Raw genomic sequence first — 72089 nt, 5'->3', positions numbered from 1 at the left:
AATAGAATTCTCTTTAGATAAGTGTGATGTGATGCATTTAAGACCGAACAAGAGAACAGCCAATATACAGTGAGTGAGAGAAGATATAACTTTCAAAGAACAGTGGACCCTGGTGTGTATGCCTATGCATTTTAACGGGTAGCAGGACAGGACTATATGGCTGAGACATAGAATATAGGGTTAGGATGATTATCCTGGAAATGTAGATAACACTAATTAACTCACACATTGTGTCCTGCAAACACCAGATTACTATAATACAGGAACATCTGTGCTGGAGAAGAAGTAGAAGAAATTTTCAAGGATGTTTTTAGGGCCCGCCTGAAAATTTAGCTTTGAGGAAAGGTTGAATTAGCTTTGGTTGCACTTTTTGAGACAAAGGATGCAAAGTGAGCACCACAGTAATGTAGCGATTAGTGTGCCCCTATTACAGTTTGGGGCATTGGAGTTTGGAGTTCAATTCTGGCACCATCGGTAAGAATTCTGTACATTCTACCCTCCTGACTGCATGGTTTTCCTCTGGGTATGACACTTTCCTCTCACAGTCCAAAGATTATAAGACAAGACCATAAGATATAGGATCAGCAGCAGGCCATTCGGCCCTTCAAGTCTGCTCTGCCATTCAGTCATGGGCTGATCCAATTCTTCCAGTCATCCCCACTCCCCTGCTTTCACCCCATACCCTTTGATGCCCTGGCTAATCAAGAGCCTATCTATCTCTGCCTTAAATGCATCCAATGACATGGCCTCCACAACCACTCGTGGCAACAAATTCCACAGATTTACCACCCTTTGACTAAAATAAGGTTTCCACATCTTAGTTCTAAAAGGATGTCCTTCAATCCTGAAGTCGTGCCCACTTGTTCTGGAATCCCCTACCATGGCAAAAAATCTTGCCATATCTTTGTTTCTATGGGATCCCCCCCTCATTCTCCTGAACTCCAGGAATACAGCCCAAGAACTGTCAGACGTTCCTCATACGGTAACCCTTTCATTCCTGGAATCATTCTTGTGAATCTTCTCTGAACCCTCTCCAATGTCAGTATATCCTTTCTAAAATAAGGAGCACAAAACTGCACACAATACTCCAAGTATGGTCTCACGAGTGCCTTATAGAGCCTCAACATCACATCCCTGCTCTTATATTCTATACCTCTAGAAATGAATGTCAACATTGTATTCGCCTTCTCCACCACCATCTCAACTTGGATGCTAACCTTTACGGTATCTTGCACAAGGACTCTCGTCTTTTTGCATCTCTGCACTTCAAATTCTCTCCCTATCTAAATAATAGTCTGCCCATTTATTTCTTCCCCAAAGTGCATGACCATACACTTTGCAATATTGTACTTCTTTTGCCACTTCTTTGCCCATTCCCCTAAACTATCTATGTTTCTCTGTTTCCTCAATGCTACCCGCTCCTCCACCTATCTTTGTATCATCGGCAAATTTAGCCACAAATCCATTAATCCCATAGTGCAAATCATTGGCATACATCATAAAAAGCAAGGGACCCAACACCAACCCCTGTGGAACTCCACTGGTAACCAGCAACCAGCCAGAATAGGATCCTTTTATTCCCACTCTCTGTTTTCTGCCAATCAGCCAAGGCATAATGGTTGGTAGGTTAATTGGTCTTTGTAAATTGTCTTGTGTTGAGTGTTTCTGTGTGTCAGGCTGGATGCTCCTGTTTTGTGCTGCATCTCTAAATAAAAATAATAAATAAAAATGGAAAACTGAATTGAATGCTCTGAAATTATAACAATTTTAATAGTGTCAATTTCCCCTTTCCACCAGCATGAACAGTCCAGTTGGTAATCCAGTCAGTGCTGGTGGATTATTGCTGCAGTCAGCAGTCTTTGAAATATTAAGTAGGACCAAAGCCTCTTCTCTTGGGTGCAAGATTAGAATCCCACAGAAAAGTTCAGTTCATAATTTAACCTTATTTATTTATTTATTTATTTGCTTACTTACTAATTTGTCTATTTATTTATGTATTGAGCTACAGCACAGAATAGGCCCTTTGAACCACACTGGCCAGCAGCTGACCTACTTAACCCTAGCCTAATCACAAGACGATTTCCCTGCCAACAGAAGGAAACTGGAGCACCCAGAAGCGAGCTGCAGGGTTCAGGGGGGAGCGCGCGCAAACTCATTAAAGACGGTGGCAGGAACTGAACGGGGCTGCTGGTACTGTACACCACTGCGTTAACACTACACTACTGTGCCGCCCCATGGCTAATGCAAATTGCCTGTCTTGCTGGGTACCATGCACAGCCCTCTTTCCCACTGGCTCTGTAGTTATTTGAGACTGATTATCAATCAAGCTTTAGTTTACAGAGAATCAAATGGTAAAAAGAGTGTATGGGAAAAACTACAGGAGCAGAAACCATTTAATTCTTGGCCAGCTGGGTGTCCTGAATAAAATGTGGTCAAGCTGAAGCCAAGCAGGTTTGTCTTTATTAAGAACAAACATAACAGATTCTGCTCCACAAAAAGCAGAAAGTGGAGCTGTGGTGGGGGATTAGTCATGACTTTGTCAAATGGTAGAGCTGGCTCAAGGGCCCGACTATGCTTTAATCTATCAGGATTTTATGATGCATTTTAGTTTCATGGAAACAGGCTCTTCAGTCTATCAAACTCAGGCTAACCATCAAACACTACTCTTACACTAATCCACACAATTCAAGTCAAGTCACTTTTTATTGTCATTTCGACCATAACTGCTGGTACAGTACACAGTAAAAACGAGACAATGTTTTTCAGGACCATGGTGCTACATGAAACAGTACAAAAACTACACTGAACTACGTAAAAAACAACACAGAAAAAAACTACACTAGACTACAGACCTACCCAGCACTGCATAAAGTGCACAAAACAGTGCAGGCATTACAATAAATAATAAACAAGACAATAGGGCAGTAAGGTGTCAGTCCAGGTTCAGGGTATTGAGGAGTCTAATGGCTTGGGGGAAGAAACTGTTACATAGTCTGGTCGTGAAAGCCCAAATGCTTCAGTGCCTTTTCCCAAACGGCAGGAGGGAGAAGAGATTGTATGAGGGGTGCGTGGGGTCCTTCATAATGCTGTTAGCTTTGTGGATGCAGCGTGTAATGTAAATATCTGTAATGGCGGGAAGAGAGACCCCGATTATCTTCTCTGCCGATCACACTATCCGCTGCAGGGTCTTGCAATCGGAGATGGTGCAATTTCCAAATCAGACAGTGATGCAGCCTGGTTCCAACAATTCCAGCCCTTTTCAGTTTTTTTTTGTTATTCTTTTCTGTTAGTTTTTATTTAGAGATACAGTGCAGGAAAGGCCCTTCCAACACAACGAGCTGCATGGTGTTCACCTTCAATCACTTTAAAAGACTCTTCCTCTCATGTTCTTGGTATTTATTGCTTTTTTTTTACTGTTTATTTCTTCTTTGTAATTGCAGTTTGCTGACCTGAACATTGGTTGTTTGTCCATCCTATTGGGTGTGGTCCTTCACTGATTTTATCATGGTTCTTGGATTTACTAAGTATGCCCACCAGAAAATGAATCTCAGGGTTGTACATGGTGACATTATGTACTTTAAGAATTAATTTACATCAAATCTGAACTTTTGAACCGTCTATTTAATTCTAGCCTAATGACCAGACAATTTATAACGACCAATTAATGGACTTGGACTGTGGGAGGAAACCAGAGCACTGGGAGGAAACCCACTGGGAAAACATGAAATTTTCTTATGGATGCATCAGAAAGGAACTCCAACCTCTGATGGCCTAAACTCTAACAGGCCCATGCTAACCACTACGCTACCATGGTGCCCTAACAATTGTTTTCTGCCCTCAAGCAATTAAATCTTCCATATAATTGTATTCCTTTTCTTTAAAGGAAAATAAACCTGCAGATAGTTGCAGATGTGAACAACACTGGAGATCCAGGGGTTTTGACAGTGGAAAACACAGTTTTGCGCTCTGGGAGAATTTGCAAGGGTACAAGGACAGGGAGGTGATTGTCAACAATCTACATGTCATGATTCTCAGCCTTACATTGGACAATCCCATCCACAGCTGATGATACACAACATTGCATTGGACAATCCCATCCACGGCTGATGATGCACAACATTGCATTGGACAACCCCATCCTAAGGTGATGATACACAACATTGCATTGGACAATCCCATCCACAGCTGATGATACACAACATTGCAGACAATCCCATCCACGGCTGATGATACACAACATTGCAGACAATCCCATCCATGGCTGATGATACACAACATTGCATTGGACAACCCCATGCTAAGGTAATGATATACAACATTGCATTGGACAATCCCAGCCATAGTTGATGATACTGAACACTACATTGGACAATCCCATCCACAACTGTCTGAACGGATTCATTCTGTGTACAACTGATCTCCTGCCATGAAGGATCCACTAACCCAGCTCAAGGACAGTTTGTCGCACTGCCATCAGGGAGGAGCTACATAGCTTCCTCGATAGGACCAATTGGTAGAAGATAAAATGAATGCAGGAAAATACAGGGAAATCCTGGAGGAAAACCTGATGCAGTCTGCAAGAGAACTGAGACTTGGGAGAAGGTTTACTTTCCGTCAAGACATTGACATAGAAACATAGAAGCATAGTAAACCTACAGCACAATACAGGCCCCTCGGCCCATGAAGTTGTGCCAAACATGTCCCTACCTTAGAAATTACTAGGCTTACCTATAGCCCTCTATTTTATTAAGCTCTGTGTATCTATCCAAAAGTCTCTTAAAAGACCCTATTGTACCCGCCTCCACAACCACTCTCTGAGTAAAAAACTTACCCCTGACATCTCCACTGTACCTACTCCCCAGCACCTTAAACCTATGTCCTCTTGTGGCAACCATTTCAAACCTGGGAAACAGCCTCTGACTATCCACACAATCAATGCCTCTCATCATCTTATACACCTCTATCAGGTCACCTCTCATCGTCCGTCGCTCCAAGGAAAAAAGGCTGAGTTCACTCAACCTATTCTCAGAAGGCATGCTCCCCAATCCAGGCAACATCCTTGTAAATCTCCTCTGCACCCTTTCTATGGTTTTCACATCCTTCCTGTAGTGAGGCAACCAGAACTGAGTACAGTACTCCAAGTGGGGTCTGACCAGGGTCCCATATAGCTGTAACATTACCTCTCAGCTCCTAAATTCAACTCCACAAATAATGGAGGCCAGTACACCTGGTATGCCTTCTTAAGTATACCTTCTTAACCACAGAGTCAACCTGCGTAGCTGCTTTGAGCGTCCTATGGACTTGGACCCCAAGATCCTTTGGATCCTTCACACTGCCAAGAGTTTTACCATTAATGCTTTATTCTGTCATCATATTTGACCTACCAAAATGAACCACTTCACACTTATCTGGGTTGAACTCCATCTCCCACTTCTCAGCCCAATTTTGTACCCTATCAATGTCCCGCTGTAACCTCTGACAGCCCTCCACACTATCCACAATACTTCCAACCTTTGTGTCATTAGCAAACTTACTAACCCATCCCTCCACATCCTCATCCAGGTCATTTATAAAAATCACAAAGAGTAAGGGTCCCGGAACAGATCCCTGAGGCGCACCACTGATGACTGACGTCAATGCAGAATATGACCCGTCTACAATTACTCTTTGCCTTCTGTGGACAAGCCAGTTCTGGATCCACAAAGCAGTGTCCCCTTTGATCCCATGCCTCCTTACTTTCTCAATAAGCCTTGCATGGGGTACCTTATCAAATGACCCCGAATATAAAGCCAAAGCTACACAGGAGTGACTTAAAAACAACCAAGCTAATGTCCTGGAGTGGCCAAGTCAGAATCCAGATAATTTCCCAAAACAGTACAGTTGATCAACACCTCCACCCACTAACTCACCCCTCTACATGCCCAGCTTAGAGAATATTTGACTACTGCTCAACCACCACTAGTTTATAATTTCCTGTCAGTCACCTTACGTGCAGACACTCCTGTGCCTGGTGTCACTTTATGGACATACAATCAGTCTACATTACCTATAAAAAGTACTCACACCCCTTGAAAGTTCCCATTTTTTATTGTTTTACAACATTGAGTCAGAGTGGATTTAATTTGGCTTTTTTGACACTGTTCAACAGAAAAAAAGACACTTTCATGTCTAAGTGAAAGCAAATCTTTACAAAATGATCTAAATTAATTATGACTATAAAATACAAAATAATTGATTGCATAGTTATTCGCCTCCTCAGAGTCAGTATTTAGTAGATGCACCTTTGGCAGCAATTACAGCCTTGAGTCTGTGTGGATAGGTCTCTATCAGCTTTGCACATCTGGACACTGCAAGTTTTTCCCATTCTTCTTTACAAAGTTGTTCAAGATCTGTCAGATTGCATGGGGATTGTGAGTGAACAGCTGTTTTCAAATCCAGTCACAAATTCGCAATTGGATTGAAGTCTGGACTCTGACTTGGCCACTCCAGGACAGTAACTTTGTTGTTTTTAAGCCATTCCTGTGTAGCTTTGGCTTTATGCTTGGGGTCAATCTCTTGATGGAAAGCAAACCTTCTCCCAAGTCCCAGTTCTCTTGCAGACTGCATCAAGTTTTCCTCCAGGATTTCCCTCTATTTTCCTGCATTCATTTTACCTTCTACCTTCAGAAGCCTACTAAGGCCTGCTGCAGTGAAGCATCCCCACAGTATGACGCAACAATCACCATGCTTCACAGTAAGGACGGTGTGTTTTTGACGATGTGTGGTGTTTGACTTACGCCAAACATAGCATTCAGTCTGATGGCCAAAAAGTTCACGTTTGGCTTCATCAGACAATGGAACCTTTTCTAGCTGACAGCAGTGCCTTATGGCAAACTCTGGCTGAAATTTCATGTGTTTTTTTTTTCAATAGTGGCTTTTCTTCGCCACTCTCCCATAAAGCTGTAACTAGTGAAGGACCTGTGCAGCAGTTGTTGCATGTCCGTCTCTCCCACCGCAGCAACTGAAGTTTGTAACTTCACCAGAGTTGTCATATGCTTCTTGGTAGCCTCCCTCACTAGTCCCCTTCTTGCATTGTCACGTAGTTTTCGAGGGCAGCCTGCTCTAAGCAGATTTACAGCTGTGCCATATGTTTTCCATTTCTTTATGATTGACTTAACTGTTCTCCAAGGGATATTCAGTGACTTGGAAATCTTCATGTATCCATCTCCTGACTTGTGCTTTTCAATAACCTCTTTCAGAGATGCGTAGCGTGTTCTTTTGTCTTCATGGTGTAGTTTTTGCCAGGATACTGACTCACCAGCAATTGGATCTTCCATATACAGGTGTTGTTTTACTGCAATCAATTCAAACACCTTGACTACACACAGATTTATCTATAGCTCTGACATCTTAGCCAATTGACTGTACCAGTAATGATTCGGTGTGTCATATTAAAGGGGGTGAATACTTATGACGTGAATTATTTTGTGTTTTATATTTGTAATTAATTTTGAACAATTCGTAGAGATCTGTTTTCACTTTGATACAGGTCTTGTTCTGTTGATCAGTGTCAAGAAAAGCCATATTAAATCTATTGTGATTCAATGTTGTAAAAACATAAAACTTGAAAACTTCCGAGGGGGGGGTGGGTAAATACTTTTTGTAGGCATTGTATGTATATATGCTGCCTTATGTATTATATTTATTATGATTTATTATTGTCTTCTTTACCTTATTATATTTTTTGTACTGCATCAGATCCAGAGTAAAGATTATTTTGTTTTCTTTTACACTTGTGTACTGGAAATGACATTGAACAATCTTTAATCTTGAAGGATTAAATCCTGCAAACTAAAATCCAGATATTGTTCTGTATCATCAGTAAAATCTCCTGGCAACATTTATTTCGTAATTATATTGTATCTTGACAGAGTACGAATGATATACTAATGCGATAAGACAGAACAGAATGAAAAGCTGGTGAAGAGTCAATAAATAAGAAGAATTAGAGGATTAAAGTTTAACCATTATTCAGTTCTATTGTGAAACTGATTCCACAATGATATTCATGGGATGACTTCCAACAGTTTCATAGAAACATAGAAATCTACGACACATTACAGGCCCTTTAGCCCACAATGTTGTGCCAGCCATTTAACCTACTTTAGAAACTCTCTTGTATGTTTCTACACCACCATCGCCAGCAGTGCTTTCCACACACCCACCACTCTCTGTGTGAAAAACTGACATCACTCTTTACCTGTTTCCAAGCACCTTATAACTATGCCCCCTCATGTTAGCCATTTCAAACAATCTGGAACCACTTCTCTTAAATTGGTTTCTGAGAAGTTATTAGGTTTTAATCTCTACTTTATCCAGAGCATTCTTTATCTGCATTCATTCATGGTGATATAATACACAGATCACAAATGCAAATACTTCTGTGCCAACTTTTCTGTCAGGAACACCGGAATTTTCAGAAAGCTTCTGACAACATTATTTGATCTCCAGGTGAAACCCAGATCCGTGCATTTGCTATCCACTGACCTCGCATTCCTTTGCAATTCCAATTGGCTGCGGTATTCCCGTGGACAATGAAAACGCTGATGCCTATGTTCACCTGTCAACCATATGGCTGCTGACAAACATATGCTTCTAGTTAAGCAAAGCTTCCAGGTTAAATTTCTATCTTTATATTCACATTGTCAGATCTTCCCCTCTGCCTATAACTGCTCAAGCCTAAAACAGTTACTTAGCCCAAGCAGTAAGGCTGATCAAAACCTCCACCCACTAAATCCAGCACGGCTTTATTATCATTCACCATCCATCACTTTATGTACAGCTTAGTGACACTTTATGGACATATGAGATATAATCAAACTATGTAGAGAAGCTATTTATATTTATTGTGTTTTTTTAATATTGTTGTTCTTTTTCTTATTGTATTTTTTGTGCTGCAACAGACCCTGAGCAGCAATTATTTAGTTCTCCTTTACACTTGTGCACTGGAATAGCATCACACAATCTTAAACTCGTTATAACTATTTTTCTGAAGAAGTAAAATAATTATAAAGTGTGGTGAAGTGGAGATATGTCTCTATCAAAGGAGGTGTAAGGTATTCCTTCCCTTCGCTCACCTGCAGATCACCCTTGGGCAAGGTGTATCAGCTGCTTAGCCCTACCTACCCCCGATCAGGATCACATCAAGGAATGGATCGTCGTATGTGCAGCTTGTGCATATCACAAGTCTTGGGTATGTGACCACACACGACAGGCTGGCAAACTCTAAAGTGTATTGGTACTGACCAGGGTCATGTGTCTTCTAAAGAAACTGCCCAAAAAAAAAGCAATGGCAAACCACTTCTGTAGAAAAAATTACCAAGAACAGTCATGGTCATGGAAAAATTGTAATCGCCCATGTCGTACATCACAGCACATAATGATCCAATGACAAGTGTGAAGTACTTACCTCCTGGAGTAGATACAGACCAGTCCATCATGGGTAAAGCCTTCCCCACTGCTGAGCACATCTACATACAATGCTGCCTCAGGAAAGCAGCAACCATCATCCAAGGCCCCTCACTCTCTCATCAGAAGGCTAGATCTGTGACATTCAAGTCTGGTGACCCAGGCCTGTACCAGAAAACCAGATATGACTTGTGGAGAGCTATTTGAAGGGCAAAGAGACAATTTCAAATGAGGTTGGAGGCGACATGGGTTGTACAGCAACTCTGGCAGGGTTTGCAAGACATTACTTCCTTCAAAGCAAAACCTAATAGCATAAATGGCAGTGATGCTTCACTACCAGATGAACTCAAAGCCTACTATGCTCAATTTGAAAAGGAGAATATAACTACAGATGTGAAGATCCCTGCTGCACCTGATGACCTTGTGATCTCTGTCTCAGTGGCTGATGTTAGGCTGTCTTTAAAGAGAGTGAACCCTCGCAAGGTGGAAGGTCCCAATGAAGTACTTGGTAAGGCTCTGAAAACCTGTGCAAAACAATGGGCAGGAGTATTCAAGGACTTTTTCAACTGCTCATTGCTATGGGCAGAAGTTCCCACTTGCTTCAAAAAGACAACGATTATACCAGTGCCAAAGAAGAATAATGTGAGCTGCCTTCATGACTTTGACCTGGTAGCACTCACATCTACAGTGATGAAATGTTTGGAGAGGGAGGTCATGACTAGACTGAACTCCTGCCTCAGCAAGGACCTGGACCCATTGAAATTTGCCTATCACCACAATAGGTCAATGGTAGATGCCATCTCAATGGTTTTAGATCACCTGGACAACACAGACACCTATGTCAGGATGCTGTTCATCGACTAGAGCCCAGCATTTAATACCATCATTCCCACAATCCTGATTGAGAAGTTGCAGAACCAGGGCCTCTGTACCTCCCTCTGCACTTGGATCCTCGACTTCCTAACCGGAGGACCACAATCTGTGCATATTGGTAGCATCTCGTCCTCAGCTGACAATCAACACTGGCACACCTCAAGGGTGTGTGCTTAGCCCACTGCTCTGCTCTCTATAAACCCATGACTGTATGGCTAGGCATAGTTCAAATACCATCTATAAATTTGCTGATGATGCAACCATTGCTGGTAGAATCTCAGATGGTGTCGAGAGGGAGTACAGAAGTGAGATATGCCAATTAGTGGAGTTGTGTCACAGCAACAACATGGCACTCAATGTCAGTAAGATGAAAGAGCTAATTGTGGACATCAGGAAGATTAAGACAAAGGAATACATATCAATCCTCATAGAGGGATCAGAAGTGGAGAAAGTGAGCATTTTCAAGTTCCTGGGTGTCAAGATCTCTAAGGATCTAACCTGGTCCCAACATAATAATGCCCACAATCCTGATTGATAAGGAAGACAAGACAGTGGCTATACTTCATTAGGATTTTGAAGAGATTTGGTATGTCAACAAACACACTAAAGACTTATATAGATGTACTGTGGAGAGCATTCTAACAGGTTGTATCATTGTCTGGTATGGGAGGGGGGGCTACTGCAAAGGACTGAAAGAAGCTGCAGAGGGTTGTAAATCTAGTCAGCTCCACCTTGGGTACTAACCTACAAAGTTTCCAAGACACCTTCAAGATGCGGTGACTTGGAAAGGCAGCATCCATTATTAAGGACCTCCAGCACCAGGGCATGCCTTTTTCTCACTGTTTCTATCAGGTAGGAGGTACAGCCTGAAGGCACACACTCAGCGATTCAGGAACAGCTTCTTCCCCTCTGCTATCTGATTCCTAAATGGACATTGAACCCATGAACTCTACCTCACTTTTTAAATATATTATTTCTGTTTTTTTGCATGATTGTAATCTGTTTAATATACAGATACTGCAATTTATTTATTTATTATTATTTTGATTTTGAATTTTCTTCTATATTATGTATTGCATTGAACTGCTGCTGATAAGTTAGCAACTTTCATGACACATGTCGGTGATAATAAACCTGATTCTGATTCTGATAAAATCATTAGAGAAGCCTCAGGACCCATGGCACCAATTTCAGGAACAGTTACTACCAATCAACCTTCAGGCTCCTGAAACACAACTTAACTCAGCTTCATTTGCCTCAACACTGAACTGTTCCCCCAACCTATAGACTCACTTTCAAGAACTCTTCAACTCATGTTCTTGATACTTATTGCTTATTTATTTATTATTATTATTTTATTTGTTTTTCTTATTTGTTTCTGTGAATACCCACAAGAAAATGAATGTATCTGGTGACACATATGTACTTGTGATAATACATTTACTTAGAACTTTGAAGTTTGGAAGATTCCTTTTATTTCCTTTCATTTCCTTTCAATACCAATGCAAAATATTTCCTTCAATAAGTGTTGAATTTCCACATGAAACTTTACACTATGTGAAGACGTATCATCACCAAATGGCCTTCACCTAGACAGTTTATTTTCAATTCGTTTCATTTGGTATTTGGTTTACAGCCTAATCACATAGAAATAGCTTTAGTGAAGTATTCCTCACATCATCTCTGCTCTCCCACTTACCCACCTTCCCCCTAGCTTGTACTCCTCCCCCTCTCACCATCTTCTTATTCTGGCATCTAATCCCTTCCTTTCCAGTCTGAAGGGTCTCAACTCAAAACATTGGCTGCTTACTTCCCAACATAGATGCTGCCTGACCTGCTGAGTTCCTGCAGTATTTTCTTTTTTTTAATAAATTTTTTTATTGACTTTTCAAATGGTTACAGAAGGAAAAAAAATTATCAACCCTTCCCCCCTCCCCCCTAACATATCCCTGTAGAAAGAGAAAAAAAAAAGAGAAAAAAAAGAAGAAAGAAAGAATGCCTGGATATTGGAAGATCCCCACATGCTCCATGGAGTTCATAATAGCTTTAGTATATATATATTTATTTCTTTCCCCAAATAACCAATAATTTTATCTTCGGAGCACCTATATAGTTAATCCTATCTTTTGTAAATAAGGGCACCAAATTTTCAGAAATATTTCATATTTATCTCTTAAATTATAAGTAATTTTTTCAAATGGAATGCAGCTGAAAATTTCATTCTTCCAACGATCTATACTTAAGTATGAATCCGATTTCCAAGTAACTGCAATAGCCTTTTTGCCTACTGCCAATGCAATTTTTACGAATTCTTTCTGATATTTATTCAGTTTGGATTTTGGTTTTATCCCTTCAATATCGTCTAGTAAAAATAATGTTGGATTATGTGGAAGTTGTGTTCCAATAATTCTCTTAAATTTGTCCAAAAAGGTTGAATTTTAAAACAAGACCAAGTAGAGTGTAAAAAAGTACCAATTTCTTGATTACATTGATCAGATAAATTTGGGTTTAATTTATTTATTTTTTGTTGTGTAATATATAATTGATGTAAAAAATTATATTGCACTAATCTTAACCGGACATTTGTTGTATTTGTCATACTGTCAAGACATAGTCTTGACCAACTTGTTTCTTCAATTTTAATATTCAAATCAGTTTCCCATTTTTGTCTTGACTCCTGCAGTATTTTCATGACACTTTAGATTTCCCGCATCTACAGAATCTCTTGTGATATTTGAATTTTGAGTGGTGTCATGGTTGTAATTTTGGATGTGTGGATGGGCTACCTGGTTACTATCTGTGTAATGCTCTAATCTACTGCTATGCTGTGAGTTATTTTATTCCAGCAGTTTCTGTAAGAGTAGTGTGTCCTGCTGGTAAGAGTGTTTTGGCTTCTGCTAAAGATATGGAGCCATTTTGCCCAAATTAGGAATGTGGTGTCATTAAATCAAGATTGTGGAATGAGAGAGAAAGCTCCACAGAGCTGGGTGGGAAGAGAATTCTGAAGGACATTAGTCTTGCTTGGAGTATTTTTGGAGGGAAGTTTCGGGAGAAGAGCACCAGGGAAGACACCCGAAGGATCCCATTCAAAGGAGAGGCCCGATTGCAAGGAGCGCCTCACAAGGTGGAAGGTTCAATAAGGGAAGTTCTACCTGTGGTTGGTCATGAGAATTCAGCACCATGAATAAAGTGACACAGCCAGCTACAGCAGAAATTAGTTCCAATGTTTATGTGCATATTTAGACTGGTTTAACTGTAGTGGGCCCTTTTAATTTTATTTTTCTTTCGCTGTTAACCTCTTGATAAAGTTGAAAATTGATATACATTCTTTATAATTAATGATGGTGTATGACCTGTCAATTCTGGGCTACTGATAACTGTGGAATTGCGGTATTTACACAGCATTCAGTCAAACTGAGGCTTCTTTAATTGGAACACCAAGACATCCCTGTTTGGTTGAGCCCCAAATCATAGTAACCTACATGTCTATTGCTTATAAAGGCGGCTTTCTCACCACTGAATGACACGGCTGTTAACAGAGTAGCTGATGAGCCAAGATGGTGTAACAGCCCTTGTGATAGGGTACAACTTGTGGGGGCTCTCCCTGGATTTCAGATACTGTTTAAGCATTGATTAAGTGGTTTATTTGTGCTTTTAAGCCAGTGTTTAAATTATTCTTTGGGGGAAGTAATGAGCGTCATAATTAAGGTATATTATTATGGTTACCACGGGGTCTAAGGTTGTTAAAGAAGGGGGGAATGTAGCTGAGGGTGAAGGCTTTAAAGACAAGTTGTTCTCATTTCTGAAAAGTGAGGGAAAGAAGTTGTCTGATGTAGAAGTTTTCAATAATTACTTCACTCGCTGATAAATGCCAAAGTATACCTGCAGAGGGCCAAAGTTACCATAGGATGGAGTCAAGCCCACCCCCGATGGGGAAGAAGAATATGAGGTTTGGCTGAGAAGCACTGGGAGATTGTGTTGAAGTGACTTCATGATGATTCAGGTGATTTGGGGTTTGACAAGACCTATGAATTGGTCAGAGAACGATGTTACTGGCCCCGAATGAAGCCTGAGGTTGAAGAGTACTGTAAGTTTTGCATTTGATGTATTTGGAGGAAGACACTGCCTACAAGAATTGCGTCATTATCCCATTTACAGAGCGTGTGGCCACTTGATTTAGTGTGTGTGGATTTCCTCCCCATAGAGCAACGTTGCAAATGTCTCTGTCATTACGGATCACTACACCAGATATGCTCAGGCCTTCCCTGCAAAGAATCAGAGATCATCCACAGTTGCCTAAGTGCTATGGGAGAAGTATTTTGTTCATTGTGGTCTCCCAAGTAGGATATATAGTGATCAAAGAATGGATTTCGAGAGTACATGATTTACCAAGCATGCTTGGAGTTGAGAAGACAAGGACCACATAATATCATCCTTTGGGGCAACCTCAGCCTGTAAGATTCAATTGGATATTGTTAGACATGTTTGGAACCCTGGATATCAGTAAAAAGAGCAAATGGAGTCAGCATATTGGGCTTTTACTACACTGCTACAACTGTACACAGAATGAAGCTACTGGCTACTCACCATACTATTTGACGTGAAGCCAGATTACCTGTAGATCTCTGCTTTGGAACTGGAGGTGAAAACTTGCTACAGAAGACATATCTCGAGCATGTGCCTGATATTAGGAAAGAACTGAAAAAAGCTCATGGGCAAGCAGCTGTTTCTGCTACCAGGCAAAATCAAGGAAAGAAGAGGAGATATGATCAAAAAATTAGGCTCTCCCAACTGATGCCTGAAGACAGTGTTTTTATAAGAAATTTGGGAAGCACAAGTTGATGACTACTGGGTATTTATGCCTTACGTATAGTGGAGAGCCAGATGTCAAATTTGCCAGTTCTCTGGGTGAAACCAGAGGATGGGACTGGTCCTGTCAGAATTCTTTATTGAAATCACCTTGAACCCTGAAGGCAGAAGGTACATGTTGACCCAGAGCCTGACACAGAACATACATCTTGTAGGAGAACTCTGCACAGAAGTAGGTGAACAGAAAGGCAACCCGCTGACAATTGTGTGATTTCAGTGGAAAGACCTGAAGAGTGGCCAACCACAGAATACAGTACAGACTCAGAGGATGAGGAAATGGGAGTATGTATGCTTTACCTTCTGCAAACTCCTGAAAAGTTGATGAAGAGATCTCTGAATCTCCCAGCGGTGATTCAGGAGTAATGGGGAGAACTACCAGTGGACAGACAGGCATGATTATAGACAGCTGAGTCATGTGGCAATTAGCAGAGTAGCTAATGAGCCAAGCTGGTATATGAGCCCCGGTGAGAGAGTTGCATCTGGTACTCTCTTTCATAGTGGATGCCAAAAGCCGAGTCTTTGAATACTTTCACAGCAGCGGTAAATAAATTTGTAACTAGGCTAATGGGAACATGAACAAGGCAGTACACTTGGATCTGCCATGGTCTCATATCTCATGTCTAAGCAGCATAGAGGTTTATGTGTCCAAATGACTGACTAAATCAAGTCAAGTCAAGTCACTTTTTATTGTCATTTCGACCATAACTGCTGGTACAGTACACAGTAAAAACGAGACAGTGTTTTTCAAGACCGTGGTGCTACATGAAACAGTACAAAAACTACACTGAACTACGTAAAAACTACACTAGACTACAGACCTACCCAGGACTGCATAAAGTGCACAAAACAGTGCAGGAATTACAATAAATAATAAACAAGACAATAGGCACAGTGGAGGGCAGTAAGTTGGTGTCAGTCCAGGCTCTGGGTATTGAGGAGTCTGATAGCTTGGGGGAAGAAACTGTTACATAGTCTGGTCGTGAGAGCCCAAATGCTTCAGTGCCTTTTCCCAGATGGCAGGATGGAGAAGAGTTTGTATCAGGGGTGCGTGGGGTCCTTCATAATGCTGTTTGTTTTGTGAATGCAGCGTGTAGCGTAAATGTCTGTTAGTGGCGGGAAGAGAGACCCCGATGATCTTCTCAGCTGACCTCACTATCCACTGCAGGGTCTTGCAATCCGAGGTGGTGCAATTTCCGAACCAGACAGTGATGCAGCTGCTCAGGATACTCTCAATACAACCCCTATAGAATGTGATGAGGATGGGGGGTGGGAAATGAACTTTCCTCAGCCTTCGCAGAAAGTAGAGATGCTGCTGGACTTTCTTTGCTATGGAGCTGGTGTTGAGGGACCAGGTGAGATTCTCCACCAGGTGAATACCAAGAAATTTGGTGCTCTTAACGATCTCTACTGAGGAGCCGTCGGTGTTCAGCGGAGAGTGGTCACTCCGTGCCTTCCTGAAGTCAACAACCATCTCTTTTGTTTTGTTCACATTAGGAGACAGGTTGTTGGCTCTGCACCAGTCCGTTAGCCGCTGCACCTCCTCTCTGTAAGCTGACTTGTAGTTCTTGCTGATGAGACCCACCACGGTCGTGTCATCGGCGAACTTGATGATGTGATTCGAGCTGTGTGTTGCAGCACAGTCGTGGGTTAGCAGAGTGAACAGTAGTGGACTGAGCACACAGCCCTGGGGAGCCTCCGTGCTCAGTTTGATGGTGTTGGAGATGCTGCCTCCAATCCGGACTGACTGAGGTCTCCCAGTCAGGAAGTCTAGTATCCAGTTGCAGAGGGAATTGTTCAGGCCCAGTAGGCTCAGCTTTCCAATCAGTTTCTGAGGGAATATACTATCTTCCCATTCACATGCTCACATCTTTATATAGATACTGGTCTGGCTACCAGGAATATTTATCCACTCTTCTTCAAATCTTGTTTGGGGTCTTCTACCTTCACTGATTGAGTAAGTTAACTCTTGCCTTAATGTCTCACGTGAAAGACACCTTCACTTTTTGAGGGGGCTGAAAAGAGCTGGACTATGCGCATCTATATTCATGTCTTTCTTCAGAGAGGATCCTAACAAGATGGAAACTGCACTGCAGTGGACAAGGAGGCTTTGCAATGGGTGGTCAAAACTGAGCAATGCATCACCGGCACCAGCCCCCGTCACGGACGTATATACAGAAAGGTGCTAGAAAAGGCCAGTAACATCATGAAGGATTCCACCCACCCTGCTCATTGACTGTTTGTACCACTCCCATCATGGATGGGGCTACATATCATTCATGCCAGGACCACCAGACTCAAAAAAACAGTCACATCCCCACCTCACCGCACCCCACATCAGCACTACTTTAAAATTTCCTGTCAGTCACCTTATGTACAGAAACCCCCGTGTCTAGCATCACTTCATGGATATATCAATCTGTGCATTTAAGCTATCTTAAGTATTTATATTTATTGCATCTTACTATTATTGTGCTATTGTGTTTTATTTTGTGTTTTTTATTGAGCTGCATCAAATCCAGAATAACAATTATTTTGTTCTCCTTTACACTTGTGTACAGAAAATGACATTAAACAATCTTGAATCTACCACAAAATAGCTACCTACTTACTAAACTGTCTCTTCACTGGAAATTTTATGTGATCTAACAATTGTTTATGTGCATTTTCACACAACCAGTGATGTCACTTTAAGGACTATATTTTCTTGTTATTTCATGTTCTCATTGTTTATTGCTATTTGTTTATATTCAGATTTGCACAGTTTCTTGTCTTCTGCACTGTGGTTGATCTTTCACTGATCCTGTTACAGATACTATTCTATAGATTTGCTGAGTCTGCCCACAGGAAAATGAATCTCAGGCTTATATGTGATGAATATATGTACTCTGATAGTAAAACCTACTTTGAACTTTGCTATACATTTTCTATAAATGCAGACAGAAATAGATGAAAAAGCTATTTCAAGCATTTTCTGACTTTAAGATGTATTGCTTTAACAAGACCACAAAGGAATTTGCTGACAACTTAGAATCACTTCTCACTTGTATCTTCATTCCATGAATCAATGGTTTCCATTTCGTCAGTGATAGTCATGTAATATATATTTAAACGTTTAGACCCAAGTACTCTGATATAGCTAAACAAAACATTCTTGGAGTTAATAAACAAGTGGGTGCTAATTAAACATTTTAACTGGATTTCTCCATTACGTTTTTCATAGATGAACATCCCCCTAATGTTCCTTTATGGGATATGCATTGGGTTATACAATGCCTCTTCTATATATTGAAGGGAACAGAGTTCAGTGCTAATTATGTTAATAAAATATTCATGAATTAAGAATAGATTTGTTCTTTTGCAGAATTATGGTCTATGCTTGGACTCAAAATAGTCAAGATTCCCTGACATATATGCAAACAATACCAATGGTAACTAAATCTCAACAGTCAGGGAGGAGACAGTAACTGCCTCTGATTGTTTTCTTTTGAGAAATGCATTAAGGAAGGTCACTAAGCCATTAACTGCATTATATTTGCACTAAAAGATGCTTTAAGTATTAATGACAAGTCAAAGTGGATCATATACCTAAGGTCATATTTATCCTAATGATACTTCTGGGTCTTTTAAAGTAGCTTCAAAGATATGCTAATTGAACCTGAATACCAGAGTTACTTAATGGGTCTGGGGCTCTAACGTGACTGTGACACGGGGATAAATTTAAAACATTGGAAAGGCAAAAGCTTTTTTTATTCACTAGAATCTATATTGTTCTGGTTCAGCAATCACTCACCTAACAGAATTATCCTGTGATTGTTGTGTAAGCAAATACGTTGCAGAGATGGAACAGATCTTTTGACTGGCTGGTTAATTCTAGTGATAGAGTCCAGAGTAAATGGAGTAATTAACTACCTTATACAGAGCATGGTAGAAACAGTCCAGCTCTGCTTCCACCAGACGTCCACCACAAATATTAAACGGGTCTACATGTCAACATAATTTATCCCTTCTTGAACCAGGGGTGACGATGAATTGTGTCACCCCAACACTGAACTGATTTCACAACCTGTGGACTCACTTTCAAGGCTCTACAACTCGAGTTCTCAATATTAATTGCTTACTTATTTACTGTTATTATTTTTATTTTTTTCACAGCTCGAGCTGGTAAAAGTTGAGGGACAGGCAGAGCCAAGCACACTCATTTCTCAATTACGTACTAGGAACTTTTGGACTATTCTAGTGACATTTAGGATTGTGGCTTTCTGGAGGCTTTTTGTAAATATTGCTATGTAGGTCTAATTGTTTAATGCTATTGTTTAGTGACTCTGGAATGATACGAACTGTAGATGTTAGTATTGGGACAATGTATACCCTGTTCGTGTTCCACAGTCTTTCAATTTCCCCTTTTAATTCAGCATCTCTCTGGTGTTTTCCACTTACCAGTTTCTGTATGTTATGTGTGTTTGGAAGGGCTATACCTATTAAGTAAGTTGTTTTTACCTGTTTATCCTGGACGGTTATTATGGATTGTCCCATTTGTAATAATGGCTTGGTCGTAAAATAATTTTATGTGATTCTGACTCCAAAACTGAATCAGGCTTGTAATTATAGTAATGTAGGGTGCCTTTCATGAGTTTGTATTTTAAGGCAGATTTAGGTAAATGATGTAGGCCACTTGATTATGCCTGTGTAAGTAATCGGATAAAGTTAAGCTGCTGCAGGACCTGGTTTCTTGAAATTTTCTGCATTTATCATCTTCAATTGTTTAGTTTTTTAGCATGTATTTTTGATAATTTTTTGTGATAACCACCTAGTCTTGTATTGCTTCAAGGAGCACTCTGTTTCTGAGAAGAGGTATCCAACTCTGAGCCAGCCATTCAATGCTTCCTTCTTGAAATCTAGTCAGTTTAGATTGTGTGGATGTCTTTGCATGGAGGGCCATGGTTAACTCTTCCTTCAAAACCGATATTGTCTTCATTTTTCTGGGTCATTTAAATTTAGTGCTGTGTACTTCTTAGCAGAAGTCCATCTGCTTGCATGGAATGCTGATTCTTGTTTTCATTAATGAAAATGTATCCTTAGAAGTTTTATCTGATCATTGTATATATTTTTTTTGTCTGTTATTCTACATTCCTTTTCTGTCCTAAGTAGTGTTAATCTAAGTGCATTCAAATGTATGTAATATTTTCTGAAACTTGTCAATTCAGTTCTTATTTTTCTATGTAAATTTTCCAGATCATTTTCGCACCAAGATATTATACCAGAAGAATACATAAATATGGATATAGTGAAAGTGTTTATTGCCTTCATTATACTTTTACTGTTGAACTCTGGCAGATATTCTTAAGCCTTGAAGTAAATTCTGTTTAAAGTTTTTCCTTTATCACACTATGATCTATTTTCTTTCCTTGGTGATATCTCAGCTACTTGTATGTTTCATATTCATCCATTGGTTGTATTGTACCCTGCTGCTCCGATTTGTATTCTACTAGCTCTATTGCACCTTTCTATATGTTTAATGTTCTGCAATTATCCAGTCCAAAGTTCATGGTTATATATTTCAAAAGTAATTCTACTCTTTGAATTCATTGTTTTAGCTTACCTGATGAAGGAGCATATGATTTCAAATCATCCTTGTATAGAAGGTGTATTAGGATATAGCTCATTTACCTGTTTCTGAGTTGGTACCCAATTTTTGTCCAACTCAGTGAGTTAGAAAGCGTGTTTAAAGCTAGACAGAACCATAGTTAACTATTTTAATAATGGTGGTTGCTCATTTTTGCTTGTTAATAGATAGGGTGATTATAGTATGTCAGCGCTTCATTAGATGTTGCAGGAATTTCACAAGTTTTGGCTGTACAAGACTATAAAAAATATTCCCCCCCCCCGGAAGTTTTCATGTTTTATTATTTTACAACATTGAATCACTGTGGACTTAATTTGTCTTTTTTGGCCTCAGTGAAAAAAGACCTCTACCAGGTGATCTAAATTAATTACAAATATAAATTCAAAATAACTGATTGCAAAAGTATGTACCCCCTCCCCTTTATACGACACATCAAATCATCACTGGTTCAGACAATTGGTTTTAGAAGTTACATAATTAGTTTATAGGTAATCAACTGTGTGCAGTCAAGGTGTTTCAATTGATCGTAATAAAAATACACCTGTATCTGGAAGGTCCAACTGCCAATGAGTCAGTATCCTGGCAAAAACTGCACTATGAAGACAAAAGAACATTCCGTGAAAAGTTTGTTGAAAAGCACAAGTCAGGGGATGGATACAAGAAAATTTCCAAGACACTGAATATCCCTTGGAGTACAGTTAAGTCAATCATCAAGAAATGAAAAGAATATGGCACAGCTGTAAATCTGCCTGGAACAGGCCATCCTCAAAGACTGAGTAACTGTGCAAGAAGGGGACTAGTGAGAGAGGCCACCAAGAGACCTATGACAACTCTGGAGGAGTTACAAGCTTCAGTGGCTGAGATGAGAGAGACTAGGCATACAACAACCGTTGCCCGGGTGCTTCGCCAGTCGCAGCTTTATGAGAGAATGGCAAAGAGAAAGCCACTGTTGAAAAAAACTCACATGAAATCTTGGCTAGAGTTCGTCAGAAGGCATGAGGGAGACTCTGACATCAGCTAGAAGATTTTATGATCTGATAAAGCACACATTGAACTTTTTGACCATCAGACTAAATACTATGTTTGGTGTAAACCAAACACGGCACATCATCAAAAAAAAACACCATCTCTACCATGAAGCATGGTGGTGGCTGTATCATGCTGTGGGAATACTTCACTGTAGCAGACTCTCGAAAGCTCTTCAACAGAGAGGGTAAAACGAATACAGCATAATACAGGGAAATCCTGGAGGAAAACCTGATACATTCTGCAAGAAAACTGCGACTTGGGAGAAGATTTGTTTTCCAGTAAGACAATGACCCTAAGCATAAAGCCAAAGCTACACAGGAATGGCTTAAAATGAGCAATGTTAATGTCCTGGAGTGGCCATGTCAGAGTCCAGACCTCAATCTAATCGAGAATTTGTGGCAGAACTTGAAAAGGGCTGTTCACTCATGATCCCCATGCAATCTGACAGAGCTTGAGCAGTTTTGTAAAGAAGAATGGAGAAGAACTGCAGTTTCCAGATGTACAAAGCTGATAGAGAACTGTCCACACAGTCTCACGGTTGTAATTGCTGCCAAAGGTGCATCTACTAAATACTCTCTTGAAGGGGGTGAATACTTGTGCAATCAATTATTTTGTGCTTTATACTTGTAATTAATTTGGATCACTTTGTAGAAATCTGTTTTCATTGACAGAGAAGAGTCTTTTTCGGTTGATCAATGTTCAAAAAAATCCACTGTGAACCATTGTTGTAAAATAAAACATGAAAACCTCCGGGGGAGGGGGGTAGGGGGTGAATATTGTTTATAGGCACTGTAGTTTATAACTTCTAATAACTATGAGTGTGAAGCAGAGTCAAATGCCTTTTGGTAGTCAACATAGCAACATGACAGATCTCTGCTTTTCCGCTGGGCTTGATTTAGAATTTCAGAATCAATTTAATCAGTTGTTCTTTACATCCTTTTGTACCCTTACTGAATCCTTCCTGCTCTTCTGTAAGTATATTGTGGTTATCTAAGTGAGTGGTGATTAGTTATGAGATACATCATATTACAATTTTATGCATAGTTTGTAAACAAGTAATTGGATGATATTTTGATGGATTTTTTATGATTTTCCCTTTAGGTAAAAGACGTTTTACTTTTTCAGGATTTTTAAGAAGATTGTTGATATGTATTAATAGATATGGATGAAGGCAAATAAAATTTTATACCAATAATTATGAATATTATCACTGCCTGGATTTTTCCTGTTGCAATTTTTTTTATAACCTCTTTCAGCAATCCATTGTAACTTCAGGTATTTGCATTTCTTCAATCACGTGTACACGTTCTTTCCCCTCCCAAATCCAGTTTGCCTCTTGATCATGCATCACCCAGTTTAAAGATAAGAACAGTTTAGCCAGATATTAGACCAAAAGTTCTTTATCTCTGTGTTTGATAGTAATTCTGTGCTGAGGTTGGTGAAGTTTTGCTACCTTGAATTTAGTTTCAATGTCCTATATAAATCTTTTTCATTGTTTCTGAACTGATCATTTTGTTTTCTTCGTCTGGTACATTTCATTCATCTAATTAGTCAGGCTTTGTGTGCACTAAGCTTTTGTTTTAGTGTATCGATAGACTCTACAGTGTTTTTGTTAGGCTGATTGTATCTTGCATGGACCTTATATTTATTTAGTATTTCCTTAGCTATTCTTTTAACTTTCTTGCTCGGGTTATCCTCCATCAGGTGAGCTATTTCTGATCTTCAGGTTTCAATTTTGGTTTTTAATCTTTTCTGCCATTTTGGTGGTCTCATTTCAATACTCAGATTTGAGTTTCTGTTACAGAATGTCTTTATTTTGGAGCCATTGCACTGCAATTCTGCTAATGCTGCACAGTATGTTATTGTGTGTAGTTCTTCAAATGTTTCAAGTTTTCCTAAATGCTATGCTAATATAATATTGCTAGGTGTGTATGGTTTTTTTGTTGGGTCACTGCCTCTATATTCTGTTAGTGTAGTGTTAAATATTAGGATAATTTTGTCTGTTAGCTCAGCTTTGTTATCGGCATTCTGCAGAGGGTCTGGGTCTGGGTTGTTACTGTTAATGTCCTATTGTGAAGCATTTGAAATAATTGTCTTTTCATCAGTGTTTCAGTGAGTTGCATCTTCATTATTTTCTTGCATGGTATTGTTGTGGTCTTAAGGTTGGTTTCTTTCTAGCTTTTGTGCAACTTAGTGTTTTATTTGGTTTAACATATATATGGGGATTAAGTTATGTTTTTACAATCACCTTATGATGATCTGCTATTTGTTGTGCATTTATTTTCATGGAGGGATATTGTGCTATAAACTGTTGATGAAGTTGTCCCTGTATGCTGTCCTGTCAGTCTCAAGTCCTTTACTTGATAATATACATGCTTTATTTAAATGTTCACTTCCAATGCCCAATTCATATGTGTCTTTCTTCTCTTAACTACTTGAGTGTCACAGTTGTAAGTGAACTGCTCCCCTGAGAAGCAATTACAGCATCGCAGTCTGTGGTGTTGATGGGCTATTTTAAATGTTGGCTATATCTTTCTTGTGTTTCCCAGTGCCTACCCATCTATTCAGCAGTGCATCACTAGTGTTTCACTTACTGTCCCGCCCAGTGCTAACTCCAGGCTTGCTCTGGTGATCCCAAGCAGCAGCTGTGTCACTCTATTCCATAGACATCTCCATTTCTAAAGTGAAAGGGTATTGCTTTTCATAGCGACAGCCAGGTTTAGTTCCAGCAGCCCTTAACATGGAGAACAGACGCTGACCAGAGCACCGCTCAGTCTGGGTACCGATGTGTCTGGATTTGTTTCAGGGCCATTGGCCACAGCTGATTTTACACCAATGGATGGCTTCTTCCTGCACCTTCTGTTTCACATCCCAGAGAGCCCAAAACTGAGCACCGGCTCCTCACCTGTCCACTCTATGCGCCTGACCAGCTCTCCATCTGATGAGGTTTCCAAGCTCTACCTCCGGCTGCCAGAGGCCAGAGCCCAGTGCTTCTGATGAAGGGTTTCGGCCCGAAGCGTCATCGCTACCTCCTCCCATAGATGCTGTCTGGCCTGCTGAGTTCTGCCAGCATTTTGTGTTTTTATTTATTTCCAGCATCTGCAGATTCACTCGTGTTCCCAGTGCTGTAGTCTTGTCCCATCCATGGAAGTACTGCTGCTGTTCTACTGGCCACCCCTGGTTCTGGGGGTCAATATTGTTGTTATTTTTATTATTTTCTTGTTTTTTTTGTGCTTTTGCACATTGGCTGTTTGTCTGCCTTGTGTGTGTTTTTATTCATTCCGTTGTGTTTCTTTCTATTTACTGTGAATGTGTACAGAAAAATGAATCTCAGGGTAATATATGGTGACATGCATGTATATGCACTTTGTTAATAAATTGACTTTGAACTTTGAGGCATACAACACAGAAACTGTCCCTTTGGTCATTCTAACCTCTATCAAATGTTGCAACCATTTCACTTATCCAAAAAAATTCCAGTCTTCTCTATTTTGGCAATAATGTGCTTGGGAAGTTGTATCTCCCACCAGTACCTCCTCATCTAGCGTATTCCAGATTCCAGCCACTGTCTATGGTAATAAGTTCCCCTCAGATGCTCTCAGAACCTCCTACCTCTCACCTTAACCCATTGATGTCTTTCAGAGAGCAAGTTTATTCTTCAGAGCCAGATTTCAGAAGGACAAATTAGGTTGACACCATTGGTTTTAGAGGATTTTGATATTCACTTTGTTGATCAAAAAGTTGTGCTGCAGCTTTATAAAGCTCTGGTTAGGACGCACCTGGAATATTGCATTAAATATTGGTCTCATACCGGTAGTGGTGTGGAGATATATGTCTTTCAAAGGAAGTGTAAGAAACTCCTTCCTTCCACTAGCCTACAGGACATCCTTGGGCAAGGTGTAGCACCTGCATAGCGCCCAATCAGGGCCATGTGAAGCCATGGGAACAGGTGATGGGTGGTTGTATAAGCGGCTGGTGCAGGTCACAAGTCCTGGTTATATAACCACTGGCACCAGGCAGACAGTATCTGAAGAGTATTGATAATGGCTGCAGTAACCTGTCTTATAAAGGCACTGCCCTGAAGAAGACAATAGCAAGCCACTTCTGTAGAAAAATTTGCCAAGAGCAATTATGATGATGGAAAGACCTCCTCGCTGACAATCAACACTGGCGTACCTCAGGGATGTGTCCTTAGCCCACTGCTCTACTCTCTCTATATATGTAACTGTGTGGCTAGGCATAGCTCAAACACCACCTATAAATTTGCTGATGATACAACCATTGTTGGTAAAATCTCAGGTGGTGACGACAGGGCATACAGGAGTGAGATATGTCAACTAGTGGAGTGGTGCCACAACAACAACCTGGCACTCAACGTCAGTAAGATGAAAGAGCTGGTTGTGGATTTCAGGAAGGGTATGATGAAGGAACACATACCAATCCTCATAGAAAGATCAGCTGTGGAGACAGTGAGCAGTTTCAAGTTCCTAGGTTTCAAGATCTCTGAGGATCTAACGTGGTCCCAACATATTGATGCAGTTATAAAGAAAGCCAGTCAGTGGCTATACAGTCGGCCCTCCTTATCCACGAGGGATTGGTTCCGGGACCCCTAGCGGATACCAAAAAACGCAGATGCTCAAGTTCCCTATTTAACCTGTTTCAGTGTGTTGGACTTTAGGACCCAGCGGAAACCCTGACCTTATTTAACCTGTCTCAGAGCAGTGGTCTTTAGGACCCGGCGGAGCTCTGAATCCGCAGTGTTTCCGTTCATGAAAATAATCATGCTCACAATTGAAAATGAAGTGGAAATAATAAAGCAATCAGAAAAAGGTGAAACACCATTGGTCATTGGAAAAGCGTTAAGCTACAGTCGGTCAATGATCGGAACAATTTTAAAGGATAAAGTGAGAAAAGTCCTGCCCCAATGAAAGCTACAATTATTACTAAGCAACGCAGTAGTTTAATTATTGAAATACATATGTTTCTTAAGTGTTTTATATGCATAGAAAGGTAAAACATATACTATTTTCTAAGACAAACATTTGACTAACTGACGTTAAATAATACTTAATGCAGCTGTTCTGACTTACTTAGTAAGAGAAATTCTGATTTTTTTCGATCTCGATCCACAATAATCTGTGCACATCCTCCTGTAGACTTTGAATCATCTCTGCATTACTTATAGTACCTAATACAATGTAAATGCTATGTAAATAGTTGTTATACTGCATTGTTTAGGGAATAATGACAAGAAAAAAGTATGTGCATGTTCAAACAACAAGTGTTGGAAGAGCACTTCTGGGTTTTCTCGATTCGCGGTTGGTTGAATTCGCGCGTGCAGAACTCACGGATAAGGAGGGCCGACTGTACTTTATTAGGAGTTTGAAGAGATTTGGTAAGTCAACAAATACACTTGTAACATGCTGTAAGATTTCACTGCTAACGTAATGGCTTCTATGTAATGTTCCACTGCTGAGGTAATGATTTCTCTGTAGCAGCAATGTTTGGGATATGAATGGAGATAATGGGGCAAGCTAGCCAATGAGTGGGATGTTGTTCTTTCTTGCGTGTCTGGGAGCCGGGAATTCGCAGGTCTTTTGCCGGGGAGAGATGAAGAGAGAAGACGTGAATGGAGAAAGTTGGTAGATGGCCGGATGGAGTGGGCTTGGAGTGAGGGTCCGACAGTCAGCGACGATTGGAGGAGGTCGATGGTGGACAAACGGTCTTATCAGTGAACTCCAACATTGTGCAATAGACTGTTTCATGAGAATGGGCCTTTTTCTTTTTTGGTTTTCTTTACTAACCATATAGTCAAATTAAGAATTATAAAGCTCAATCGTTTAATCGCATATTGTGTACTGTTTGTTATTTCGTGGTACTGGTTTGTAGTAGGGGACGTATCACATAGCATCCACCCAAACAAGATTTCTTAAGTTTGGCTGGGCCCGGGGCTATCATCCCCTATATTAAGCCCAGTAGCCGAGGCGAGAGTTACATGCTCAAAAACTTCTATAGTTGTACTGTGCAGAGCTTTCTGACAGACTGCATCATTGTCTGGTATGGGGAGGAGGGGTGGGGGCAGGCTACTGCACAGGACCAAAAGAAGCTGCAGAGGGTTGTAAATCTAGTCAGCTCCATCTTGGGTACTAGCCTACAAAGTACCCAGGACATCTTCAAGGTGCTGTGCCTCAGAAAGGCAGCGTCCATTATTAAGGACCTCCAGCACCCAGTGCATGCCCTTTTCTCATTGTTACCATCAGGTAGGAGGTACAGAAGCCTGAAGGCACACACTCAGCGATTCAGGAACAGCTTCTTCCCACCCCCTGCCATCCGATTCCTAAATGGACACTGAACCCCTGAACACTACCTCACTTTTTTTAATATACAGTATTCATGTTCTTTGCACGTTTTTTAAATCTATTCAATATGCATATACTATAATTGATTTACTTAACTATTATTATATTAATATTATTTAATTTATTTTTTCTCTTCTAGATTATGTATTGCATTGAACTGCTGCTGCTAAGTTAACAAATTTCATGTCACATGCCGGTGATAATAAACCTGATTTTGAATTCTGAATTGTTATTGGCTAATTTTTCTACAGAAGTGGTTTGCCATTGCCTTTTTCTGGGCAGTGCCTTTACAAGATGGGTGACAGAAGACATTATCAATACTCCAGAGATTGTCTGCCTGGTGTCAGTGGTCGCATAACCAAGACATGTGATATGCACCAGCTGCTCATACGATCATCCACCATCTGCTCCCATGGCTTCACGTGACCCTGACTGGGTGGGGTTGATGGAGAGGGGCTAAGCAGGTGCTTCACTTTGTGCAAGGGTGACCTGTGGGCTAGTAAAGGGAAGACATGGCTTACACCTTCTTTGGTAGAGACGTATCTCCACCCCGTCACCCTGTGCAAGTTGGATATTATGATGAGGATATGGTCTCTAGTATTTTTTTAATGCTTGGGACAGAGTCATTTAGTTAGCCCCCTCACCCCTCATCAAATCTATCTATTAGCCCCTTCATTGCTCTACACCCTCAACACTTTAAACTAGAATCAGAATCAGAATCAGGTTTGTTATCACCAGCATGTGACTTTGCAGCCGCAGTTCAATGCAATACATAATATAGAAGAGAAAAAATAATAAATAAAATTAAAAAATAATAATAAATGAACAAATAAATCAATTACGTATATTGAATAGATTAAAAATGTGCAAAAACAGAAATACTGTATATTTTTAAAAAGTGAGGTAGTGTCAATGTCCATTTAGGAATCAGGTGCAGAGGGGAAGAAGCTGTTCCTGAATCGCTGAGTGTGTGCATTGCAAGTATATGCTGATATCTATGTATTTATGTATATTTATGTATATTTTATTCTATATCTATTTTTTACCTTCTAATTTTATCAGCTTTTCAAATATCATTCTTTATTTTTAATATCATGATTTATTCCTTATTATTGTTGAATGTTGTTTTTTGTTGTATGTCTGCCTGTGTGAAGCATCACAGTAAATTGCAAATACGGTAGGGCACATGCAAATATGTATGGTGAATTGCGTTGATCCTTAATGATTGATTTAAATTTGCTTGTCACTATTACTATAGATATGGAAGTTAAACTGCAAGTGCAAAATATTGAAGTGAATCCAATCACAGGCATATATTCTGCTCCAACACAAAGTAGAGAAAATATTATAAAGCAATTTGCCTTCACCAGTAAATTCAGAAAAGATGATAAAGTCACACAGATACATACTTCATAAATCCACAATCTGTAGACTACACAATTTCACAGATCGCTACCCTGGAACATTACATAATCAAAGAGAAGGAAAAGTCTTTCAGTATTTTAAACCTCAAAATCTGAATGCTGAGTAATTGAGGACCACCTCAACCAGTTTTTGTGATGTTTATAATATCTGGAATAGAAAATAATAATAATAATCTTATTTATAGAGCATTTTTGATACAGCCTGTTGGATCTCTGCTTCTTTTCTAATCCTTAGAGTTCTTCTGGGAGTCAGGAATGACAAGCAGTTTTAGTTCTAACAAAAGTTTATTTTAGAGTACAAACAACATACAAATACTAAGCCGACTAAATAAAGAGCTGAGAAACAATGCTGTTATGTACCCCGTAACTGGGTCACTTACCAGCAAAGATAGAGAGGTCCGTTGAAGTCTGATGGTACTATTTTTAAAAGTCTTTATTTATAAAGGGGCACAAAAATAAGGTTAATACAAACATTCAGATAATATATGTCATCAATACTCAATCTAAAAGCGCGGGTATAGTAATAATCATCAATAAGAAATAGCTCTATCGTTTGTCTAGGGGTTTCTGTAGTGTCCGATGAAAAAATAAAAGCACTCAGTTCCTGCAGGCTTCAGCCTTTGGGGACCCCTGGGTTTTCACTTGTTGGAGAGAGAGAGATTTTTGAGAAGAGAAACTTGCCCGAGTCTTTTGATGAGGCCAATCCGTTGAGTCGGGGGAGTTGGTTCCCCGTTGTTAGTTCAAGAAAATCGTTGTCCGTGGTACCAGCCACCGGCTCCCAGGCAAGGGAACCGAACGCATGTGGCTATTGCGGGATCGTTAGCGTTTCTTCTGGTGCATCTGAGGGGCCGTCTCTACAGCCCCTCTTTTATCTTGACTCGCAGGGTAGTAGATGTCAATCAGGTTGGGGGTGATGCAATCTCTCTCTCAACCAGCCCACTTTGCCCGAGGGCTTGCACGTAGCATAGTCCCCAATCCACAAATGTGTCTCCAAGAGACAATGGCCAATGTCGCGTTATTTTGGCATCGCCGGGGAACGAGGCATTCGGCACGTCCCTCTCCCATTTCCTGGGTCCACTGACCCAACCCACTAGTGCTCTTGCGATTCTCACAAAGGAGTGGGCTGTGGGCATAACATTGCAAAGAGGTAAGAGAATGGCAAAGACAAGAGATTAAAGATGGACCCTCTGCAAAGTCCATCACCTTTATAGATAAGAAATTCTTTAGAGGATTAAACTAGTTCATGGGCTACATCATTAAAACAATTACATCACGTGGGTGATGTGCTAATACTTAGCAAATGAAAAATGAGAAAGGTGATCAAGGTTTAGCCGTCATACGCTTTGTGCCGATGAGTGGGGATGAACCATCACATACTGTGAAAAATACATGAGTTTGTTAAAAAGTCTCAATAAAAAAACAGTAATTTCCAGCATAGACAATGTAGTTCAAAGTATTCAATGGGATAAAGTGTAAACATGAAAATAAAATAATATAATAGCAATGAACATGAAATTAAAAGAGAAAAAAGTTGTTGGTTAAAAGCCAGGTTAAATAAGGCTTTGAGCTGGCACTTAAAACTGTCAATATGTCTGCATCCCTTATAGCTTTAGGTGCTCTGGGATTTAGTTATTGTGGATTGGACTGTAGATCACATGATGATGTGTTTTCTGGTTTCTGCTCCTCCTTTTTCTGTTGCTATTTCAGGCGACTTGGAATCGGGCCTATCTGCAGATGATCAACACTGAACTGAAGCGAATTATGCCAGGACTCTTCCGTTTTGTTGTGTTTTATATTGTGTTTTTTGCTTATATTCCTGTCACTGTTTGTGTATTTTTTGTGCATGTGGGGAAGGTTTGATGTTTTACTTTGTTCTTGGCTCTCTGTGGGGGGAAGACAAATCTCTGGGTTGTACACTGCAAGCATACTTTGATAACAAATGTGCTTTGAATCTTTTGAGTGTAGTTTTAAAAAAAGCTGACCTGTTAATTGTCTTTTGAGGGAGATTTTTGAGAGCTTGGGTTGGACAATAACGAAAACAATTCTTTGATGTACTCTAGTACCAGACCATTGAGAGCTTTAAAAACAAGTTAATGGTGACAATAATAATCTTTGTGCCACCACTATAACATTCTCAGGAATCATTTGCTAGGCAATAGAACCCAGTTGATTGAACTAGTGAAAAACCTAATTGAAACACTGGGACAGTGGCTGATTTGGAAATGCAGCATAGCTTAGAGGATGGAGTCTAATCTGTTACTAATAAGGTCAAGTATATTATCATTGCCCCGGTAGGGGTGGAGACATCCTTAGCCAAAGATCTGGAAGGATCTTGTAGAAGACGGTAGGCTGAAACAACACTGATAATGTTGTTGACGAGAACTTGGCATTGCTTTGTTGTACCTGATATAGATTCTGCTTCAGAACATTCAGGAGAGCAGGGATCTCAGCTGCTTGGTATGAACTTTAGAATGGGTTTTAGGCAAGTGAAGCTTTACAGGACCGCCATTGAGAATGCCCTGTCAAGCTGCATCTCCATCTGGAATGGGAGCAGCCGAGCATCGGACCAGAAGTCCCTACTAAGGGTTGTGAGGACAACCGAGAGGATCATAGGACTCTCCCTATCATCCACTGAGGAAATTTATGAGGCCCTTAGTAATATCAAAGATTCCACCCAGCATTGTCTTTGACTTGCTATTGTCAGGCAGGAAACATCGATGCATAAAGACAAAAATGATCAGGATGGGATACACCAGGCCATTAGGCTTCTGAACTCTCTGCCACAATACATCCAAAGTGTCACCGGATAATTTGTATCATACCCTACAGTATTTAGTTTATGCATTTTACCTTGTTTAGCTATATATAATTCATTTGTAGATTTTATTCTTATTTTCCCAAGTTACAGTGCGCTATACATGTGTTACGTGTATTTCTGTGGCTTATTCCCTGGTCTGGGGAAACATTGCCTTGTTTGGCAGTGTACATGTATATAGTTAAAAATGACAATAAACTTAACTTAGCTTGACCTTTGAACAAATTTTTCCTCAGAAAGCAAAGCACTGTACAAGCTCATTGGTGGCAGATGTATATTTTCTGTTTGGAATTCAGCTTCGTCAAGGAGTAGCTTCCAAGATATGGACAAAGGTCCTCATTTCCAAGATCTGAATTGTACTGCCTTCCAGAGAAGCAGACATAAGCCATTTGGACTCATGTTAATAATTTGGCAAGACACTGTACAGGAAATGAAAATGTTGACAGATGTGAAACCCACAATAGAAAATAAAGATTCATGTAAACTGGGACTCGAAATGAGCACATTGGTCAAGGATACATCAGCTGTGTCTCTTTTCTCATACAAAGATAGTATGGCTGCACAGAGGCTGCTGGCAGGCCCAGACCCAGGCGCAGAGCAATGGCAGACTTTGTCCTGGTGGGCGCTGACAATGATTGTACACTGCATTCTATTGAAAAGAAAGTGTATTTACTAATTTCAGCTTTATCAACCAGTTATTAAGAAGAAAAGAAAACAAAAGCAATAGAAGAGCCCTTTACAGTTAAACCAGTCTGAATGTGCACATGTATTGGAGCTCCTATTGTCCAGAAGCTGGGTATGACCATTACTCATGGTGCTGAATTCTCATCACCAGTCACCAGTAGGACTTCCCATCCTGGACTTTGTCTCATGAAGCATTCTGTGCAATTGCATCTTCCCGTTGGAATACAGCCATCTCTCCTTATATTCTCCTCTCTGCATCTCCTGCCAAAAATACCACAAACCCCACCAATGTCTATCACAAATCTCTGTGCCCAGCTACCTTTAGTACCTTCTCCAAATCTGACCATTCTTATTGGTTGACACAACATTCTTAAATTGAACATCTTAACCCCTTATGTTTAGATGAAAACCCAAACATGCTATCAGCAGGACACACTGCTTCTACAGAAAGCTACTAAATGAAATACCCTACAACATTACCAGTAAAAATCATAACCGGGGCATTATATGTTGACTGACTATTCATTCCCATAGATGCTGACTGACCTGCTGACTTTCTCCAGATTTTTGTGTGTGTTACAGTGATTTCTGTCTTCTTGTGTTTTGTTTTCATTGATTCTATTGCATTTCATGCAATATTGTGAATTTATTTATTGTGAATTCCTTAGATGTGACCTAACACAAAATTATGGGAGAAGATGTTCTTAACCAACAGGATGCAGAAAATGTCTGCCCATATGGGAAAACCAACTCTTGAGGCTGTTGATATACAATCAAGTAATCAAACGGGAAATTCTGACAAAATAATTTTCCCATTGAAAGATGAGACTAAGAAACCAGCTACCAAAGGGTGAGATTGATCCAAGTAACATTTAAAGACAAGAGAGGTTCTGCAGATGCTGGAAATCCAAACCACACACAAATGCTGGAGGAACTCAGCAGGCCAGGCAGTGTCTAAGGAAAAAGGTACAGTCGATGTTTCAGACGAGGTAATTGCACAATGGAGACGAGAACAAGGGTTATGCTTAAAGACGCAGGTGGAAAAGAATAGGAGGATATTCAGTCCAAGCTCAGTGGACAAGTTAAGCCAGATGGACTCTTTCTGGAATATTCAATGTATATAATTCTATAGAATTCCAAGAAGCCAGACTCTTGAAATGAGTGAGTAGAGTGAAAGAGTGGTTCATCTCTTTCACAGGTGTAACGGAGGATGGATGGAATGAGGTCTCTGGGGAAAGGGGGTGAAGCAGAAATCCTAGGCACAGGGCATGACTAAAGATGGTGCAGATGCATACTACCAGGGTTAGAGTTGTGGAGCACGAGAGTCATACACAGTCGTAGAATCATAGAACACCACAGCACAGAGGCCATTCAGCCCATCTTGGCCATACCAAAATATGAATCTGCCTTGTCCCATTTGACTGCACTTGGACTATACCCCTACTATCCATGTACCTATCCAAATTTCTCTTAAATGTTGAAATCAAACCTGAATCCACCAATTCTGCAGGCAACTTGTTCCACACTCTCACCGTCTTCTGAGTGAAGAAGCTCCCCCTCATGTTTCCCGTAAACATTTTCACCTTTCACCCTTAACCCATGACCTCTAGTGTTAGTGTCGCCAACCTCAGTGGAAAAAATCCTGCATACTTTTACCCCGTCGGTACCCCTCATAATCTTGTAAGCCTCTATCCGATCTTCACTCATTCTCCTGCACTCTACAAGCCCACTGGCCTATACTGTCTGTGCTGTATCAATCACTCATTTACTGCTGATCCCATTTTCATCATTCCGCATTGCCATCAGCTCTCATCTAATCATATCACTCATTCACACAGTAGGGACAATTCACATTCATCAAACCCAAACATTTATAGGATCTAAAAGAAGCTGCAGTACGCAGACTATAAGATATAGAAGCAGAATTAGGCCATTTAGCACTTCAAGTCTGCTTCGCCATTTCATTATGGCTAATCCATTTCCCTCTCGGTCCTAATCTTCTGCTTTCTCCCCGTATCCCTTCATGCCATTACCAATCAAGAACCTATCATCCTCTCCCTTAAATATACTTAGTGACTTGACCTCCACAGCTGCCTGTGACAATGAATTCCACAGATTCACCACTCTCTGGCTGAAAAAATTCCTCCACATCTCCGTGCGCTAAGGTCTCCCCTCTATTTTGAGTCTGTGTCCTCTAGTCTAAGACTCCCTGACTGTATGTAAACTCCACACAGACCTTGGACAGAGGACAGCCCAGTCATAGTGACTCTGCCAATAATGGGAAAATAGAAGTAATCCTAGTAAAAACAGGCAATATAAATAGACTGAAATTGAAAGCCAGGAAGGGTAGTGGAAAAGGAACCAACAGGACCTACAAAAGCAAAATTGGCTAGGCAATTGAGATAGAATAATTTCCAGGAATGTATGAGAAAGAGCAGGAAAATGGTATTGCTTTCACTCCATCCTCCTGCCACCCTACCAGGAATAGGGTTCCTCCTGCCCTCACCTACCACCCCATCAGCCTCCGTATCTGGCACATAATTTGCTAGAACTTCCACCATCTCCAATGGGATCCCACCACCAAGCACATCTTCCCCACCACCCTCCCGCACTTCCTGTTTTCCACAAGGACCGCTCCCTTGTCCAATCGTTCTTTCCCACTGATCTCCCTCCTGGCACTTATCCTTGCAAATGGAACAAGTGCTACACCTGCCCTTACACTTCCTCCCTCACCACCATTCAGGGCCCCAGATGGTCCTTCCAGGTGAGTGTTACCATGCACCGTGTTCAGTACGGTGCAGCCTCCTGTATATCGGTGAGACCAGAAGTAGATTGGGAGACTGCTTCGCCAAGTACTTATGCTTCATCCGCTAGAAGAAGCGGGATCTCCCAGTGGCCACCCATTTTAATTCCCCTTCCCATTCCCATTCCAATATGTCAATCCATGGCTTTCTTTACTGTTACGATGAGGCCACACTCAGGTTGGAGGAACAACACCTTATATTCTGCCTGGTTAGCCTCCAACCTGAAGGCATGAACATCGATTTCTCGAACTTCCAGTAATGCCCCCACTCCTTCACCATTCCCCATCCACTTTTCCCTCTCTCAGCTTATCTCCTTGCCTGCCTATCTCCTCCCCCTTTTCTTTCTTCCATGGTCTTCTGTCCTCTCCTATCAGATTTCCCCTTCTCTAGCCCTGTATCTCTTTCACCGATCAACATCCCAGCTTTTTATTTCATCCCTCCCCTCCAGGTTGCACTAATCACCTTTTGCTTCTCTCTCCCCTCCTCCACCTTTAAAAACTACTCTTCAGCTTTTTGTCTCCAGTCCTGCCAAAGGATTTTGGCCCAAAATGTTGACAGTACTTAGATGCTGCCTGGCCTGCTAAGTTCCTTCAGCATTTTTTGTGTGTTGCTTCTATGCAAAAAGACAACTTGACGATCCCCAGTTAGTTTCTGTCTATGCAAATATCTTTTCTTTTAGAATACCTTCCAATAATTTTCCTACCATTGATTTCAGACTCACCAGCCTAGTGTTTACTGGCTTATTTGTAGAACCTTTCTTAAACAGTGGAACAATATTAGCTATCCTCCAATCCTCTGGCACCTCCCCGATTGCTACGGGTGTTTGAAATATGTTTTAAATAGCAGGGATATGATGACCATTATAGTCTCTCTCTGTAATGGTGACTATGATCCTGCTCACATTTTCCAGATATTGAACGTCTCCTTAGTAGGAGACTCGATGGGCTGAATGGCCAAATTCTACTGCTAGGTCTTACAGTTTTAGTAGATACAAACATAGTACAATTTAAAAAAGGTATATAAAATTATGAGTAGTAGAGACGGGGTAAATGCAAGCAGGCTTTTTCCAATTGCAAACAAGAGAAAATCTGCAGATGTTGGAAATCCAAGCAACACACACAAAATGCTGGAGGAACTCAGCAGGCCAGGCAGCATCTATTGGAAAAGAGTACAGTTGACGTTTCAAGCCGAGACAGTCCTGCCGAAGGGTTTTTGCTCAAAACGTCAACTGTACTCATAGATACCGCCTGGCCTGCTGAGTTCCTCCAGCATTTTGTGTGTGACGCTTTTTCCAATGAGCTTTGGTGAGACTAGACCTAGAGGTCATGAGTTAAAGATGAAAGGTGAAATGATTAAAGGGAACACGAGGGGGAACTTTGGCACTCAGGGGGTGGTGAGATTGCGAAATGGGCTGCCAGCACAAGAGGTGGATGTGGGTTTGATTTCAATATTTTGACATAAGACATAGGAGCAGAATTAGGCTATTCAGCCTATCGAGTTTACTCCACCATTTCACAATGGCCAATCCATTTCCCTCTCATCACCATTCTCCTGGCTTTCCCCATAACTTTTCACACCATGACTAATCAAGAACCTATTTAAGAGAATTTTGGATGTACATGGATGGCATGGCTATGATCCATGTGCAGGTCCATGGGACTAGGCAGGATTAATTGTCTGGTATAGACTAGATGGGCTGAAAGGCCTGTTTCTGTACTGTAGTGCTGTGTGGTTGGAATTGTGGAGGATATTGGACAAGAGAAATAACATCCAATATTCATTCCTCTAACATTTACACAGATAGAGGTTCAGCAGTGGAACAATGGTTAAGTTATAGGAGCCATAACCCAGAGAAATGGACTGACAATCTAGTGATCTGAGTTCAATTCCCACCATACCAGCGACAGAATTTAAACAATCTAACACCATGGAACAAGAACAACAACTAATCTCAGTAATGATGATTACCAAAATTACAGGATTGTTGTTGAACCACCATTTCATTCACTACAGTATTATCCTTACAGGAAAAAACATGCCATCTTTATCTGGACTCAGGAATCTGTGATACAGCTCCCACTAAAGTAGTTTTCTCTTCAAAATATTCCATTTATTTCAATTCAATTCAAGTTTAATTGTCATTCACCATATGTGAATACTCATGAATACAGCCAAATGAAACAGCATTACTCTGGGGCCAAGGTGCAAAACGCAGTACCAATAGTCACACACAGCGTAAAGCACACAGCGCACATAAATTAAACACATCAGTAAAATACAGCCATTCAAAAGAAATAGTCCAACCAAGAATGCCACAGAAATCTGCAATCACAATACGGCTTGTCTTCTGCTGAGTGAACGATGGGGGGCAGCACCAACACCAAACCCAGTGAAGCACAGCCTCTCCCCTGACGGCTGTAAACAGACGTCTTGGAGTCTGACAATTTGGACAAAGCTCTTTGGGGTATTTAGCCATGACAAAGTTACTGTTGTTGTAATTAAAGTAGCAGAAAAATGAGTACAACCTCCACAAAATCGATGATATAGTGAGGGAGAATGGAATCTGAATTCTGGAATCCAGGAGGAGGACAGAATTATATTCAGCTACAAATATGTCATAAAAACTTGACATGTTCCAGAATGGAAAACTTAAAAGCCATTTTAAATGTTTAAGACATAATATTAAGACATAATTAAGAGAGCTAGGGCTTTACTCTTTGGAGAGAAGGAGACATGATATCATGAGAGGAGACATGATAGAGGTGTATAAGATATTAAGAGGAATAGACAGAGTGGACAGCCAGCACCTCTTCCACAGGGCACCACAGCTCAGTACAAGAGGACAAGCTTGGTACAAGCTTTAAGCTAAGGGGACGGAAGTTCAAGGGGGATATTAGAGGAAGGTTTTTCACTCAGAGAGTGGTTAGTGCGTGGAATGCACTGCCTGAATCAGTGGTGGAGGCAGATACACTAGTGAAGTTTAAGAGACTACTAGAAAGGTATTTGGAGGAATTTAAGGTGGGGGGTTATATGGGAGGCAGGGTTTGAGGGTCGGCACAACACTGTGGGCTGAAGGGCCTGTAATGTGCTGTACTGTTCTATGTTCTATGTTCTAATATATATTGACTATCTTGCATAATCATCAAGCTTATTATTTCAAAAACAGTTCAAAGTTCAATGAAAATTTATTATCAAAGTACATTCTTGTCACCTTTTATAACCCTGAGATTATTTGTTTATTCATTTAATCTCTTTTTTGAGATACACTGTGGAACAGGCCCTTCCGGCCCTTTGGGTTGTGCCGCCCAGCAACACATCTACTTAGCTTGAACCTAATTATGGGACAATGCATCTACAAACTGGTACATCTTTGGAATGTGAGAGAAAACTTGGTTTCCTCAAGGGAAAATCTTGTCTAACAAATCTGTTGGAATTCTTTGAAGAAATAACAAGCAGAATAGACAAAGGAGAATCGGTTGATGTTGTGTACTTGGATTTTCAGAAGGCCTTTGACAAAGTGCCATGCCTGACACTGCCATGGTATTACAGGAAAGACTCTAGCATGGGTAAAGCAGTGGCGAATTGGCAGGAGGCAAAGAGTGGGAATAAAGGTAGCCCTTTCTTGGTTGCCTGCCGGTGACTAGTGGTGTTCCTTCCACAGGGGTCTGTGTTGGGACCAATTCTTCTTACTTTATATGTCAATGATTTAGATAATTGAATTGATGGCTTTGTTGAAATAATTTGCAGATGATATGAAGGTGGGTGGAGGACAGGTAGTTTTGAGGAATTAGAGAGGCTACAGAAGGACAGACAGATTAGGAGAATGGGCAAAGGAATGGCAGATGGAATACGGTGTCGGGAAATGTATGGTCATGCACTTTGGTGGAAGGAATAAAAGGATTGACTATATAAATACAAATAAATGAGGCACAAAGGGACTTGGAAGCCCTTGTGCAGCACTGCCTGCAGGTTGAGTCGGTGATGAAGAAAGCAAATGCAATGTCAGCATTCATTTCAAGAGAATATAAAAACAAAGATGTAAATGTTGAAACTTCATAAAGCACTGGTGAATCCTCAGTTGGAGTATAGTGAGCAGTTTTAACCCCATTATTTTTGAAAAAATGTGCTAGAACTGGAGAGGTTTCAAAGGAGGTTCACAAAACTGATTCCAGGATTGAATGGCTTGTCATATGAAGAGTGTTTGATTGCTCTGGGCCTGTATTCACAAGAATTCAGAAGAATGATGGGTGACCTCACTGAATCCTATTGAACGGTGAAAGGCCCTTATAGACTGAATGTGGAGAGGATGTTTCCTATGATGGAAAAATCGAAGACCAGATGACACAGCCTCAGAATAGAGGTGTATCCATTTAGAGCAGAGATAAGGAGGAATTTGATTAGCTAGAGAGTGGTGAATCTGTGGAATTCTTTGCCACAGGTAGCTGTGGAGGACAAGACTTTATGTATATTTAAAGCAGAGGTTGATAGATCTTTGATTGGCCAGGGCATGAATTGATAAGCGAGAAGGCAGGAGATTGGGGCTGAATGGAAATTTGGATCTGCCCTGATTAAATGGCGGAGCAGACTCGATGGGCCGAATGGCCTAATTCTGCTTCTATTTAATTGGTAAGGCCTCTGTGAAACATTTTGTATTATTTTACATTGAAGACAATATAGAAGTTTGAAATTATTATTCTTCTCCAAAGCATTGGCAATAAAATGGCTTCCCACAGTGTACACAAGTACAGAGACAATACCATCTCTTTCCTATTAATTAAAGTGAGCACAATATAGTCACTCACCTGAAAAGTTGTCCTTCTGTTCCTTTCCTGTCTCCATTGCAATAACATTAGGGGCAATGGCATAGCAGTTAGCTCTGCTGCTTCATAGTCGTGGGACTTGACTGCGTGGAGCTCTCACATTTTCCCTATGTCTTTGTAGACTTCCCCTGCGTGTGCTGGTTTTTGCTCATACCCTAAATGAGTATTGGTGATTAATTGTCCATTATAATTTGTTTTTTTATCAAACTTTGTGTGTCACCATAAAGACAGTATTTGCTTGTTACCAAAAATGCATTGTTTATTGCTCATCCCTGATTAACATGTGAGATTGTGCTGGTCACAACAATTTAGAAGGCTGTTCTTTTTAAGTTCCAGTTGGGTTCTAATAAGACGGTGGCGCATTTGATCGCGGCGGCTTCTCTGGGGTCAATAAAATGTGCTATTGTCCTTTTTAAATGTATTTTCTATGATCATAAGATCCTTCTAGACAGTAAGAACTTAAAGTACTGCGGGTCTAACCCATCATCAGAAACTGCGCAAAGCAGATGTTCAATCCTGCTGCCCATGGTAACACAGAAATCAGATGAAACTGAAATGACTTTGGGTGTAAAATTCCACTGTTATGACATTCTTTATCTGGCTGTTTGAAAATGTTGTTATTTTTTATCTCATTAAGTTCCTGAATGGGGTAGGTTTATCCAAATGAGTTGATGAGTTTGTACATAATTACAACATAGCATGATTTAAAGATGCTAAAATAGGTCACATCCATATAATATTTAAGTGGAAGTACTGTATTAATTGCATATATCCAATGCAAGCCATCTGAAAATCACTGCAGGAAATTGAAATATTTCGCATATCAAATCCCTGTAGTATCCTATGTCAGTTTAATAGTTAAAATAACACAACTTGCCATTTGTAGATTGTAATTTTCCAGAATAATTGACTGCTGTACACATATAGAAACCAACTTACAATTTTATTAAAGCTGGATATCATTCTTCTGCTCATATCTTACTAATTAAAATTCTCACTTCACCAGTAAGACTTTAGCCAACAATCACAGAATGGATTCTCATAATCTGAATATTATACAGAGGATCATACACTGTCAATCAGTGGACCGGGGAATAAATGAGTATCATGATCTGTGGAGAAATCTCAACTCAGAATTCCCTGTTTAAACCTCAAAAAATCAAATAATAGAAATGTAATAAACAATATTTTTAAAAATCAGCAAATGCTAGTACTGTGCAAACATCCTGGGCATATATAAACATATTTATTTGTCTGGCATGGTGTTCAAGGCTTCCTTCATTTTGCCAATGGCTAGATCTTGTTTTTCACAACTGTCAGCCATGCAAGCCCTGGATGAAGACTCAGGAATACGATTGGACCCAGATTTAGAAGGATTCTTCATTGCCGTTTCTGTAGCAGTTTTGTTTGACAAGTCAGGGCTGTTAGTGTTATGTTTTTTAACTCCAAAGCGTAAAACTAATTGAAAGAAAAACACAGAACCCAGAGATACATGTCTTAGTTATGTTTTTACTTTAAGTGAGATGTACATATATGACCTACATTAAGATTGCTTAATCAAAAATACATTTACAATATTACTCAAATATTACTGAAATATTAAATACACCACAGTTAGTCCTGAGCTTAATCTCCAAACCTGGAGGACCAGTGGACTACTCTTAGTCCTACCCCTACCCTTTGACCTGTTTCGTATGGGTGACCCTACCAAGAGCCAGGCATAAAGCCCTGACTCAGAAACTTCTATAGTTGTACTGTGGAGAGCATTCTGACAGGCTACATCACTGTCTGGTATGGGGGTGGGGGGGCCTATTGCACAGGACTGAAAGAAGCTGCAGAGGGTTGTAAATTTACTCGGCTCCATCTTGGGTACTAGCCTACAAGTACCCAGGACACTTTCAAGGAGCAGTGTCTCAGAAAGGCAACGTCCATTATTAAGGACCCCCCCAGCATCTAGAGCATGCCATTTTCCCACTGTTACCATCAGGTAGAAGGTACAGAAGGCTGAAGGTACGTACTCAGCGTTCAGGAACAGCTTCTTCCCCTCTACCATCCAATTCCTAAATGGACATTGAAGCCCTGGACACTACTCACTTTTTTAATACATATTATTTCCGTTTATGCACAATTTTTAATCTATACAATATACTAACACTGTAATTTATTTATTTATTATTATTATTTTTCTTCTTCTATATTATGCATTGCAATGAACTGCTGCTGCTAAGTTAACAAATTCGACGGCACATGCCAGTGATAATAAACTTGATTCTGATATCGTAATGAGTTTATCTTACTTATAGAGTTTTTATTGAAACTTAATTTCCAGATACAGCACAGTATCGCCCCTTCTGGCCCAACGAGCCTGTGCTGCCAATTACACCATGTGACCAGTTGACCTACTGACCCGTACGTCTTTGGAATGAGAGAGGAAACCAGAGGAATACAATGCGGTTACGGGGAGAACACACAAGACCCTTATAGACGGTGGCAGGAATTGAACCCTGGCTGTTGTGCTGTAAAGTGATGTGCTAACCACTCTGCTATCGTGCTGCCCCACAGTACATACTGAAAAAATAACTGGAATTATTCACATGATTGTGTTGTGTCTTAGAAGAGTTAATTGGACAAAAAGTATCGTGAACAGTTTTGCTGGGAACCTAGTGCTCCATTTACTTCTTTTACAGTTACATGTGAAATAGAATGCAAAGTTAAAATAAAAATGACAAAGTGCTGGAGAAACTCAGCAGGTCTGGCAGCATCTATGGAAAGGAATAAACTGAGTCTGTTTTGAGACCGTTTGGGTCTTGGCCCAAAACATTGTATGTTTATTCATTTCCACGGATACTGCCTGTCCTGCGGAATTCCTCCAGCATTTTTCATATGTTGCTCTGGATTTCTAGCATCTGTAGTCTCTCTTGTGTTTTGGTGAAGTTAAGTCATGATTTATTACATGTTAAATAGATTAACATCTTTGATATTCAGAAAGAATATAGAAATGAAGCACCACCTGAAAGCTTCACAGTCAGTGAGTTAGCTTTAAGGAGGGATCAGCCTCCAGAGTTTCCAGAGAATGGTGCGAAATGGAAAACAGCTAATGACCTACAGCTTGGTGGGTAGAAATACCTTGATAATGAGAGAGGTCAGAGGAGAATGGCCAGACTGCTTCAAGCTGACAGGAAGATGGCAGTAACTCAAATAATCACGTATTACAACAGTGGTGTGCAGAAGACATGGAGTTTGTTCATTTGTTCAATTTCTCGCTACAGTTACAGTAAATACAAGGACTCAATAGAATCAATGACAAACTGCACCCAACATGGTGGACAATCAATGCACAAAGAACAACAAGCTATTCAAATACAAAAATAAAGAACAAAACATAATGGTAATATATAAATAAGCAATAAATATTGAAAACTTGAGATGATGAAGAGTCCTTGAAAGTGAGTGCATAAGTTGTGGGAACGGTTCAGTGATGGGACAAGTGAAGTTGAGTGAAGTTATCCCCTCTGGTTCTACAGCCTGATGGTTGAGGAGCAGTAACTATTCCTGAACCTGGTGGTGAGAGTCCAGAGACACCTGTACCTTCTTCCTGATGGTAAGAGAACTGTGAGAAGAGAACATGGCCAGGATGGTTGGGACCTTGATGTTGGATGTTTCTTTCCTGCAGCAGCGCTCCATGTAGATGTGCTTAATGGTGGGGAGTGTTTCACCATCCAACCCATCTACACACACACACACACACACACACACACACACACACACACACACACACACACACACACACACACACACACACACACACACACACACACACACACACACACACACACACACACACACACACACACACACACACACACCCTTTATGTATATTCAAGTCTGAAACACCACAGAATATTTTCACTTTTTATAGAACATGGAATAGTACAGCACAGTACAGGCCCTTTGGCCCACAATGTTGTGCTGACCCTCAAACCCTGCCTCCCATATAACCCCCCAACTTAAATTCCTCGATATACCTGTCTAGTAGTCTCTTAAACTTCACTAGTGTATCTGCCTCCAATACTGACTTGGGCAGTGCATTCCACTCACCAACCACTCTCTGAGTGAAAAACCTTCCTCTAATATCCTCCTTGAACTTCCCTCCCCTTACCTTAAAGCCATGTCCTCTTGTATTGAGCAGTGGTGCCCTGGGGAAGAGGCGCTGGCTGTCCACTCTGTCTATTCCTCTTAATATCTTGTATACCTCTATCATGTCTCCTCTCATCCTCCTTCTCTCCAAACAGTAAAGCCCTAGCTCCCTAGGGCTTTCACTATGGTATCACTAATCTTAATATTTCTGAGTGCTGAGAATTATTATAAATTATGTTCACTTAACTTAATGGACTTTAACTCAGTGCTGATGCATGTTTTATTTTGCATCAGAAAGAAAGAGAAAAAGTCAACCAACTCTTCACAAATTATTATAATTCAAATAAAACAAATCCATTTTGGAACATCCCCATTATTATAAATGGTTAGTTTCAAATTACTTGAATGTTGGTTGTCTGTTGTATCCAACAATGACCAGAGACCTGTAGAAGAGAGTTTTTAAAGTCATTGCACTGGGACAGTTCCACTCTCTCGACCTAGGACGTCGGGGTCCAGGTGGTGTGAGCAGTCATCACAGCAGGGGTCTTCCTTCGCTGCAGAGGATGACCATGACTTTGTACGTCTCTTGTCACGTCTTTGTTCTCCATGAAGTGATGCAGAGCTGCCTTCCTGGACATTGGATCTCACTGTAGATCTCATTTACCCTGCCCGCCCAGGCTGACCACACGCTACGACAGGTATGTCCCTTACTCACCAGGATATGAGGCCCGCCAGCTACTCTCACCTGGTTTAGCCCACCTGTTGACGCCGTGTATGGGCAGTGGCTGCTGGCACTTGCTGACATCTACTTGGATCCTCCAGAGAAAACTGAGTGCCTGGTGGGAAGCAAGGGTGTGTGAACTGCCCCAGAATGGATACAACAAGCCCCATTTCCAAAGGTGCTACCCCTTCCAGGATACCCTACACACCCCCAAACTACATGTTGTTTTAAAATACTCTCACTGAAAACTCCAGCTTGTAATTCAAGCTTTCCTTATAGCTCTCTGCAGAGGATTACCGTAGTTTCTATCAGTTTGCCTTGGAGGCATCATATCACATCCAATATCATTAGTTGTTGCTGTGCAGCAATTTAAAGCTGCCAGCCTGTGATGATAGTTTTTTTCATAAACAAATATTTAAAAAAAGCTCATTCACAACCTGTCCATTATGATTAAACATAAATGAGCGGGTAATGAAAAGGAGTATTTATCTATTCGGAGTCGGCAACCCCAGACCTGCAATTCTCTGCAGCTAGAATTCTATATTAATATAAGCTGTTGAACTCTGAGGCTTCATTTTGATGCATTCTTATTTAAAAAATAAGAAGTCTTTCAACATCAGTATTTTTTCAGAAATTTGTCAACATGAAAAATAAGCATTCTGCAAGCTGAAGAGGCAGCTGGCATTGAAACATTTAGAATGAATTTTTAAAATATTTCTCATAATACCACTATTCCATTAGCTTGGATCAGTCTGTGGCCAGATTTATCTTAGTCAGCTATGTGAAATTAAGCCAAAAAAGGGGGATAGATGCACAACATGGAGCTTGGACTTCATTGCAGTGACTAGGAGATCTGCAACTTTATTTTTTACTTAGAGGTGCAGACCCTTCCAGCCCAACAGGCTGTACTGTCCAACAACTCACCGATTAAATACTATCCTAATCACAGGAGAAATTGCACCAGGGGTCTTCAACCTGTGCTCCATGGACCTATTGCTTAATGGTATTGGTCCATGGCATAAAAAAAGTTGGGAACGCCTGATTTACAATAACCAATTAACCTACCAACCGGTCTTTGGACTGTGGGAGGAAACCAGACAGTTTGAGGAAACTTGTGAAGAACGTACAAGCTTCACCCAGAGGACACCAGAACAGAACTCTGAAGTCTGACACCCTGAGCTGTGATAGCATTGCAATAACTGTCACGCTATCATGCCACCCCCTTATAATGCAGTGTACGTGAACTCTATAGTTAACTGCTGCTGATAATAATCTAGTGAAACTATTTAATAATTGGCAGAGGAGATTATCTAATTTAATTCTGTGTTTTATTCTGCTTATCCCATTATAGGAAAGATATTGAGGTTTTGGGGTGGGTGAAAGGGGAGGTTTACCAATATGTTGCCTGGATTATCTCTGAGGAAAGGTTGGACTAACTTGAGCTGTTTTCCTTCGGCATCCAATGCTGAGGAGTAACCTGATAGAAGTTTATATAATTATGAGAAGTTAAGATACAATAGACAACCAGAATATTTTCCCATGATAGAAATCCCAAGTACCAGAGGGCATACACTTAAGGTGAGATGGGGAAAGTTTAAAAATGATTAATGGGGCAAGTATTTTACACAGGGCATACTAGATACTTGGAATGGGCTGTCTGTAGTAGTAGTGGCAGTAAACGCAGAGGTATTTCAATTCCTGTTGAGGTGAATGGGAGGGGTAGCAGCTCTGATGAAGGGGCTAGTTGCCTCCATACTGAGGTAACTGACTCATCCTAAGTCCCCCACCGGACACTCAGCTCTTACCTGTGGCTCCAAGTATCTGTTTGCATGCGACAGTAGCCACACCCTGGTGCACCGCTAAGCCAGGTGAAGGTAACTGGAGGGGCTCATTCCCCAGTGAGATAGGGACATGCCTGTCCTAGGGGGAATGAGATTAATGGTGAGATGCAACAGCCAGGAAGGCTGTTCTGTAACAGTCCATGGAGAGCGAGGAGCATGACAAGGCACAGAAGAAACCATGGTCATCCATTGCAAACAACAAAGAACCAGTTTGTGACGACTACCTATATTACTGGACTTGGACTTCCAAAGTCAAGAGAGTGGAATTAATCCAATACCACAGCTTTTCCACTATAACATCTCCTGCAAAAGTTTCCTGTCATCGACCAATACAACAGACAACCAACACTGGACAGACATGTGAATATTCCCTGAGATTGTGTTCAGGAACAAGAGAATTTAATTTGGCATCATGTTTGATACAGACATCTAGGAGTAAAAGGCCAAATCCAGCTCTGGACTGTTCTTTGCTCTTCCCTCGGCATAAGCAATAGGAAGAGAACTAGAGCCACTCTTTGAAAAATGTTTGCATATTTGCAAATACTGGGTGTCAGTCAGGATTATTGTCTGACATGGAGACACAAGCGATTTCAGATGAAGCAATCCTGACCAAAACGTAAGCTGGTGGACAAGCTCAGTGGATTGGGCAGCATCTGTAGAAGCAAAGGGATGGCCAGTATTTAGGGTTTAGACCTTGAATATAGAGGTGTACAAAATTATAGATAGGGTAAATGCAAATTGGCTTTTTCCACTGAGGTGGGGGGTGACTAAAACTAGAGGTCATGGATTAAGGTGAAGGCTGATGAGATTGAGGAAGGAGCTGCCAGTGGAAGTGGTGGATGTGGGTTTGATTTCAACATTTAAGAAAAATTTGGGTAAGTATATAGATGGGAAGGTGTCACTGGGTTCGGGTATGGCCCAAGTGCAGAGTGAGGAACACCGGAGTGGGTCGATAGTTCACAGACTTTAATGCAAACAGTGTTAAAGGGAAAAGGAAACAATAAACAGTAGGGCAAGCAGGGCTGTAAACTAAAACTCTCAAATGGAAAATGAAGCTGACACTGCGGCTGAAAAGAACAACTAAATGGAAAACGAACACCGCTGGTCTCCAGAGTCAGTTACCTCGACTGTCCGATTTCTCAGGCAAGGCCGAATGCAAACAGGCAGCGAAGTGTCACAAGCAATATGATGACAAGAATGGAGTTAAATACTATCACAATGAAGTATTAATTAGCTGACACGTGCATATTCACAAGCGCAGTTGCCGAATCCGTGGTCGTGACAGGAAGGTATTGGATGACTATAGATTAAGTCAGATGGGACCAGGTGATGATCCAATGGGAGAGAGTCCCACTGGTATCCCACAGCAGTCACACCCTCCCCTCTCCATCTTTCTGCTTTCTATACTGAGCAATATCTATATGGCTGACTGGACATCTCTTGCCTTGTTACCTATCCCTGCTCATATTCCACTGCAGCTCTGGGAAGTTCAATACTGGTCCTTAAAATAACTCTCTCATCATCATACAGAGACTTCAGAATCAGCTTAATATCACTGGCATATGTGTGGAATTATTGTTTTGAGGCAGCAGTACCATGCAATAAAAAACTATAAATTACAATAAGACATATTTTACCATGGGCCATCACAACAGTGTCGCAGTTAGTGTGACACTATTACAGACTAGAGAGTTGGAGTTTGGAATTCAATTCTGATATCATCTGTATGGAGAAATTATGTCCTACCTGTTAGCTTGTGGTTTTCCTCTGGCTGATCTGGTGTCCTTCCACAGTCAAAAGACGTATCGGTGAGAAAAGTAAATGTTCACTGGAGATTGACCTGTGATTAGGCAAGGGTTAAATCTGTGTGTTTCTGATGGCATTGCTGGAAGAGCTGGAAGAGCTTATTCCATGCAGTATCTCTATAAAAATACGAACACATGTACACACACACACACACACACACACGTATATGTAACATGATGATAGAGGTTTCACTGTTAACGTTGTAGGGTATTTCATGCAATGGTCTTTCTGTAGAAGCAGAGTTTGGATTATGGTTAGAGATAACTGGTGCTTCACAATGTGAGCTCCTACAAGAATCACCCCTTGTAATAATGATCAGTGAGGCACAGAGAATCTGTAGTTACCGACAAGTAACTTTTATTGTTTCAACTAAAAGCATGTGGGTTCACAAACTGTCTCTGTGTGCACCCTAGTAGACTCCCTGACACTGCATGAACAGTCAGTGAAGAGAAAAGGATATTACCCGAGAAAGGAGTCTACACTGGTCAGGCATTCCTCGTGGTCCTGATCTCCACGTGTCCGTGGGGTCCTCCTTATCAGCGATGGTTGGTCTCCAGCTGCTGGAGAGTTATCTCCCCTGAGCATTTGGAGCTCCTGAGTCTTATACTGTTCCTCATCAATTGAACCATCGGATCTCCATCCCATTGGCTCAAGGTCACCTGACCTACCTGGGTTACTCTCTTATTGGTCATTGTACAGGGCTACAGCCAACATTGTTTCATGACTCTGCCCACTCTCGCCTTGTGTATTTGACTGGTCCAAACCAATTAAATGAGGCAACCCAGACAGAGACTAACGAGATTGCCAATTGCAGGTCTGGCATTTTACATAACAAGTAGCTACTCCTCTGAGAATGATCTCAGGTATATTGCTCTGATGAGATTGTCCCACAGCAAGGATCAGTTCAGAGTCCATTCCCTTCACATAACAAATGGTTATTTGTTTGAGAATGGTTTCAGGTTTAGCAGATCATTACCTGAAGCTTCCTGTGTCCACATTCAGTTGCTCTGATTAGATTATCCAAGAGCAAGGAACTGTTCAGAGTCCACAATATGGGGAAAACAAAGACAACTGGCTTCCCCTGTCCTTGATCAGACTGCAGTTTCTTCTGGCCAACATCTCCCTCCTCTTGATCCAAAGATATTTATCTTAGGATAATTATCCTCCTCTCATTCAGCTGACTGCCCATAGGACTGCCATGGAACCCCAGTAGGTGTGCAACACTTACATTCTATAAAAAATATTAACATTTACTATCTAAGTTCACCCACTTTATACTGACAATCATCTCTGCTGTTTCATGAAAGCATTATCCTCGATTTTTCCCATCATTTCAGCCTTCTCAGTTGATATACATTGAGCAGTACAATTATCAGGGTACTTAAAATTAGTATTACAGCAGCATGTGAAACTACTCTTACCCATGGATATATTTGAACATTTGTCCCCCAATTCCAAAATTTACTTGAAAAGCCTGGGTCACTCAATATTTAATTTGCCTTATCAGCATGTGTTTTAATAACTTTAGTGTGTCCATTGATAGATGACCTCCCTTGCCTCCTCCATAGCACATGTCCAGTCAGCAGTCAGTTGAGGAATTGGTGGTAACTCAGTAACAACCTAGTCCCACAGATACTGATCTGTATCAGTGTGTTGGATCATGAAGTTCTCCTTTATTACTGTACATAATACAAATTTGAGTCCTCCATTTCTCCTTTGTTAGACTGTATTGCCCGTGTCCATTGAGAAGATTTTTTTTTTCACTGAGTGTCTTCCAAGCAATGATATCACTGTTGACACATTGTTCCAGTGTACTAGCTTTGGACCAAGACTGACCATGGCCCTAGTCATCGTTGATGCCATCGCAACAAAGTTCATTATTCTCTTCATGTTGAATTAAACCCAGCAAAGGAGTCTACGCTGGCTAGGCGTTCCTCGTGGTCCCGATCTCCACGTGTCCGTGGGGTCCTCCTTATCCGCGATGGTTGGTCTCTAGCTGCTGGAGAGTTATCTCCCCTACTTATTTGGAGCTCCCAAGTCTTATACTGTTCCTCATCAATTGAACCATTGAATCTCCAGTGTTGAAATTGCAGGGGCCCCGGCAGATATATTTAAAATGTCGGTAACTGCAGGTAAGGTGCCGGAGGATTGGAGGATAGCTCACATTGTTCCGTTGTTTAAAAAAGGCTCTAAAAGTAATCTGGGAAATTATAGGCAGGTATGTTTGACGTTGGTAGTAGGTAAATTATTGGAAGGAGTACTAAGAGATAGGATCTACAAGTATTTAAATAGACAGGGACTTATTAGGGAGAGTCAACAGGGCTTTGTGCGTGGTAGGTCATGTTTAACAAATCTATTAGAGTTTTTTGAGGAGGTTACAAGGAAAGTGGATGAAAGGAAGGTAATGGGTGTTGTCTACATGGACTTCAGTAAGGCCTTTGACAAGGTCCTGCATGGGAGGTTAGTTATGAAGATTCAGTCGCTAGGTATACATGGTGAGGTAGTAAATTGGATTAGACTTTAGCTCAATGTGAGAAGTCAGAGAGTGGTAGTGGAGGATTGCTTCTCTGAGTGGAGGCCTGTGACTAGTGGTGTGCCACAGGGATCAGTGCTGGGTCCATTGTTATTTGTCATCTAAATCAATGATCTGGATGATAATGTGGTAAATTGGATCAGAAAATTTGCTGATGGTACAAAGATTGGAGGTGTAGTGGACAATGAGGAAGGTCTTCAAAGCTTGCAGAGGGATCTGGACCAGTCGGAATAAATGGGCTGAAAAATGGCAGATGGAGTTTAATACAGACAAGTGTGAGGTATTGCACTTTGGAAGGAAAAACCAAGGTAGAACATACAAGGTAAATGGTAGGGCACTGAAGAGTGCAGTAGAACAGAGGGATCTAGGAATACAGATACAAAATTCCCTAAAAGTGGCATCACAGGTAGATAGGGGTGTAAAGAGAGCTTTTGGTACACAGGCCTTTATAAATCAAAGTATTGAGTTTAAGAGCTGGAATATTATGGTGAGGTTGAATAAGGCATTGCTGAGGCCGAATTTGGAGTATTGTGTGCAGTTTTGGTCACCAAATTACAGGAAGGATATTAATAAGGTTAAAAGAGTGCAGAAAAGGTTTACAAAGATGTCGCCGGGACTTGAGAAACTGAATTACAGAGAAAGGTTGAATAGGTTAGGACTTTATTCTCTGGAGCATAGAAGAATGAGGGGAGACTTGATAAAGGTATATAAAATTATGATGGGTATAGATAGAGTGAATGCAGCAGGCATTTTCCGCTGAGGCTAGGGAAGAAAAAAAAACAGAGGACATGGGCTAAGGGTGAAGGGGGAAAAGTTTAAAGGGAACATTAGGGGGGTTTCTTCACACAGAGAGTGGTGGGAGTGTGGAATGAGCTGCCAGGTAAAGTTGTAAATGTGGGTTCACTTTTAGCATTTAAGAAAAACTTGGACAGGTATATGGATGAGAGGTGTATGGAGGGATATGGTCCAGGTGCAGGTCAGTGGGACTAGGCAGAAAAGTGGTTCAGCACAGCCAAGAAGGGCCAAAAGGCCTGTTTCTGTGCTGTAATGTTCTATGGTTCTATGGTTCCATCCCATTGGCTCAAGGTCACCTGACCTATCTGGGGCACTTTCTTACCGGTCATTGTACAGGGCTACAGCCAACATTGTTTCATGGCTCTGTCCACCCCAGCATTGTGTATTTGTGTCGTTACATTCTGACTGGTCCAAACCAGTTAAATGAGGCAACCCCGACAGAGTCTAACTAGATTACTGTTTGCAGGTCTGGCATTTTATAAAACAAGCAGCTACTCCTTTGAGAATGTTCTCAGGGTTTATTACCCTGATTAGATTGTCCCAGAGCAAGGATCAGTTCAGAGTCTAGAAAATGGGGGAAACAAAGATTGTCTGCTTTCCCTGTCCTTGTTCAGACTGAAATTTCTTCTGGCCAACAGAGCCATCCAATCAGGAGAGAAGGCTGGGAGGGGGGAGTTTGTGCCCAACACTGGTATGAGCTTTTGTTTTTGTTTGACAGAAGATGAAGAGAAAAGATGCTGTAAAGTACCAGTTGTAGGATTGAATGCCCTGTTCGTGCACTCTATTGATTCTATTATGGTTATTATTCTATTATGTATTTCTTAAGTATGCCCACAAGAAAATATATCTCACTGTTGTATACGGCAACATATATGTACTTTGATAATAAATTAACTTTGAACTCTGAAATATCCTGGTTATATCTTTGTGATTAAATTTTTGGTGACAAAGTAAAGGAACAGAAGATTTTTTGATTTTGATTTAATCAGTTATTCTGAGTTATTTATCAGTTCAAAGACTGATTGACAAGTTCAGTATTGAACTACTTGGCTTGTTGTGCAATGCTGGGTAGAAATTTGAGCCAATTTTAGACCATTTTGGTTTATTGCTGCTTAAAATGCACTTGTTGAAAACTGATTCCAGGAGTGAAATCCCATGGGATGTTCCAATCAGCGGCTGATAAGTCATAAAAATCTTCAAGAGTCATATAATTTAGATGTAAACAATGTAGTCTGTTACTTTCTTGATTTTGTTTGAAATAGATAGCTGCCAGGAAGGAAGAATCATTCTGTCTTTGTATACAATTTAATTTATTACATCAAATGCAGTGAGCTATCTTGGTCAGAAAATCTTCCCAGCCAGTCTACCAAAGACATTCATTAATAAACATGGTTTTAGCATTTAAAGGCACACAGTTTAGTTCTGATTCACCCTGACAATGATCTCTCTGATTGAAATTCCATACATTTAGGACTAACAATCATTCCTGGTCTGTTTAGAAGGAAAGAGCAAATGGTAACATTTATAAGTTATGAATATAAAATCATCTGAAAGCAGCAAAATTTTTACAAAAAATTATACATTCAGGAACACAAAATAGTCCAGTTTGTAAAAGAGGACAGTGTATCAGAAAATCAAAAACACAAGAGACATTCTGTGGATGTTGGAAATCCAGAGCAACACACACAAGCTGCTGAAGGAACTCAGCGGGTCAGGCAGCATCTATGGAGGTGAATAAACAGCCGATGTTTCAGGCCGAGACCCTTCATCAGCACTCAGAAGGAAGAGGGAAGAAGCCAGAATAAGAAGGTAGCGGGAGAGGAAAGAGTACAAGCTGGAAGGTGATAAGTGAAGGCAGGTGGAAGGGTATCAGCAACTCACTTTATACTGTACATCTGGAACTAGAAAGGAAAATCAGATGGCATGCAAAGGATATATTGATTTATTATATATGAGCTTTAATGATGACAATTTTCACCCAGATTATCTGAAAATATTGAGCAGACTGGCCTCATTCTCTCTTGTGTTTGGAAGAATGGAAACTAGTCTCATCGAAACATTGCAATCCTTAGGAACCAGGATTAATAATTTCTCTTGCTAATGTCTTTAGAACTAAATTTTACAGCCTCAAAATAAGGGAACATTCAGGACTCAGATTAGCATAGATTTCTTCAATTAGAGAGCAACGCATATTTGGAATTCTCTTCCCAAGAGATTTGTAGAGGCTCTCTTGCCAGCTGTGCCATGAGCAGAAGTCACTTGGTTTATAAATGGAAGTGGAATCAATGGGTATGAGGCCTGTGCAGGAAACTGTTTGAGAGAAATATAAAACTTACCTGTACATCTTTTTCATATGTTTATATCTTCTCATTACAGTTTGGGATCATTTTAAATTACTGTATGCTCACGGTTAGAGAGACACTATTGGAGCTCAGGAGATTGGAGTTCAGAATTCATTTCCGGAACTGCCTGTAAGAAGTTTGTACATTCTTCCCGTGTTCGCCTGGGTTTCCTCTGGGTGCTCCAGTTTCCCCCCACTGTCAAAAGATATATGGGGTAGGTTAATTAGTCATTGTAAATTGCCTTGTGATTAACATTAATTATGGTTGTGGAGTTGCAGGGACAACGTGGCTTGAAGGATGGATTCCACATTAAACAAATAAATGAATAAATTTTGAAAAACGTTTTGGGAAGCCAGTGAGGTGTGGCAATTAGCATGAGCTATTGAAGCTCGGGGCATCGGAGTTCTGAGTTCAATTCCTGCGCCGTCTAGATAGATACTTTATTCATCCCCATGGGGAAATTCAACTTTTTCCAATGTCCCATACACTTGTTGTAGCAAAACTAATTACATACAATACTTAACTCAGTAAAAAATATGATATGCATCTAAATCACTATCTCAAAAAGCATTAATAATAGCTTTAAAAAGTTTAAGAAGTTTGTGAGTACTTCCCATGAGGCCATGAGTGCTCGGGTTTCCTCCCACAGTCCAGTTATTAGATTAACTGGTCATTGTAGATTGTCCCATGATTTAGGTGGGTTGCTGGGTGGTGCAGCTTATTGGGCTGGAAGGCCCTGATGAAGGGTCTCGGCCCAAAACTTTGACTGCTTACTCTTTTTCATGGGTGCTGCCTGACCTGCTGAGTTCCTCCAGCATTTTGTGTGTGTTGCTTTGGATCTCCAGCATCTGCAGATTTTCTTATATTTCTGTTTTTTTTCCAATGCTGTATCTGTAAATAAAATAAAATAAGTAAATCATTGATGGTTATTTTCAGGAATGCTACAGTGCGCAGTACCATTGAATATTAGCAAATAGATCCATGTCAGTGATTTCCCACAAAGTAATTCCTTTCTGCTTGGACTGTAGATGCGGATATAGCCTCCCCTCATTACAGTATTCATTGACTAAGTGTGATATCTAATGCCAATTCTGCCAAAATCTTGGTGTCAACTTGCCAAGAAAGGAAACCCAGTCATATATAGTCCAGTCCTAAATAGTGTCTGAAGTAACAAGGAAATGTTTTATGTGCGATCCATTGGTATTACTGTATCTTCTTTCATATAATTCAATTTAATAATATAGAACATACAACATAGGATAAGATAGATCAGTGCAGGCACTTTGGCCCACGATAACCCCTTAACCTATTCTAAGATCAGTCTAACCTTTCCCTCCCACATTGCCGTCCACTTTCTTGGAACTTGTGCCAACAATTCTAAATTGGACACAGGTTCTCTAGTGTAATATGCTTGTGTGAAGAGAATGGATCACCACACTTTCACCTCAAAGTTGTGAAGAAGTCAGAACGTTTCTTTATAAACCACTGTCACATTTGACACACCTCCTAGGATACCATTAATGCATTAATTCAAGTTTATTGCCATCTGACTGTACATGTATATAACCAAATGAAACAAGGTTCCTCCCACAAAACATTTATCACACACAGCACATAAAACAAGATATTACCACAAATATGTAAATAAAATATATTTCAGTATGTGTGTGGTGATCAACACAGGTATACAGTAAATAGCCAATAGTGCAGTAAACAGCTCGCTGTCCTGGTGACTATATCTTGGCAGTGGCAAGATATTCATTATTCGCACAGCTTGAGGGAAGGAGCTGTTATATAGTCTGGCAACTCTAGTCCTTGTGCTACTGTAACTCCTGCCTGATGGTAGTGTTTCAAAGGGTTGCAGGGATCCACAACAATGTTTTGTCACATTAAGTTGCCACAGGGGGGCCCATGCCTGATTTGGATTCAATTTAGTGTCTTCTACGTGGAAGGTCCAACCAAGGTCTTTTCATACAGCACCTGAAATGTGACCTTTATGTCATGTGGTAATTTGATTCCAAGTTTTCCTCCAAGTTACTGCAAAGGGTTATTTATTTATTTATTTATTTATTTATTTATTAGCGTGTCGCACCAGATAGTCAGCCATTCTTGGCTGGCGCGTGGTGTCAGGATTGGTCTCCTTTCGGATTAACTGGGTCAAGATATGAATGTTCCTGACTCAACCCTTGTATTTTTTACGAGCCCAAGTGGCTAGCTTGACGCTCAACCCGGCACAGATGGAAAGTGTGCTCGAGGGTGACCCGACTTAGATTCGAACTCGGGAGCCTTCGCTCCGGAGTCCAGCGCTGATGCCATTGTGCCACCAGCCGGCAACTGTAATGGGTTATACGAATGTGCCGCGAAAGTAGCAGTGAAGAATCCTCTACGTCTTGTTGCAGATGTCTGACAGTAATGGAGGACTTGCCTTACTGCCCTAAAGACCAATGGCATAACAGGCAATGTGTACTAACTTCCAGCAGACTGCACAGTGAGCTGAGACATCCTTAAATCTGCTTATGAAAGGAGATGCTGGCCAGGATCATGGCAGACCAGCAATGGCATGAGTTTTGGGGAAAAATGGGGAAGGTGTAAGATAGATATATTCCAATAATGAAGAAATACTCAAATGGCAAAAAAGTACAACCATGACTGACAAGGTAAGTCAAAGGTATTGTAAAACCAAAAGAGAGGGCATACAACAAAGCAAAAATCAGCAGGAAGATAAATGATTGGGAAGCTTTCAAAAACCTACAGAGAACAACTAAAAGAATGGTTAGAAGGGAAAAGATGAAATTTGAAAGCAAGCTCGCAAACAATATCAAGGTGGATAGGAAAAGCTTTTTCAAGTATGTACAAAATAAAAGAGAAATAAGAGTGGATATACGGTAGGTCTGCTAGAAAATGAGGCAAGACAAATAATAATGGGGGCAAGGAGATGGCCGATGAACTAAATGAGTATTTTGCAACAGTCTTCACTGTGGAAGACAGCAGCAGTGTTCCTGATTTTGAAGAGTGTGAGAGAAGAGAAATGTGTGCAGAAGGGAGAAGCTGTACAAAAGCTGAAAGACCTAAGGGTACATAAATCATCCAGACCAGATGAACTGCACCCTAGGGTTCTGAAAATGGTAGCAGTAGAGATTGTGGAAGCATTAGCAATGATCTTTCAAAAATCATTGTACTCTGGCATGGTGCCAGAGGACTGAAAAATGTCATTCTATTATTTAAAAAGGAAGGAAGGCAGCAGAAATGAAATTATAGACCAGTTAGCCTGACCTCAGTGATTGGGAAGATGTCAATTGTTAAGGATAAGGTTATGGAGTACTTGGTGACAGAGGACAAGATAGGCCAAAGTCAACAAGGTTTCCTTAAGGGAAAATCCTGCCTGGTGAACCTGTTGGAATTCTTTGAGGAGATTACAAGTAGAATAGATAAAGGGGATGCAATGGATGTTGCATATTTGGACTTCCAGAAGGCCTTTGACAAGGTGCCACATATGAGTCTGCTTACCAAGTTAAGAGCCCATGGTATTACAGGAAAATTACTGGCATGGTTAGAGCATTAGCTAATTAGTAGGAAGCAGCAAGTGGGAACAAAATGATGATTTTCTGGTTGGCTGCCAGTGACTAGTGGTGTTCTGCAGGGGTCGTTGTTGGGACCATTTCTTTTTATGCTGTATATCAGTGATTTAGATGATGGAATAGATGGCTTTGTTGTCATGTTTGCAGATGATATGAAGATTGGTGGAGGGGCAGGTACTGCTGAGGAAACAGGCAGGTTCTAGAAGGACTTAGGTATATTAGGAAAGTGGCAACTGAAATACAATGTTGGAAAATGCATGATTTTGGACTTTGGTAGTAGAAATAAATGTGCAGACTATTTTCTAAATGGGGAGAAAATCTAAAAATCTGAGCTGCAAAGGGACTTGGGAGTCCTTGTGCAGAACACCCTAAATGTTAACTTGCAGGTTGAGTCAGTGGTGAGAAAGGCAAGTGCAATGTTAGTATTCAGTTCAAAAGGTCTGGAGTACAAGAGCAGGGATGTGATGATGAGGCTTTATGAAGAACTGGTGAGGCCTCACCTTGAGTTTTGTGAACAGTTTTGGGCCCCTCATCTTAGAAGAGATGTGCTGGCATTGGAGAGGGTTCAGGTGAAGTTCACAATGATGGAAAGGGTTATCATACAAGGAATGTTTGATGGGTCTGGGTCTGTACTTGCTGGAATTTAGAAGAATGATAGAAACCTTTTGAATGGTGTAAGGCCTAACAGATTAGACATAGAAAAGATGTTTCCCATGATGGGGGAGTCTAGGACAAGAGGGCACAGCCTCAGGATAGAGGGGTGCCCTTTTAAAACAGAGGTGCAGAGGAATTTCTTCAGCCAGAGGGAGGTGAATTTGTGGAATTTCTTGCCACAGGCAGCTGTAGAGGTCAGGTCATTGGGTGTTTTTAAGGCAGAGATTGATAGATTCTTGATTGGACATGGCATCAAAGGGAGTGAGCCTAAGGAGGGGAAAGTCTGGATCAGCCATAATTGAATGGTGGAGCAGATGGCCTAATTCTGCTCCTATGTCTTATGCTTCAGAGATTGTCTGCCTGGCGTCAGTGGTCACATAACCAGGACTTGTGATATGCACCAGCTGCTCAAACAACCATCCACCACCTGCTCCCATGTCTTCATGTAACCCTGATAAGGTGGGGTTGTGGGGGGTGAGGCTTAACAGTTGCTATACCTTGCCCAATGGTAACCTGCGGGCTAGAGGAGAGAAAGGGTGCCTTACATTTCCTTTGGAAGAGACATATCACCACCTTGCCACCCTATAGTCTTTAAACAGATGTTTAGATAGACAAATGAATGAGAAGAAAATGGAAGGATATGGACATTTTGTAAATAGAAGGGATTACTTCAGTTGGCTATTTAATTACTAATTTAATTGGCTTGGCATAACATTGTGGGCCAAAAGGGCCTATCCTGTGATGTACTGGTCTATGTATCTATCTTAATAGCTTACTTGATTCAGAGAAAAAAAACTGTAGATAACATCTCTGCGACGTACTTTATGTTTATTTTGCTACAGTCATGCAAAAATTGGAAAATATTGTTATATCGCTGGTGCCAGAAATATATGAATTACTATAATCTTCATCTAATGGATTATTTTAGTAGAAATGGAATTATGTAAAACAGCTTGGAATTGCAAAGTGAATCCTTAACAAAGTGCCATTACCATCTCTGGATACATACAGAGAAAACATTGTGAATAAAATCCTATTCATCAAAGTGAGGAAGTTTACAGATAGTTCCTCGGGTGAATAAAAAGCACAACAGCCACATCAATGCATCATTTTTCTATTCACTCACACACGTATTTTAGATTTAATGATTCTCTGTTGAAGTAATAAGAAAGTGCTAATTGCTGTAAGATACAGCTTACCTGTATGATTAACAACACTGCAGTGAGTATTTGTAAATTTTGCTCCATCCAAACTATAAACCAGAAGTTAGATCGTGTTTTCTGCTCTAATCAAGGGCATGCTTTGTCATTAAGAAAGATGGTCCTATTGTAACGAATAAACTATTTATTATTTTGAGGAGTCATACTTTTCAAAGCTTGTGTTTTAATCAGCTGCCTTGTAACTTGTGTGTGCAATAAATGTATGAATGGGAAAAACATTGTCAAACTCATGTGTTTAAACCTGATAGAAGAACCCGAACTGATTAAATCTATATGACAGCCTCTTATTCACACAGAATGCAATATTTAACCATGTGCAAGTGCAATTTTCTACATGGAATGATTAAGTAGCCTAAACACAAGAGATTCTGCAGATACTGGACATCCAGAGCAACACACACAAAATGCTGAAGGAACTCAGCAGGTCAGGCAGCATCTTTGGAAATGAATAAACAATGTTTTAGGTCAAGAACCTTGTTCAGGAGCTAAAGCACCCAGAATTAAATAGCCTAGTAATTGATCTTTAGATCCAGAGAAAAGTTCACAATTTTAAATGAATTAGTGAATTCAACAGCAGAACCATGGAACATTGCTTTGAAGGGGCCTACTCAGATATCAACATGCAAAGAAAGTTTATGCATTATGGAAACCATTGCAAAAACACTTCCAGATTATATTCTTTAATTTTAGAGATAAACATTATTCATTATTCATATATACTATAAATATAATATAATCAGTGTAATCTAACCTGCAGATCTGCTGGGGTCTGGCTATGGATGTGGCCTCCTCTATATTGGTGAGACCCACCCCAAACTGGGGGTCTAATTTGTCGAGCACCTCTGCTTCATCCACCACAAGTGGGACTTCCCAGTAACCAAACATTTTAATTCCAGTTCCCATTCCTTTTCTGACATGTGGATCCATGGTCTCCTCTTGTGCCAAGATGAGACCACCCTCACAGAGGAGAAGCAACAACCTTATATTCCGTCTGGGTACCCTCCAACCTGATGGTGTGAATATCAATTTCTCCTTTGTGTAAACAAAATTCCTCCCCCTCTGTTCCCCACTATGACCTTTTACTCCTCCGCTCCTGCCTATCACCTCCCCCTGGGTCTGCTCTGTCTTCCATTTCTCACTTGGTCCACTTTGCTCTGCTAACAGATTACTTCTTCTGTATCCCTTGACCTCTCCCACAAGCCTGGCTTCACCTATCCCCTTCCAGCTAGCCTCCTTCCCCTCTCCCCACCTTTTTATTCTGAGATCTTCCCCCTTCCTTCTCAGTCCTGAAGAGGGGTCTTGGCCCGAAATGTCAATTACCTATTCAGTTTCATAGATGCTGCCTGATCTGCTGAGTTCCTCCAGCACTTTGTGTGTATTGCTTTGGAAAAGGTGTTGAACTATTGAGTTCCACTGGATTTGAAACTCAGAGGTCCAGGTGCAAATAGTCATTACAATTGGGGTCTTCCTTGGTTACAGTAGATGACTATGACATCTTCTGTGCCCCCCTCCCCCCATGCCTTTCATTTTCCATGGAATGTCACAGACCTGACTTTCTGGCCATTGGATCTCATTGTAGATCTCATGTGCCCAGTCTGCCAGAGCTGACTTTTCATGCTAGGACAGACATGTGCCTGTCAAGTTGAAGTTCAATTTTATTGTCATCTGACTATACATACATACAATCAAATGAAACAATGATTCTCGAGACCTCGGTGCCCCTACACATTTATCACACTCTGTACATAAGCCAAAATATTATGCCAAGTTCTCACCGACCGTGGTATGAGGAATTGTCAAAGCGATATATTAGGGTATGGTCATTGTCACGTGCAAACAGCAACTTGGAGACACAGGTGAAAGTTGAGTGTCAGGTGGGGACCAAAAGTGAGTGAGCTGCCCCAGGATGGACACAACAAGCCCCTTCACCAGAGGTGCCACCCCTCCCTGGGCACCTCAGTCACTCCATCACCTGACACCAAAGAAGTGCTTGAGCGGCTGTTCTACAGAAACTAGCTCCTCAGACTTTGGTGGCAGTAGAATCTTTCATGGCATTGATCTTGGCTTTGATATTAAGGTTGTGCCGTTATGGTAGAGCAGAGAGAGAACGAATACAAACAAGAAGACAAGTATCATTTGCTGTGGGAAGATCAACAACTTGATGAACACTGTGCTTTGGCTTACCTGAAACTCTTCTGTTCAGCCTAGAAACCATCAAGCACCTATTATACAGAAAGATGCCGGTACAAGGGTCAGCGACATCATGATAGATCCCACTCACTCTGCGAGGTCTGTCCCACTCCTATCAGGGAGGAGGCTACGTAGCATCCACACCAGGACCACCAGACTCAAAAGCAGTTACTTTCCGCAAGCAGGAAGGCTGATCAACACCTCCACCCACTAACCCACCCACCACACCCCCAACCACCACTACTTTATCATTACCCTTTCAGCCTCCTTAAGTAGACACTCCTATGCCTAGCGTCACTTTATAGACATGCGATCAATCTATATATATAAACTATCATATGTATTTATATTTATTGTGTTTTTTTTCTATTGTATTCTTTATCTTATTGTGTTTTTTATGCTGCATTGGATCTGGAGTAACAATTATTTCATTCTCCTTTACACCTGTGTACTGGAAATGACATTAAACAATCCTGAATGTTGAATCTTGTGAGTGAATGTTGCAGAATGATATTCTCCAGGGTGCAGGAGTATGTACTGAAGGACAAATTGAGTTTGGTGCAACCACTGTGGGGAAAAGGCTGCACTGGCTTTGAAATAAAAGCATCGTGTCCTGGAAGTTAAATACTTCAAATGTTAAGGTTTAGTTTTTTTGGTAGCTATATAAAAAAAAAACTACAAAAAGGTTTTCATGAAAATTATTTATTTCTTTGATCAGAACAAACTGGTTGCCATGGTAGCATAGCCGTTAGCATGTCACTATTACTGCTCGGTTGGTCAGAGTTCAAAGTTCAGTCGTGGCATCCTCTGTAAGGAGTCTGTGTATGCACTCGCCATGGAATATGTAGGTTTTCTCCGAGGGCTCCAGCTTCCTCCCACAGTCCAAGGATGTCCTGGATAGGTTATTTGGCCATTTTTAATTGTCCACTAATTAAGCTAGTTTAAAACTGGGGATTACTCAACTCTGTGCTTCAATAAATAAAATAAATTTTACAAATCTTCTTAAGAAACATTTATTCCTTTAATGAATACAAAGGATCACAGACAGTCAGGAACAAAGGGAAAGGAGAAGACTTTCCATCTTCAGGAATGCCACTAAATTGGATTTGTCACTTTACTATTGTGCGACCTTTATTTGGGCAATGTTTCCCACTTGCCAATTCTCATACTTCTTCAGAAGCAATTCAGCATCTTGCATTCTGCATGGGTAGTTTTGCAACCCAATGGCATGGGCACTAAATTCATTCTCCAGTGAAGCCTACCCCTCTGTCCCTTTTCTCTCTCTTCCTGATCTACGCAGTTCTTTCTAAACCCACCCAACTCTCCATCACTTTCTTTCTTTCTCTCTCTTTTCTCTCCTCCACCCACTCCACCTTTCCATCACCACACACTTCTCCTATTGGATCCACACTCCTTTCTGTTTCCATCTGCTCTCCCTACCTCTCCTTATTTTGATTCCATGCTCCACCTTCCTTTTCCAGCAGGTTCCATCATCTGAAGCCCTTTGTTGCCTCAGAATACAAGGAAGTCCACTTAGAGCAGAGATGAGGAGGAATTTATTTCTGCAGATTTGGTGAATTTGTGGAAGATAAGGGGTTGCTCCTCCATCCTGAGGGTGGCCTCACCTTGGCACCTTGCTATTGCGAGCCGTTTTGCTGACATTTGAAAGAATTCAAAGAAGGTTCATGGAAATAATTCTGGGATTGAAAGGCTTGTCATATGAGGGACATTTGATGGCTCCAGGCCTCTACTCATTGGAATTCAGAAGAATGAGAGGTGAGCACGCTGAAGCCTATTGAATGTTGAAAGGTCTCTGTAGAATGGATGTGGAGGGGATGTTCCCTATAGTGGGGTGTCTAAGACCTGAGGACGAAGCCTCTGAATAGAGGGCTGTTCATTTAGGATGGAGATTAGAAGAAATTTCTTTAGCCAGAGAGTGGTAAATCTGTAGAATTTGTTGCTGTCAGCAGCTGTGGAGGCCAAGTCATTGAGTGTATTTAAGGCAGAGCTTGATAGATTCTTGATTAGTCAGAATATGAAGGGATAAGGGGAGAAGGCAGGAGACTGGGGCTGTGAGTAAAAATAGATCAGCTATGATGAAATGGTGAAGAAGACTCGATGGGCCAAATGGTCTAATTCTGCTCCCACATCTTGGTATCTTGTGGTCCAAATTAAAGGTAAATTGCACACAATATTTAGCAGAGAAGACAGAAAAACAAAGTTGATTTCATCTTGGAGACCAACAGAAGCTCACGAGATGCCACTGTGATTAACATAGAGCCATCCAGGCAACAAAACAGCAACACAGATAAAATCCAGTCACATCTCTGCCACAATGACATGCACAGCCTATGGCAAGAACTGCACACCATCACGGACTTCAAGAGGAAACGCAGCACTACAACCACCATTGCCACCTCACTCCCAGATGAGCTAAATGTTCTTTAAGCTCAATTCGAGGTTGATAAGACTGAACTCCCGAGGACAGCCACCAACGAGACTTGCTCCTTGGTCATCTCCTAGGCTGAAGTACATAGAACACTGCGACATGTCAGCAGCTGCAATGGCAACAGGGCCGGACGGCATCCCAGGGCACATCCTCAAAGTGCTCAAAGTATGTGCAGAACAGCTGGCTGGTGTGTTTATGGACATTTTTAATCTCTCCCTCTCCCAATGTGTAGTGCCCTCCTGTTTCAAATCGTCCATCATTGTCCCTGTACCTAAAAAAACAAAGGTAGCATGCCTGAATGATTGGTGCGCTATCACACTCACCTCAAATATAAGTGAATGCTTTGAGAGGCTGGTTAAAGACTACATCTGCAGCATGCTACCACCCACACTGGACCCCCTACAGTTCACCTACCGATAGAACTGGGCTACCAATGACGCCATAGCCACAGCACTACACACCATCCTCACTCACCTGGAGAAGAGGGGTGCATATGTTCAAATGCTGTTCCTGGACTACAGTTCAGCATTCAACACCATAATTCCCTCCCGACTTGACAGGAAGCTCAGCTATCTTGGCCTGCATCTGGCCTTGTGCAGCTGGATCCTAGACTTCCTGTCAGATCGCCGACAGGTGGTAAGGATGGGCTCCCTCACCTCTGCCCTTCTGACCCTCAGAACAGGTGCCCCCCACCAGGGTTGTATCCTCAGTCTCGCCCTCTACTCCTTTTACACCCACGACTCTGCTGCAACACACAGCTCCATTCTGCTGATCAAATTCGCAGATGACACGACGTTGATCGGCCTGATTTCTAGCAGTGACGAGACAGCCTACAGAGGAGAGGTTGACACCCTGACCCAGTGGTGCCAGGATAACAACCTCTCACTCAATGTCCAAAAATCAAAAAGTGCTGATTGTGTATTATAGGAGGAATGGCTTGCCCCGATCAACATCAATGGGTCTGCTGTTGAGAGGGTGAGCAGTTTCAAGTTCCTCAGTATACACATCATTGAAGACCTCTCCTGGACTGTACACACCAGCTATGTGGCAAAAAAAACACAACAGCATCTCTTTCACCTCAGGTAACTGAAGAAGTTCAGCATGAACCCCCAAATCCTCAAGATCTTCGACAGAGCATAGTGAGTGGCTGTATCACCAGCTGGTATGGGAACTGCGCCAACCTTGATTGCTGGGCACTGCGGAGAGTGGCCCAGACAGCCCAGCACATCTGTGGATGTGAACTACCCTCCACTGAGGATATTTACATCAGCAGGTGCATAAAGAAGGCCTGGAAGATCATCGAGGACACCAGTAACCCCAACCATAAACTGCTTCAGCTGCTGGCAAATGGTACTGCAGCATTAAAACCAGGACCAACAGGCTACGGGACAGCTTCTTTCTACAAGCCATTAGACTTATAAATTCACATGTCTGTACATTGCAACAGAGTCATAACACAAAGATTTTTACTCCCTCGCATTGTGAGGTGGTTGTAAGATTTAAATAAATTCAATTCAATTCAATTGCAAGGTGATCACAGTGTTGCTGAACTGTAGTGATTACAGTTGTACCAGTTGGGGCAAGAACCGAGTGGTTAGAGTAAAGTAACTATCATTGAACCAGTTGGTGTTTAGTTTTCGGGTTTCTGCACCTCTTGCCTGATGGTAGCTTCAAGAAGATGGCGTGGCCCTGAAGGTGTGTATCTCTCTCTGATGATGGATTTTGCCTTGTTGAAGCAGCACCTCATGTAGATAATACTGATGGCAGGGCGGGAAGTGCCTGTGATTTATTGGTATGAGTCTTCTACTCTCTGAAGCTTCTGATGTTCCTGCACATTCAAACTGGTGTACTAGACCATGATGCAACAAGTCAGGATACTTTCAGCATTACATCTGTGGAAGTTTCTGAGAATGTTTGGTGACAAGCCAGAACTCCTTAATCTTTAAGCAAGTAGAGACTAAACTGTTTACTCTTTTCCATAGATGTTGCCAGTCCTGCTGAGTTCCTCCAGCATTTTGTCTGAAGTTCCTCCAGACTTCAGTGTGCCTTCCTTGTAATTGCATGTACAATACTATGCAAAAGTCTTAAGTACACACACACACACACACACACCACTGTAGAGAAATATTCTGTAATGATCAATAATCCAATTGTTTGGAATCAAGTGACCTTGCCCGGTGTCTCAGGGCTGGGTGTGTCTGCACCCACACCACCCCCCACCCCGACACTCCTCCCCTGCCACCTGTCCCACACCCCTCCCAGGGTGCTCCACCCTCACTTGCTCCCACCAGATTTACAAACTCACTCTCTGAATGTTGACAAATTCAGTACTGTGCAAAAGTATTAGGCACCCTAGCCATGTATATGTGCCTTAAACCTTTGTACTTGATGGGCCCAACACAGGTCATCTGATATGGTAAGGCCCAAGAAATTAAACTGCTGACTCTCCATTGAAGATTCCCCACTACAGACTGGTACAAGCTTGCCCCGCTTCCTGTTTCTTAAGTCAACAATTAAATCTTTAGCTTTACTGACATGAAGTGAGAGATGTAATGTGATCTATTGTTATTCTCTGATGAATACTGCATTGTGAGAGCCACAACAGTGATGGCAGCTCCCAACATATTGATGCAGCTGTTATGCAGGCAAGACAGCGGCTATATTTCATTAGGAGTTTTAGGAGATTTGGTTTGTCACCTAAAACACTTGGAAACTTCTACAGATGCACCATGGAGAGCTTTCTGACAGGCTACGTCACTGTCTGGTATGGGAGAGGGTTGGAGGTGGGCTACTGCACAGGATCAAAAGATATAAAGTTAGTCAGCTCCATCTTGGGTACTAGCCTCCATAGTAACCAAGACGTCTTCAAGGAGCAGTGCCTCAGAAAGGCGGCGAGTATTATTAAGGACCCCCATCACCCAGGACTTGCCCTCTTCTCATTGTTACCACCAGGAAGGAGGTACAGAAGCCTGAAGGCACACATTCAGCATTTCAGGACACAACATCTGTTCAAGTGTCCTTGGCCTGGATTACCCCTTAATTTCTGTTTGTACTTCTTCCCTGTGTGTATCCCTTGGATCCCCAACTTAATATTTAATTTAATTTAAATAATTACAGATCCAACATAGTAAAAGGCCTTTACAGCCCAACAAGTCTGTGCCACACAATTGTACACATGTGCCAATTAACATATTAATCTGTACACCTTTGGACTGTGTGATGAATCTAAAGGACCTGGACGAAACTCACATAATCGCGGGGAGAAAGTTCAAACATCTTACAGATAGTGGTGGGAATTAAGGCCAGGTCACCTATGCTGTAATAGTGTTACCGTAATGATGAATTACTGTACACTCCCTATAACCTTCTTTCCTTCCTTCGGTTCCTTAAGGTTGTCATAGGTGGGGGGGCAGTGGGGATATGCTTCAATGACGTGTGTCTCAAATAGCCTCTGACAATCAAGTCCATCTCCTAGCTTTCGCTTATGTCTCAGCTTCTAGGCCCATTCTACTGACAGGAGAAGGGGTGAAGGCCGATTTCTGGCACCTTAATACCAGCCGCTTCATGCAGATTGGGCTCATCAGCTGTGGTTGGCACCCAGGAGAAGCAAAATTGATTTCAAACCTCTGCTGCCTTGCACCTATACCCACTCATGAGGAAAGCTTTGGGAGTAAACCCTGAAGATAACTCTTGAGCTAGAGTCCCTAGAGCAGTTCCACATTGAGTTCAACACTGACCAGCAACTCCTGAGACGCGGCTGGTGCCAAACTGTATCAATCTCTTACATTCCTTTGGAGTCATTAGCTCCGTGGAGAGGGGAAACTTGCTGCATGGGCTACAGCTTGTTCTCCGTTTCGTATTGCCCTGGCTTGTGTATTACATAGACTGCTATGAAGAAGACCGCTCCAGAAGAAGGTGTACCCACCACCACATTCTGTAAGATGGCCCTTGTTCTGCTAGGTGTGTTTCGCTGAGCGCTGCAATGTCCACGTTATAGCGGGCTAGCTCTTTGATGACTAGTGTTGTTCTTCTTTCTGGTTTGACGGCCTTGGTGATGTCAAGCAGAGTTCGCACGTTCCACGTGCTAAGGTTGAGTACCTTAGTGGGATCCCCGCCAGCCACGGTGTGCTGGCCAGGGCAAGATGAAGCAGGCTATGTTTGAGGCACCTTTTCTAGCCCCTTCCTCTATGGAGGTGAGCAGAGCGATTCCTAAAGAGGACTGCTCAGACACCCAGGGGGCTGCCGAGCTCCACTGCTGCTTCATTCCCGCGGAGAACGACCCAGTGCCCTGGGCCACCTGTGTGCAGGTTTGTGACTACAGCTTCCAGTGTATCCACACCTGCTGCTTCGCCACTCGCCCATCGCCACAGGACTTGAAGACTTTTAGCGGAATGGGTTTGGATTAAAGTGAGGGAGAGTTGAGCAAATCGTCAGCCTCACTCGCTCGTAAACTTGCCAAGCTTCCAGAGGGCATCAACGATCACCTGATGACGCTTCGGCTCCCACTTGGCAATAAGAGGAGTGCAACGCTGATCAGCGCATATGCCCCAACGATGACCAACCCAGATGACATCAAAGATACGTTCTATGAAGAACTTGACACCCTCATAGCAGCAGTCCCACAGTCAGAGAAGCTTATTGTCCTCGGGGACTTTAACGCCAGAGTGGGGACAGATTACCAGACCTGGGAAGGGATTCTTGGAAGACATGGTATTGGCAAGTGTAACAGCAATGGCCTGCTGCTCCTCAAGACATGCGCTACGCATGACCTTGTCATCACCAACACCCTATTCCACCTCCCTACCCATAACAAGACATCTTGGATGCATCCACACTCTAGGCACTGGCATCTGATCGACTATATCATCACCAGAAAGAGGGACTGGCAAGACGTGAGAGTGACAAAGGCCATGTGTGGTGCCGACTGCTGGACGGATCACCGACTAATAGTGTCCAAGTTTAAACCGCATCCTGCCTGTGAGAAGACCCCAAGGTCAGAAGACTGCAAAGAGGCTCAATGTCTCCAAGCTGAAGAGCAGGGTAGTTGCAGAAGAATTTCATGAAGACCTAGATAGCAGGCTGCTTGACACACCCCAGGATGACCACACCAGCATTGAAGAGCAGTGGACGGCTTTCAGAGATGTAGTCTACTCTACCGCTCTCAAACACCTCGGACCAGCAATCCGTAGACATCAAGACTGGTTCGATGAGAACGACGAGGAGGTACAGGCACTGTTGTCAGAGAAACACCAACTGTTCGGAGCGCACCAGAACAATCCCACATCACAAGCAAAGATAGATGCCTTCGCCAGTGCAAGATGGAAAGTGCAGAAGAAACTCGATGAGATGCAGGATGTCTGGTTCAGCAATAAGGCCGATGAAATCCAGCGCTATGCAGACAGTCACGACACCAAGCGTTTCTACGACGCTTTGAAGGCTATGTATGGACCTCAATCCTCTGGCTCCTCCCCCCTCCTCAGTGCAGATGGGACTCGGCTGCTGACAGAGAAAAAGCAGATTTTGGAGAGATGGGCTGAACACTTCAACCAGGTCCTCAACCGCCCTGCCGAAATCAATGATGAGGCCATTGCTCGCCTACCTCAGGTGGAGATCAACCTGGATCTTGACAACCTCCCCACAGAAGAAGAAGTCAGAAAAGTCATCAGGCAACTTTCTTGTAGCAAAGCACCAGGATCAGATGCAATCCCTGCTGAAGTCTACAAAGCAGGAGGCCCATTCATGATGCAGAAGCTGACTGAGCTCTTCCAGTCTATGTGGAACGAAGGAAAGGTCCCGCAACAGTTGAAAGATGCCAACATAGTCCATATCTACAAGAGGAAAGGCAACAGCCAGTCTTGTGACAATCACCGAGGCATCTCCCTCCTGTCCATTGCTGGGAAGATCTTGGCTCGCGTCCTGCTTAATGGCCTTCTCCAACACCTTGAGCAAGGTCTCCTCCCAGAAAGCCAGTGTGGCTTCTGTGTAGAGCGTGGAACTGTTGATGTGATATTTGCTGCACGCCAACTCCAGGAAAAATATCAAGAGCAGCACAATGACCTCTTTATGACCTTCGTCGATCTGACCAAGGCATTTGATACGGTCAGCAGAGATGGCTTATGGAAGATAATGGAGAAGTTTGGCTGCCCTAGCAGGTTCATCACGATTGTTCGGCAGTTCCACGATGGCATGATGGTGAAAGTTTTGGATGATGGTGACGAGTCAGAAGCCTTCCCAGTAACGGTGTGAAGCAAGGATGCGTTCTCGCCCCTACACTCTTTAGCATGGTCTTCTCTGCTATGTTGACGGATGCCTTCCGCGATTGTCAGGATGGTATACATATCAGATACAGGACTGGCGGTGGGCTATTCAACCTCCGGCATCTACAGGCTGTTACAAAGGTAAAGGAGACCGTCGTCAGAGACCACTTATTCGCTGATGATTGCGCCCTCAACGCCAGCACAAAGCAGAAGATGCAGCGAGAAATGGACTGCCTCTCACGAGCCTGTGACAACTTCGGACTTACAATCAGCACCAAAAAGACCGAAGTTATGTACCAGCCTGCACCTGGAAAGGCCTACCAGGAAGCATACATCACAGTAAAGGGGCTGAAGCTACTGGCAGTCGACAGCTTTACTTATCTGGGCAGTACTCTATCACGAGCGGTAAAAATAGATGCAGAGATCAGCAACAGAATTGCCAAAGCCAGTGCCGCCTTTGGGAGACTCCATGAGAATGTATGGGAGCAGAGAGGACTCAGCCTTACCACCAAGCTGAAGGTCTACCGAGCAGTGGTTCTCACCACCCTCCTCTATGCCAGCGAGACCTGGACTGTCTACAGCAGACACGCTAAACAGCTCAACCACTTCCACTTGAGCTGCCTCCACAGACTTCTCCACATACAGTGGCAGGACAAAGTCCCAGACACGGAGGTCCTGGAGCGGGCTAGCACCCACAGCGTCTACACCCTCCTACAGAAAGCCCAAGCCAGATGGGCTGGCCATGTCATCAGGATGTCTGACAGTCGACTACCAAAACAGCTGCTGTATGGAGAGCTGAGCCAGGGCAAGCGCTCAGTT

The 72089-nt window shown here is 41.6% G+C and overlaps 1 long non-coding RNA gene across 1 annotated transcript; it reads right to left on the bottom strand.

Annotated features, from left to right (window-relative positions):
* Positions 1–41671: 41671 nt before the first annotated feature.
* LOC140723131 (uncharacterized) lies at positions 41672–49789 on the bottom strand. Its single transcript, XR_012097814.1, has 3 exons — positions 49716–49789; positions 49193–49286; positions 41672–42205 (listed from the first exon to the last, which is right to left on the bottom strand). It is a non-coding gene; the product is annotated as an uncharacterized lncRNA (long non-coding RNA).
* Between the last annotated feature and the right edge of the window lie 22300 nt (positions 49790–72089).

The sequence above is a fragment of the Hemitrygon akajei genome, chromosome 3 (genome assembly GCF_048418815.1).
Source record: "Hemitrygon akajei chromosome 3, sHemAka1.3, whole genome shotgun sequence".
Taxonomy (NCBI): domain Eukaryota; kingdom Metazoa; phylum Chordata; class Chondrichthyes; order Myliobatiformes; family Dasyatidae; genus Hemitrygon; species Hemitrygon akajei.
Note: the sequence above shows the minus strand (reverse complement) of the source record. Positions and strands in the feature narration are given on the sequence as shown.